The sequence below is a fragment of the Protopterus annectens genome, chromosome 10.part0 (assembly GCF_019279795.1).
Source record: "Protopterus annectens isolate FY-2018-M chromosome 10.part0, PAN1.0, whole genome shotgun sequence".
NCBI classification, from domain to species: domain Eukaryota; kingdom Metazoa; phylum Chordata; order Ceratodontiformes; family Protopteridae; genus Protopterus; species Protopterus annectens.
In genome coordinates this window covers 142856005-142928093 of record NC_056744.1, presented here as the reverse complement: position 1 = coordinate 142928093, position 72089 = coordinate 142856005, and positions in this window count along the sequence as shown.

Genomic DNA, 72089 nt, shown 5'->3' with positions numbered 1-72089 from the left:
TGTAGCACACTTAGGTGCTCTCAGCACTAGCTGTTTCTACTCAGTAACAGCACCAGTGCTTATTAGCTATGATCACCCCTCCTGGTATGATTGTAGGGCCATTTCCTGTGCTTTATCCTGCTAATCTGGTGCACTTGGGCATTCTGAGACAGTATGGCAACTGTCTAATGTACACAGACAACCCTCTCCTCTTACCTCCCAACACTCATACATGTGAGAGATGCACTTGTATCACCAAACTGGAAGCAGTGCATGCTCCAACCAAGATTGGACTAGCTGGTCAAGAGGAGAAGGTCAACACCTGCAACTCACTACATAGAACACACAGCCCTCCAAAACATCAACCATCACAACCCACACATAGAAACACAAACCATACACCCACCTTCGCGGAGTCTCCCAATAAAAATTTACCCAAACAACAGAGACCCCTGAGACAGAAATGCACTTGACCACCACAATACAACACCAGCCCCAGAACACATAGCTCACCATCACAGTGTGCTCCTCAACCCAAGCCCTTAAGGCAAAACACTTTGTCCAATATACTAATCATAGGAGACTCAATTTTGAGGCAGACTGATGTCCCACTCACTAGGTTGAACAAGGAGAAGGTGAAAGTTAGTTTTCCATCAGGTGCCAGGATCCACCACATAACCCATGCACTCAGGTCACTCCACAACAAGTACAAATATGACTCAGTCATTGTCCATGTGGGTATGAATGACCTGAGACCTACCGCCCTGGACTACATGAAAAGAGATATGGTGGAACTCTTGGATTATGTGGCCCAGGCAGGTATGACCCTAGCCCTGAGCAGTATTCTACCGTCACTCAGAATAATACCACAGTACAATCAGAAAATGATTGACTTCAACAATTGGCTAGGCTTCTGGTGTCATTCTAAGGGGATCCAGTATCTGTCTGCCTGGGATGACATGAGCGACAGACATCGATGCTTTGCCAGAGACGGCCTGCATCTGTCACCCCTGGGATTCCGGGTACTGGCTAAGGCTCTTGCCACCCCTATAGTGCCTTTTTTAGGCAGTGTTCCAAAGACCAAAATTCCACTGTAACAGCTACAAACAAATGCAATCTGAGGGTCATGCTGCACAGTGCTAGAAGTCTACATTTCAAGATGCACTCGCTCAAAGCTCTCCTCAAAATGGAGAATGTCGACATCTGTGCTGTAAAAGAGACCTGGTTTAAAGAGGCAGAAAGCACCCCTCTGCTCCCAGGCTACAACTCATTCCATACCTTTCAGCCCCAGAATACAGCTGGAAGCTCCAAAGGCAGTGGTGTCTCCATATTGTTAAAGGATACGCACACCTCTAGACTGGTAGCCCAGAATAATGCATCCAAGATATTTCAGGTACAACTAACAAGGGCTAAGATGGTGATACAAGTCATAGCCTGCTACAGAACCCTAAACATATCTCTGGACTCTCACTCCAACTTCCTAAGCACTCTGGAATCTATCAAGGTCCAACCCAATACTCTCATACTGGGTGACTTCAACTACCTTTCCATCAAATTGGAAAACTATTCAAGTACCAATGTACAGACCCAGCGCTTTCTGGAATTTATCACTTCCAATGCCCTGAACCAACTCATTCTGACCCCCACTAGAGGAAGCACCATCCTCGACCTGGTTGGGTCTATATTATAAAGCCAAAAGCTGTAAAGAGCGAATTTTCTTCAGCAAAATTAATCATAGGGAGAAACACTGCAGAAATAATATAAAAAACTTTAATACGGTTAGCGCTTTCACATCACAAATGCTTCTTCAGACCGTGAATGAAACAACATAAGCTAAAACCACTTTATATACTTCTTAAGCTCTACTAAGTTGCTGTTAATTGATTCAATTAACAGCAACTTGGTAGCGCTTAAGAAGTATATAAAGTGGTTTTAGCTTATGTTGTTTCATTCTACCAAGTTACTGTTAATTAATTGATTCAATTAATTAACAGCAACTTGGTAGAGCTTAAGAAGTATATAAAGTGGCTTTAGCTTATGTTGTTTCATTCATGGTCTGAAGAAGCATCTGTAATGTGAAAGTGCTAACCGTATTAAAGTTTTTTATATTATTTCTGCCATGTTTCTCCCTCTGATTCATTTTGCTGAAGAAAATGTGTCCATTGGTGTGAGAGGGAGTTAATTCAGAGTGGCTACACTATTGACTTTCATTGTAAAGTGCGAATACAAGTGAATCGACACAAAGAGCAGTGTACAAAAATAGTGAGACACATATTGGGTGAAAATCAAAACACCGAACGTGTTTCTTTAAACAACAGCACCATGCAGGTATACGTACATTAACTAAATAAAACTAAAATAATACACTTTTGCAGGGGGGGCAACCTCCCCTGCACGCCCCCACACCCCCTCCTACTTAAATATACCAACTCTGAGACCACACTACAGTGGGGAAAAAGGATATATTTCTTTATCCCCAGGATCATGCTGCCGGCCAAACAAATACGTTCGATGTTCTGATTTTCGCTCAATACGTGTTTTGCTATTTTTGTACATTGCTCTTTATGTGTTGATGTACTTGTATTCACTCTTTAGAGCTTTTGGCTTTATAATATTGACCCACCTGGTTATCACCAACATGGGAGACTGTTGCTCCACACCTATAGTCAATTCCTCCCTGGTTAAATCTGACCACAAACTGATCACCATGGAAATCTCCATCTCACCTACACCCCTTGCTAAGGTGACCACCCTGAAAAACTTCTCTAAAGCTGACTTTGGGCTCCTAAAAACAGAGGTGGCTAACTTCTCGGCACCCATGCCAATGGCAAATAGCTGCATGACTGCTGAATCATACACTAATGCACTGTACGAGCATGTACACAAATGCATTGACCTTGCCATACCAAATAGAACTAAGACACTCTCTTCCAAAAAAAGGAAGCCAATCTGGTGGTCCCCAGCCGTCAATAAACTCTACAACAGAAGGAAGAAACTGTTGCAGAATAAAATGAAGTCACAAGATTGGAAAACCTCCCTTATCAGTCTCAACAGAAAAGCGGAGATCCCTTATCAAATCCCCTAAAGCCAGCTATGAGGGCAGAATTGCGTCTGACACCAAAAACAACCACAAAGCCTTCTGTAGCTATATCAAAAACCTCAAAGACAATACCCAGATTTGCTCTGGGTTATTGCAAAATGGCACCTCCTATACTGAGCCAACAGATATAGCCAACATACTGGCCGACAGATTCAGTGCCAACATTACCCCCCCAAGGGCCCTATCACAATACCAAAAGAAAGCCTGGTACCCACCATTTTTGTGGCACAGGTAAAAGCTGCATTATCCAAAGCCTAGAATACAGCATCCATGGGACCTGATAATATCCCTGGCTGCATCCTACATGAGCTACAAAATGAAATGGCACCACATCTGTGTGCCCTGTTCAATCACAGCCTTACCTCAGGATATGTCCCTAATGAATAGCGCACTGCTACAGTCATCCCACTCTATAAAGGGGGAGCAACTGCAGAACCTGTGAACTATTGCCCCATTAGCCTGATGAGTCTGGTATGAAAATCCATGGAGCACATCATCATCATGGACCTGCTTAACAAAGATATACACAGTCTCCAAACTCTTGACCCCACACAGTTTGGCTTTGTCCAGGAGAGATCCTGCCTGCTGAACCTGGTTGACTTCTTCGAGGCAGTCATCAAGGCTGTGGATGAGGGTAAGGCAGTGCATACAGCCTACCTTGACCTGGCCAAGGCCTTTGATACCATTCCCCACTCAGGTATCATTGATAAACATACCAAACTAGGCATCAATCCTTACATCACTAGGTGGGTTACAAATTGGCTTACAGACAGGACCCACAGAGTGAAAGTTGTGGATTCGAAGTCAGACTGTCGATCAGTCATGAGTGGAGTCCCACAGGGCTCGGTCCTGGGCCTTTTCCTGTTTGGCATCTACTTCTCAGAAGTCCGGGCCAATACAGAGGGACTCTGGCTGACCAAGTTCACTGATGACTGCAAGCTAGGAGTCATTATCAACTCCCCAAGTGATGCAGACATTCTACAAAAGGGCCTGTCTGAGACCATTGACTGGTTTCGGAACCATGGCCTGAAGCTTAATGCCAAAAAATGCATTATCATCCCCTTTGAAAAAAAACTCAGTTCCCATGAATTACCATGTTGATGGGAGCCCACTGAACACTGAAGGGGCCATAAGAGATCTGGGCACCCAGGTCGACAGCCACCTCACCTTCGACCACCATATTGCCACTCTGGTTAGAAAGTCCACCCACTTGATGTTTGACATTGGCGTCATCCACAAGAAAACATCAATTCTTAATCATGATGGATCTTAAAAGGGGGGCATCAATAGAGAAAGTAGTAATAAAGCTCAGACTAGCTATATTTTTATCAGAAATTTTTTTAGTACTAGCTGAGTCTGAGATAATCACTTCTTCAATAATGATATCCTCATTCGTAACATTTCCCCTTTTAGAAATATAAAGGTCTGAATCACTGTTTATTATTTGGGACCTAAAACTATCATGTTCACCATTCAAAAGAGGTGTAAAATGACCATTTGACCTTTTCGCAGAGACCTCACAAGTTAATTCATCAATTAATTTGCCTGGGTAACCCCGTTTGGTAAACAAATTCTTCGAAAAAATACATTCATCATTAAAATCACATTCCAAGGAAACCATCCTTGCAGCCCGAACAAGTTGACCCTTGATGACACCCCTCTTCTGAAAGAAGGGATGGCAGCTCAAAAAATGTAAAAAAGAATTAGAATATGTTGTTTTCCTAAATATTTTGGAAATAAACCTATGGTTATTATGGTCCTTAATTAGATCCACATCTAAAAAGGAAATCCTATCAGTATTAAATTCCCATGTAAAATCCAAAAAAATCAGTATATTTTGTGATATGTCTCACAAAACTTTCAGCTGAATCCACATCCCCTCGCCATAAAATAAAGATGTCGTCAAGGTAACGGGTGTACCAAACTGCTCTCTCCTTGAAGACAGTGTCCTCAAAAAGGAAATTCGTCTTCCAAAATGCCATCACAGTGTTTGAAAATGTGGCTCCACAAGGGGAGCCCATGGCTACACCCATTTTCTGCAAATATAGTTCCTTGTTGAACATAAAATAATTGTTGTTCAAAACCAATTCTAATAAATAAATAATTAACTCAATACATGAGCCATCAATTGATTTCCTCACCGTGAATTCTCTAATCCATTCACACCTGGTACCTTGCAGAATTACGGTATATAAGTCCCGTATATCAATGGTGAGAAAATTCAAATTTCCTGAAAATGGAAAATTATTTATAGCTGTTAAAAAGGCCCACGAGTCTCTAAAATCTGAGTCTGGTCCTTCAATACTAATTTCAGCTTTGCATCAACAAATTTAGCACACCCATAGGTTATAGATTGCCTTCCATCAATAATTGGATGGAAGGGAGGGTTATTAAGGTCCTTATGTATTTTGGGTAATCCAAATAACATAGGAGTCAAAGGGTGTTCTATTAATAAAAAATGGTATAAATCAACGTCGATATGTCCCTCAATAAATAGATAATTTATGAAGCCTTTCAACTGCTGATATGCTCCATTCATTTCATTGAGGGAAACCTTGAAATAAGAATCCAACATTCGGGTTATGAAGCCCGATAAGGGAGGTGGGTTGGTATTTATGGATAGTGAATGCTATGACCATAAGATTTGTTCTTTATTGGCATGTGATTTTTATGTCAAGGTTTCCCTCAATGAAATGAATGGAGCATATCAGCGGTTGAAAGGCTTCATAAATGATCTATTTATTGAGGGATGTATCGACGTTGATTTATACCATTTTTTATTAATAGAACACCCTTTGACTCCTATGTTATTTGGATTACCCAAAATACATAAGGACCTTAATAACCCTCCCTTCTATCCGATTATTGACGGAAGGCCATCTATAACCTATGGGTGTGCTAAATTTGTTGATGCAAAGCTGAAATTAGTATTGAAGGACCAGACTCAGATTTGTAGAGACTTGTGGGCCTTTTTAACAGCTATAAATAATTTTTCATTTTCGGAAAACTTGAATTTTCTCACCATTGATATACGGGACTTATATACCGTAATTCCCCAAGGTACTGGGTGTGAATGGATTAGAGAATTCATGGTGAGGAAATCGATTGATGGCTCATGTATTGAGTTAATTATTTATTTATTAGAATTGATTTTGAACAACAATTATTTTATGTTCAACAAGGAAATATATTTGCAGAAAACGGGTGTAGCCATGGGCTCCCCTTGTGGAGCCACATTTGCAAACCCTGTAATGGCTTTTTGGGAGACGAATTTCTTTTTTGAGGACACTGTCTTCAAGGAGAGAGCAGTTTGGTACACATGTTACCTTGATGACATCTTTATTTTATGGCGAGGGGATGTGGATTCAGCTGAAAGTTTTGTGAGACATATCACAAAATATACTGATTTTTTTGGATTTTACATGGGAATTTGATACTGATAGGATTTCCTTTTTAGATGTGGATCTAATTAAGGACCATAATAACCATAGGTTTATTTCCAAAATATTTAGGAAAGCAACATATTCTAATTCTGTTTTACATTTTTCGAGCTGCCATCCCTTCTTTCAGAAGAGGGGTGTCATCAAGGGTCAACTTGTTCGGGCTGTAAGGATGGTTTCCTTGGAATGTGATTTTAATGATGAATGTATTTTTTTGAAGAATTTGTTTACCAAACGGGGTTACCCAGGCAAATTAATTGGTGAATTAATTTGTGAGGTCTATGCGAAAAGGTCAAATGGTCATTTTACACCTCTTTTGAATGGTGAACATGATAGTTTTAGGTCCCAAATAATAAACAGTGATTCAGACCTTTATATTTCTAAATGGGGAAATGTTATGAATGAGGATATCATTACTGAAGAAGTGATTATCTCAGACTCAGCTAGTACTAAAAAATTTTCTGATAAAATATAGCTAGTCTGAGCTTTATTACTACTTTCTCTATTGCTGCCCCCCTTTTAAGATCCATCATGATTAAGAATTGATGTTTTCTTGAGGATGACGCCAATGTCAAACATCAAGTGGGTGATTCACCCAGTTTAGTGTTTAGAAAAGGACTGAATTTGAAAAATATTGTTGAGGCGACTAGTACAAGATGTTATTCACCCCATTGTGGTATGTACAAATGACAAGCATGTTGTTGGTATCGATACATACAAGTGGGTAACAAATTTAGTATTAAAGGACGGAATTATGACATCAAAGATAAATTTAATTGTAATACTAAAGGATTGGTGTACCTGGCTTTATGTTCGAAATGTCCAGCTTTTTATGTGGGCAAAACTGGGAGACCACTTAAAAACAGGATTTATGAGCATATTTATGCCATTAATAAAGTAAATTTGAACAAAGCGTTAGCCTGGCATATTAATACCTTCCCTGAACATGAATTCAGATTTTTGGTTATTGAAAAGATTTATGAAAATGTGAGAGGTGGTCCCATGGATTTGAAAATAGAAGAGAGGGAATTAATTGGGCAGCTGAGGCTTAACTCCTTATCTGCACCAGGGCTGAATGACTCAGTCTCCATTAAAAGTATGCTGAAATTGAGGGCATTAATGAGATGACAAACACATACATAATATTTATATGTTTTATATGGTCATTTATTTGTTTTATGTCCTATGTATTGAATGCTCTTTATATATGTTATTTATTTATTATTTGAACATTCTATTGGTACATTTTTTCTTGTGGTTTGGTACTTTAATTAGTGGCTTGGTCTTCTTTTGAAGGAAATGATGTCATACCAATTATCAGTTTTTAAATATAAATTTGGTTGTATTTTCATTCAATTTTGTCTGATGAAGTTTGCTTAATACAGTAAATGAAAGTGCTAACTTTTTAACTTTTTACTTGGACACCAGTGTGGTTTGTTCTCCATTTGGTGTTTATTTTCAAGTGTTATTTCTTTGCCAATCATCGAATATAACACCCCATTTGGCATGCAGCTGATCAGACACATAGAACAGCTGGAGAGGCCACAAAAGTACCTCATAAAAAGGATCCTAGGCCTTAAACACATATCCTACATGGACAGACTCAAGAAACGTCAGCTGTTCTCAGTCTCTTATCATCTACTTAGAGGTGATCTCTGCTTGACCTACAAAGCAATGTCTGACCAGCCCTACTTGAAATGCTACACCTAAAGAAATCTGAATCCCCTGCACCACACACTCCAGAGATCACAACCTTATTACCACAGTTAGCAGAGCATGCTGGAGGGACAGGTTCATCTCACAAAGACTGCCCATACTCTGAAATAAGCTTCCCATTCATGTCAAGCAGAGCACCTTGCTGGCCCTCTTCAAGAGAAATCTTGATAAGTGGATGGGTAACAGAAAGTTCACTCCAGGGATCATTTCAGTTGCCCTACTAGATATGGGCACTGTGAACTAACATCGGGTGGCACAGTGTCTGGGCAATTTTTTTGGACTAGGATTGTAAAAGGCCTATGAATATATATATATATATATATATATATATATATATATATATATATATATATATATATTTATTTATATATACAGGGGATCCACTTTGGCGACCCCTAATCAGGAAAAGCAGAAAGAAGAAGATATATATATATATATATATATATATATATATATATATATATATATATATATATATGGATCTATTGCTAATAGTCAATCCATGGAAATGTCAACATACTTAAATCGACAAAAACACATGAGCATGCTACAGAACATGCTCTGAGTCCAATCAGAGAGAGAAGGATATTAGGCTAGATGTTTCTTCATATTAAAGTAAGGGTATCCTTCCCTGCTTATAGCCACACATATTGCAAGGATACATATTAAAATAGCATGGACATGTATCTGGATTTCTCACTTGGCTTTCTTCTTAATATTAATTTTGCAGTACATTCTAACTTCATTTCCATTTTTGCTTTATTGTTTGACTCTCATTTGATTTTGCACCACCCCTTTTAATCAGTTCATGATTTTAACTATGCACTAATAATTTTACTTGTTTTGCAACCATTCGTATTGTTTGATAATGTCAGCTCTGTTTCTTGTAATTGGCTGCCTCATGTTTCTTCATTTTTATCCCAGCAGCAATTCTTTCCCTTTTGAATGACTCACACAGCTCTCCAAATGTACAGAATTTGGCACAATCCTTCATCTCAGTTAGATAAGTCCGTAAAACTGCAATACAACTCTGCTAAATATTCTCTTAGGCTCATAGTTATTCCAAGATTACTAAGTGTGATTGTTTTTTTTTTAGTGCCTCCTCTTCAAGGAAAGCTAGCTGGTTAAATAGGTTCAAGGCTTCTTTTGTACTGATACTCAGTATGTAAGTCACTGTACGTTTTCAGGCTTCTTGGCTAATTGAATTACTGATGAATAAATCAAATTTATGGATCCCAATCATCAATTCTTTTTCTAAATTTTTTTAAACAGGTAGAGAGTTTCAGAAGGTATCAGTTGTTGAATATTTCCTCTGAGAATTATACTTTTGCACTTCTAATGTTAACTCTTCCAAACAAATATATTTCTTCAGTTCTACAGTTATATTTTCCCTGTTCTGGCAGATACTTCTCCAGTTCTGACAATGAATAATATTAGTGTGCATGTGATCTAACTTACCTATGTTGTATATTCAGACTGGGACTACTCTATAGCATTAGTGCACCAAATATGCAGATCAGTTTAGTTCATTCATTAGCAATGAAGCTATATAGTCATATAGAGACAAACCAGTGATTCCTGGCATTGCTTCTACATTCAAGTGTGCAGAATCAGTATATACACTTTCAAGAAGAATTCTGTGTAACCCTGAGAACTAGCAGCATGCTAAATGATCCATTACTTTCAGAGTATGAGCTACCATACTTTCTTAATACCGAAATAATATAAAGACTCCACCCTCGTCATGAATATTCATTGTGGCTCCCCAGGAATGATTCTGATTAGGGCCTTCTAAGCACTCTGGTTGGTTTGAGCACCCCTTTCTGAAAAGCAACATACCCTGAATGAATGCTGAGATGACTTTAGAGAGAAGGTGGAAGTTTGTAAGTCATCAATAAAGATGTGTCATCTGAAGACTGAGGCTGTGTTTATTATTTTAATGGTTCTCTTTTGAATGAGATAGCTCACTCACAGCACAGATAATTATTTTTACTTTTTCAGTTTATGTAAAGTGATATTTATTGTGTTATGGGACTCAAGTTTCAGAGTTAATTATTCGGATCTTGAAATTTATCTAAAAGTCTCCACACATTTCATCTTCTTATCACCATTGTAACAACATTTGTAGTGTTTCTCTTCAATGTACTTTCTCTGGCTCCACTTTAACTCACTGAACATTACTTCTGTACAGAGCATTTCATCATACCGAGATCATCAAAATAACAGCTGAATGAAGTCTGAAATCATTAGGAGCTATGCTTAACTCATCAAATGAATCATTATGTAGAAGTTTAAATGAAGGTATCTGTGAAAATGTTTTGTAGGGATGAAGCTCCATCCGCACCCCAACATGGTTGGCTTTACCTCACCCTATACTTATAGCTACTTCAAGGCTGCAAAACCTAAGGGAAGAGGGAATTACAATAATTCCCTGTTCCTACAGCTCTGTAGTTTTTGAGATATTTTATTAATATATAATTAATTAGGCAAACTGCGGGGGTGGAAAGTGATTTTCCTCAGTCTTTGTCCTTCTTTTGAGCTATATAGTTTGTATCTGACTTGACAGCTCTTGTTTTTGATCACTGTATCACTGTAGCTATTTTTGTTGAGCTGGATAGGATGAATCAGACTACAATGAAGTCTTTACGATGATGTCATGTAGGTTACTTGGAATGGGGCAACTCCTGCTATGAAGTCATTTTTTTATTACATCATACAGATTCCTTATGCTTACTTTGGTAACAGGCAGCTCCTACTATCACGTCATTTTTTATGACTTTGTATAGATTCCTTATCTTTACTTTGGTAATAGGCAGCTCCTACTGTCAAGTCATTTTTGATGACTTCGTATAGATTCGTTATGCTTACTTTGGAAATGGGGCAGCTCCTACTATGAAGTAATTTTGATGACTTCATATAGATTCCTTATGCTTACTTTGGTAATGGGGCAGCTCCCACTATGAAGTTATTTTTGATTACTTCATATAGAGTTCTTATTCTTGCTTTGGAAATGGGGCAGCTCCTACTATGAAGTAATTTTGATGACTTCATATAGATTCCTTATGCTTATTTTGGTAATGGGCAGCTCCTACTATGAAGTCAGTTTTGATGAATTTATATAGAGTCCTTATGCTTTCTTTGGCATGGGGCAGCTGCTCTCTAGTGTCACTTTTAAGGTTAGCACAAGGTTTATCTTCCGATTCACTGCTATCATTGTAGTAGCACTAGTGTTTTCCAAGAAGTGCCATACTAATAGTGCCACACTCAAGGCTTCGGCACAAGGACATATTAATTGGTACTCAATGCAAATCTGTGATGTGTAAGTTCTAAGGGCCCAGTTCCAAAAGACATGCTCTCAATATAAGTGACTTACTCCAGTTAAAGCCTATCTTATAGTTAGACCTTACATCAAAGTAAAACACTCTGAGAGAAAGTCTTTAGGAATATGGTCACAGAGGTCCACCATAAAATCTATGCAGCCTAAGATCTCAGACAGAGTACGTCCCAAAACAACTGGAATGCATAAACTGACATCAGATCAGTATAACTTTGTGGGATGGCCTTATGTCAACTTGTCTGGTAATTAAAAATCAGTGTTTTAGATTGTACTTCTGCTTCAATTAACAATCTAATAGTGCTAAACTTAAACAAGATACAGTGATACATTATGTGAACTTGCCCTGAGTTATGATGCTAATATCATTTGCAGTGTATCATTTGCACTGCAGAAAAAAAGTGACTCAGATGATACAAAAGTATGATTTTTTGACCTATGTATCACACTTGAGGGAGGTCCCTCTGAGCCATAATTTTAAAACCATTTTAGCATGCCATGAGTTATTTCTTTTTATTCTGCTTTACATTAGTTATATATAATTACCTCTTGTTCCTTACTTCCACACAAAAGGAGCTGGGGTAGTACTGAAGGCATTAAAGTGTGATAAATAGTATTGTGAAGTCAGCTAACTTCTGTTTTTTTTTCTGACAAAGGAAGGTTGCAAGACTATACATTAACTGTTTGCTTTAATAGTAATGCAGTACTTTGTGCCAAAACTGAATTCAGCTTTGGTCAAATACAGCTGCATAAAATTGCTACAGTATTGCTATCATAGACTGAATAAAGTTGAAATACCTTAACTGATATAAAACTGAATTATAATCATACAGCAGACAATCTATATACACTATATAGGTACACTCTGTAAACACCATTACCTCTGCAGATTTTCTAGATAGATTCTATAATTATAAAAACTGCTAAGGTTTCCATACTCTGAGAATTTTGTATGAATTTTGAAACATTTGCTGTTTTCAGAAGGAAGTGAAATTAGTATAATCTGCAGTCTTACAAAAAAAAGCTTCCTGCATTCAGAACAGTTAATATGCTGGACAGAACATTCTGCAGTAGAATTGCCCACATATTATATTTTCTGTTCATATGTCTGAAACCTACTTCAATGTCTGACTCAAGCCCATTTACCAGGGAACTCATTTAAACATTTACGAGAATAATAATTACATTTATTGGATAGTGTAAGATGACAACATTTCTTTCATTCAGACCTTATTTTGACAATCCTCCAGCAACAAACATTCAGGTAAAAACTATACAAATAATTCTTATTTTTTCTCTGCACAATATAAATGTCATATCTACTTCTGATAAGAACTCTCATGGCAGGTGCTGGGTGCAAACCTTTCATTGAGATACCTGGTTCCAGATACAGGTTGTCTATGCAAATACAACACATATCAGAAGGTGTCAGAGATGGCACTACTCTGAACTTGTAAAATGAAAAAAGGCTCATGTAGTGAACAGTCAACAGCAACCCTCAATGCACTGTAGACTGTTAGTTTATCACTGAAGTAAATAAGAATGCTGACTGACTCCAGGTATCACATAAAATGGGCACTTTATAAATTCCAAACAAAAAAGAATGCCAATTACATAAAAACAGTCAAGCACTTTCGTCCATTCAACCTTGGACTTCTTCAGAACCATTTAACTTACATATAAAACCTTTTTATTTAAAAATCATGCAGTCATATGGTTCAGTTAGTACAACATTTAAAATTTTTAAAGAGAGAGTGTTACATTTAAGCATGTAAAATGTGATTAACCTCAAGATACAATACAAAAAAAACACTGATCAACCTAAAAGTACTGTGAAACAGTATGGGACAAAATGAATGAATAAAAGCGATAATGCAGTGAACTAAGCATTTTTCACCAACCTTTATATGTTTCTGAGTTACTCAAATTTGAAAACAAATAGCAAAAATTCATACAAGGTGTGTATAATATAAGTTTCAAATCATTCTGTAAGATCCTGTCTTAAACTCTGTTTTAAAAGTAGGGATCCAAATGTACCTTAATATGTGTTGCTTGGTTGTTTCTCTTTATAGTCCGGCTGATAATAGTTTAAGTATTGGTGCCAATGAGGTGTGGTCATTTAAACCAGAAACTGCTATAGCATTCCTCCTGAGTTGCTGAATGAGCCCCTTTTTTCTGTGTTTCCCAACTGCTTCTTCTGGTGCTCTTAGGTATTATTTCTAAAATACCAAAGTTTGTAAATGTGGGGCAGCTCTCACTGTGTCTATAAAGGACATTATTCATGTTGCTTTTGGCAATTGCGTGTAAATGTTCATAAGCACATTTACGGAAAAGCCTTTCTGTCTTTCCAATATAGAAATATTTGCAGCTTGAACAAATTGCTATATACACTGTTCCTCTGGTGCAAGAGCGCCCACAGGCAGGTGCAAGGGGGTGCAATTGCACCCCCCTGGAATCTGCTGATTAAATTAAAAAAAGTGTTTTGGGCATTCTTCTTTAAGAACGCCCTTCAAGTCCAGGCGCAGATGCTGACATCACCGCACGGTGTACAGTTTGCGAGTGGGAACTGAAATGGACGGTTTCAGGTTTGCGATGGATTTATTTTACCTGCTGCGAGGAGGACTTCACTGAAGATAACAGACGGGACACTTATCAGAGTGAGTAAGGTAGGTGTGTGTGTGTGTGTGTGTGTGTGTGTGTGTGTGTGTGTGTGTGTGTGTGTGTGTGTGTGTGTGTGTGCATGTGCCTGGGCTATAATCAGGGCATTATCCCTCTGTGAATACTGTTTGGCAGATGTTTTAGGTCTCATTAACAAGCCAAAAACACAAGGCCCCAAGATGGGTTTCTTATTAGGGGAGGGAGGAGGTTTTCCACCACCCGACAATTAGAGGAAATCCTTCACACCTCCAACTTAATGTATACTAAGATTGATGACAACTGAGAGTAGTTAGTAACCCCACATCCTCAGTGTGAAACATGATCTTTGTAGTGTTAAATAAAAAGAAGCCACACAGGAAAGTCTCAGAAATGGTATTCATATGCTCACCATGTGTCATTTTAATGATGTAGGATTCCAGTCTCAATAAGTAGGACATCTTGCAGAATATACTCAGCACAATCAGCTATCTATAAGGTTCACAAACTTTGATTCCTTTCCAAACATTCTCTTGGCAAGAACATGTGTTTGTTTTGAACCACTTCTGCTTTATCCTTCTGAAATGCTGCTGATTTTCCAATTGCTGTTTGGATTATATAGTTAAAAAATCAATCATGGAACTGTATCTCAGAATTGAACTCCGTTTCAATTGCATATGCTGTAGCTTCCAGTTCTAGTCTACTTGCATACTGACTTTATGCAACTTTTCAGAAACTGTTAGAATATGACAATCAGTTTCAAATGATCCTGTAAATGATTATAAATATTTTAACAGGCAACATCAGAAATGTTCATTACGCATATAGCTGTTGATAGCTTCTCACATGCTCAGATTTCCAGTTATATCTAAAAATATTGAAAAGTTTCTATTCCATTTTGTTTTGTAATTGCCATCCGTATAAATTAATTTCCTGTTATCAGGAAGTAACTTAAAAAACATTCATTGTCAGCTCTGTTTGGGGTGTTTATTATCTAACATCTGAATTTCTATTATATCCCTGCTACAATGAATATGTAAAAATTAAACATGAAGTAAGCATCCAAATTTTAATGCTTAGCCTAATGTTGCATGGCATATGTATTTAACTGGTAATTGTCCTGTGTCTTATACTGTTTTAAGTAATGTTTTTAATACAAAAAACAATGAGTGGAAATGAAAGTGCTCTCAGACCTCATATGTTTTCAACAGACTTAACTTTGATTTATTTGAAGTTGGAAGGGTTGCTTAATTCTGAAAAAAAAATGAATGTTTCTTTATTAGTATTGTATGCAGTATACACAATTTCTTGTTAAGTTACGAGTTCCTCATCAGTAAATTTTGTGTTCTCACTGGTCGCTTTGTTCTAGAAGATTTTATTTGGGAAGCTAAAGGCTATCAAAATAGAAATGTATACTTTCAATATAGAAGCTTGCAAATTGCAGCTGTGCAAGTCCTTCATAGATGTCCTCTACAGCAGTCAAAAATACAATTGAGGTATTGCTAACCAGATGTGTAGTAGTCAGAAAATCAAACTACATGACTAACATACCAGTGAGTCCAGTAATGCAGAGAAAGAGGAGACTCATCTTACATCTCTCTTTTTCAGAAGCAAAAATAAAAGACATAGTGTGGTAGAAATTTGCAAAACAGTGCATTAAAGTCAGTAGATTTTACACTGTCAGTTTGATAATATACTGATATATCTTTCCATCCTTTTTGTCACTGTCATTTTTTTAATGCGTTTCTGAGTAATAGCCCACATTCCTATGGGAAGTGGGGAGAGTTATGTTCTGTAAAGTATTCAGATGTTATGCCAATTAGATGTCCAGATTCTTGGCTAGATGCACCTATTTTTCAAGGGTATTTGTACCTATTCTCAATGTCTGCAGGTTAGGGTTTTGCTTGTAGTGGCTTTAGAAGTGATATATAAGATTGTATGTATACAGTCATAATTTATGGGAAGATGAGACTATTTTGGCAACATCTGCAACAAGGAATATGCAACAAGAAGGGTAAAATTTAGAGATATTGTGGAAAATGTATGGCAAAAAATGACATTATGTTCAGAGATTGTTTGTCACTAGTTATAGTGCAAGAAGGGATAAGCAGATCATATGTCTGGAATATAGATGAATAGGAAGGAGATAAGAGAAGTGAACCCAGGTGAGCTTTCAGCTGAAAAGAATCAGGAAAAAATCAGAATCCTGAAGGTGGATGCACATGCAAATTCAAATATATGTTTTTTTTAAGAGCTGCTTGAACATCTGGTGTAGTTTCAAAAGAATGGAGAACAGCTGTTTTTCTTTGGTGTAACTGTTTCCTTTAGGGGACTAGTAGATATAAGTCAGTGGTTTTCATTTAAAAGGAAGAAGATTGATAACCCCCTCAGAAAATTATGGTCTATGTTTTCAAATTTAGTGGATTGCAAAAATATGGGTGTCTTGAGTAGTTTGTGTGCATGAAGAGTCTGCTAACAAGTGTAGCAATAATCAGATGGGGGAATAGGACATTAAAGTACGTAAGGATATTGGGTGCGCACCTGTACTTCACTGGAGCTTGACTTTGACACACCATCTTAGAAAGGAGAGACAAATGATCAGAATAAGTCCAAGAACAGTTGGTTACTGAGCGTAGTGTTTACTATGGAAATGCTTGTTAGCAAGAGACTGAACTGCTAAGAGCTCTTAAGTGGGGGCATTGCAGAGAAACTGGCAAGGAGGACTTTTTGTGACATTTTTCAAAAACTCGTTTTCAAGTAAACAGAAAGCAGAAGCAATGAAATCTAGAAGAATGAAAAATATTGCAGTTATTGTTAAATACTATAAAATGAAATATTATGTATCCTGAATATAGTAACCCTAGATCTACATGAAATCGCAGATGAATGAAAAACATTGCAGTTATGCATAAATGCCATAAAATGCAAAATTATCTATCTTGACCATAGGAACCATGTTACTGCTTACATTAAATGAGTTTCACCAGAGTTAATTTGATGGTAGTGCATTCTTTGCTATCAACATTCTTTTGCTAACTGATCTGAAAACTGTAGTCTTGTACATTTAGAAATGCACTAGATGATCTTGGTGCATTGTAAAGCAAATACCTGCTTTCAGACATCCATCTTTGACAGTGTGTGTTATACAGTTTCATTGTGTCAGATTGAAAATTCATAGACACAGTTTTCACTACTATTGAAGAAGTGTGAACTGGGCAGGGTTGCTGCTTGTCAGTCATAGCTGGATGAAGCGCAATTTCATGTTCAAGGGGCCTATGATTTTGAAAACAGCCCAGAGTTAATCTTTATCTGCCATTGGCAAAATGTATTTTCTTTGAATGTGGGATTCAATGCTGTTTCAATGCATGCGAGTTTCAAGGGCAGAGAAGTTTTAATGCTAAGTCTATTTTCATTGTGAGACTGCATTGCTTTGTTTAACAGATGTCTATTAGGGTTTGTGCTGTAAAATGCAAAATAAAACTTTCAAATGAAATCTAAATCTTCGCAGAAGTAAAGCAGTATGCACATTACAGTGTTTATGGTAAATGGGGCAGAATAACCAAGGAATGGGACATTGGAATGGCTGCAGGGGGGAGGCTCCATTCAACCATGATTTTGTGAGCGGGGAAAAGGTAGCAAACTCAGACAGCCCCGGTTGAACTATACCTCTCAGTTGTCCATATTTTTGCAGAATGAATAGATATTTGCTTCTTATTTTTGGCTTGTTCCTCATAAAATTTGTGGTTTTCTAGCAAATCATTTAGGAATGAAGTCACTAAATGACAGACATTGAGTTTCAGACGTCATAACCTTCAGAAAAATGCATGCTAATGCAAGACCTGTTATTCTATCAACTGTCTTACATTTATACAAGAGCAATTTTCAGTAGTGTTTGTATGTTCCCCAAATATATTTGGCCTTGTCCAGATTTCCTGCATTAAGAGGTTGAGAGATATGTGCAAATCGCTTTGTAGAATTCGGAATATCCAAACCTCTCCATTGTCCCTAATTTTGGCTCAAAATGTTGCTCTCCCCTAATAATCCCTTCTCAAAATGGCAATTTTGGAAGAAAACGTGGGGGGTTTAATATATATTTAATAATATATAACTGTAATGATCAGAGTTATTACTTTTATTTCCGAAATGCATGTAGATACTCTTATTTTTTAGCTGCTCAAGTTAACAGTGTTAATATTAAAAAGGTGTCCCTTTTTGACAGGTTCCCAGCTGTATTGTGTGGCAACTTTATATTTTTGCATCACATTTTTGGTCTGTTTTTCATAAAATTGTGTTTTTTTGGCAAATTAGTGGCAAGTCATTAAAGATTGAAGTTAGAAGGAGTTGCATTGTTTTTTTGTAGTCTTAGAGAAAGCATATGACAGGGTGCCTAGATAGGAGTTGTGGTATTGTATGAGGAAGTCAGTAGTGTCAGAGAAGTATGTAAGAGTGGTACAGGATATGTACGAGGGTAGTGTGGCAGCGGTGAGGTCTGCGGTGGGAGTGACAGATGCGTTTAAGGTGGAGGTGGGGTTACACCAAGGATCAGCTCTGAGCCCTTTCTTATTTGCAATGGTGAAGGACAGGTTGACGGATGAGATCAGACAGGAGTCCCCGTGGACTATGATGTTTGCAGATGACATTGTGATCTGTAGTGAGAGTAGGTAACAGGTAGAGGAGACCCTGGAGAGATGGAATTATGCTCTAGAGAGAAGAGGAATGAAGGTCAGCAGGACTAAGACAGAATATATGTGTGTGAATGAGAGGGAGGATAGAGGAATGGTGAGGATGCAAGGAGTAGAGGTGATGAAGTTGGATGAGTTTAAATACTTCAGATCAATAGTTCAGAGTAACAGCGAGTGTGGAAGAGAGATGAAGAAGAGAGTACAGGCAGGATGGAGTGAGTGGAGAAGAGTGTCAGGAGTGATTTGTGACAGACGAGTACCAGTAAGAGTGAAAGGGAAGGTCTACAAGAGGATAGTGAGACCAGCTATGTTGTATGGGTTGGAGACAGTGGCACTGACAAAAAGGCAGGAGTTTGAGCTGGATGTGGAAGAGTTAAAGATGTTAAGATTTGCACTGGGTGTGACGAGGGTAGACAGGATTAGGAATAAGTATATTAGATGGTCGGCCCAGGTTGGAAGGTATGGAGACAAAGCCAGAGAGGCAAGATTACGTTGGTTTGGACATGTGCTGAGGAGGGATGCTGAGTATATTGGGAAAAATATGCTAAGGATGAAGCTACCAGGTAACAGGAAAAGAGGGAGGCCTAAGATAAGGTTTATGGATTTGGTGAGAGAGGACATGCAGGTGGCTGGTGTGGCAGAGCAAGATGTAGAGGACAGGAAGAAATGGAAACAGATGATCCGCTGTGGTGACCGAAAGAAGATGATGATAGCATGCATTTTTCTATAGGATATGACATCTAAAACTCAAATGTCTGTCATTATTTAGCAACTTCAATCCTTTTTAGGAAGAATATGGGGCAAAAAATCTGGACATTCTGCAAAACCCTGGACAGCTGAGGGGTATGCTACCTCCTTCTTATACAGACAATATTTGTTTCTTATCCAAAAAAGACCTGCTGCCTAACACAACTATCTACTTGGTTCATGGGGAAGACATGATCATAAAAAATGAACAGCAAGCAAGAAACAAGCTCAAGATAAATTGCTTAAAGGATTCCTGCACAAGTTATGGATCACACATGATAGATTGGCATTCTGTTTAGTTTACGGGTAAGCCTGCAAAGATGACTACAAGTCTCCAACAAAAGATGACTGCAAGTCTCCAACAAATGTAATGAGCTTCTGAAAATATTGTAATCCTGTCCTTTTATTACAAATACTGTCATATGCATTTCAATACCCAAGGCTTATACATTATCTAGTTATGTAAATATTCTCGGCATGGCGACAATGAAAAGGCTTTCAATGCTGGTAATTCTTTAACAGTATGCTTATTAAAGCTTACTTGCATCTTTCAATCTTCGACAAGCTTACCTGATGGTCATTAAATCATTGCTACTTAAACAGAGCAACAGGGCACTGTGATAGCATGCATTTCCTGAATAATAAGAAGCATAAATCAACAGTATAAAAATATATGACAAAAAAACAGAACATTCTGCAAAATCAAGGACAGATGAAAAGCCACGGTCGTACTTGTGGTCTACCTTGGATGGGGGAATACTCTGCACACTTACACTGCATAACTGCTCCTTGCCTTCCTTGGACACATCCAGAGCCACTACAATGGGGAGTGGGTTGCAACAAGTATGTCACAATTTGAAATGTCTCTGGCTGACAGTGATGGCTCTGACACTCATACCTTTCAACTTCAGAGCAAGAAATCTGGACAAAGCCATACATAGAACTAGAAGTGGGACACAGGCCCAAAAATAAGGACAATTGCTAAATATTGCTCTTATTAACTTAGATAATAGAACAGCAGTAGGTCTTGCATTAGTATGAATTTTCTGAAGGGTATGAAATCTGAAACTCAAATGTCTGCCATTATTTTCTAACTTCAATCTTTAATGACTTGCCACTAATTTGCCAGAAAACCACAATTTTATGAAAAACAGACCAAAAATGTGATGCAAAAATATAAAGTTGCCACACAATACAGCTGGGAACCTGTCAAAAAAGGGACACCTTTTTAATATTAACACTGTTAACTTGAGCAGCTAACAAAATAAGAGTATCTATATGCATTTCTGAAATAAAAGTAATAACTCTGATCATTACAGTTATATATAATTATAAGCCCTCCACGTTTTCTTCCAAAATTGCCATTTTGAGGAGGGAGTATAAGGGGAGAGCAACATTTTGAGCCAAAATTGGGGACAATGGAGAGGTTTGGATATTCCGATTTCTACAAAGCGATTTGCACATACCTCTCAACCTCTTAATGCAGGAAATCTGGACAAGGCCAAATATATTTGGGGAACATACAAACACTACTGAAAATTGCTCTTGTATAAACTTAAGACAGTTGATAGAATAACAGGTCTTACATTAGCATGCATTTTTCGGAAGGTTATGACGTCTGAAACTCAATGTCTGTCATTTAGTGACTTCATTCCTAAATGATTTGCTAGAAAACCACAAATTTTATGAGGAACAAACCAAAAATAAGAAGCAAATATCTATTCATTCTGAAAAAATATGGACAGCTGAGAGGTATAGTTCAACCGGGGCTGTCTGAGTTTGCTACCCTTCCCCCCCTCACAAAATCATGGTCGAATGGAGCCTTCCCCCTGCAGCCATTCCAATGTCCCATTCCTTGGTTATTCTGCCCCATTTACCATAAACACTGTAATGTGCATACTGCTTTACTTCTGCGAAGATTTAGATTTCATTTGAAAGTTTTATTTTGTATTTTACAGCACAAACCCTAATGGATATCTGTTAAACAAAGCAATGCAGTCCCACAATGAAAATAGACTTAGCATTAAAACTTCTCTGCCCTTGAAACTCGCATGCATTGAAACAACATTGAATCCCACATTCAAAGAAAATACATTTTGCCAGTGGCAGATAAAGATTAACTCTGGGCTGTTTTCAAAATCATAGGCCCCTTGAACATGAAATTGAAGTTCATCCAGCAATGACTGACAAGCAGCAACCCTGCCCAGTTCACACTTCTTCAATAGTAGTGAAAACTGTGTCTATGAATTTTCAATCTGACACAATGAAACTGTATAACACACACTGTCAAAGATGGATGTCTGAAAGCAGATATTTGCTTTACAATGCACCAAGATCATCTAGTGCATTTCTACATATACAAGACTACAGTTTTCAGATCAGTTAGCAAAAGAATGTTGATAGCAAAGAATGCACTACTATCAAATTAACTCTGGTGAAACTCATTTAATGTAACCAGTACCATGGTTCCTATGGTCAAGATAGATAATTTTGCATTTTATGGCATTTATGTATAACTGCAATGTTTTTTATTCATCTGCGATTTCATGTAGATCTAGGGTTACTATATTCAGGATACATAATATTTCATTTTATAGTATTTAACAATAACTGCAATATTTATTATTCTTCTAGATTTCATTGCTTCTGCTTTCTGTTTAAGAGCTCTTAGCAGTTCAGTCTCTTGCTAACTAGCATTTCCATAGTAAACACTACGCTCAGTAACCAACTGTTCTTGGACTTATTCTGATCATTTGGCTCTCCCTTCTAAGATGGTGTGTCAAAGTCAAGCTCCAGTGAAGTACAGGTGCGCACCCAATATCCTTACATACTTTACTGTCCTATTTCCCCATCTGATTATTGCTACACTTGTTAGCAGACTCTTCATGCACACAAACTACTCAAGACACCCATATTTTTGCAATCCACTAAATTTGAGAACATAGACCATAATTTTCTGAGGGGGTTATCAATCTTCTTCCTTTTAAATGAAAACCACTGACTTATATCTACTAGTCCCCTAAAGGAAACAGTTACACCAAAGAAAAACAGCTGTTCTCCATTCTTTTGAAACTACACCAGATGTTCAAGCAGCTCTTAATAAAAACATATATTTGAATTTGCATGTGCATCCACCTTCAGGATTCTGATTTTTTCCTGATTCTTTTCAGCTGAAAGCTCACCTGGGTTCACTTCTCTTATCTCCTTCCTATTCATCTATATTCCAGACATATGATCTGCTTATCCCTTCTTGCACTGTAACTAGTGACAAACAATCTCTGAACATAATGCCATTTTTTGCCATACATTTTCCACAATATCTCTAAATTTTTCCCTTCTTGTTGCATATTCCTTGTTGCAGATGTTGCCAAAGTAGTCTCATCTTCCCATAAATTATGACTGTATACATACAATCTTATATATCACTTCTAAAGCCACTACAAGCAAAACCCTAACCTGCAGACATTGAGAATAGGTACAAATACCCTTGAAAAATAGGTGCATCTAGCCAAGAATCTGGACATCTAATTGGCATAACATCTGAATACTTTACAGAACATAACTCTCCCCACTTCCCATAGGAATGTGGGCTATTACTCAGAAACGCATTTAAAACATGACAGTGACAAAAAGGATGGAAAGATATATCAGTATATTATCAAACTGACAGTGTAAAATCTACTGACTTTAATGCACTGTTTTGCAAATTTCTACCACACTATGTCTCTTATTTTTGCTTCTGAAAAAGAGAGATGTAAGATGAGTCTCCTCTTTCTCTGCATTACTGGACTCACTGGTATGTTAGTCATGTAGTTTGATTTTCTGACTACTACACATCTGGTTAGCAATACCTGAATTGTATTTTTGACTGCTGTAGAGGACATCTATGAAGGACTTGCACAGCTGCAATTTGCAAGCTTCTATATTGAAAGTATACATTTCTATTTTGATAGCCTTTAGCTTCCCAAATAAAATCTTCTAGAACAAAGCAACCAGTGAGAACACAAAATTTACTGATGAGGAACTCATAACTTAACAAGAAATTGTGTATACTGCATACAATACTAATAACGAAACATTCATTATTTTTCAGAATTAAGCAACCCTTCCAACTTCAAATAAATCAAAGTTAAGTCTGTTGAAAACATATGAGGTCTGAGAACACTTTCATTTCCACTCATTGTTTTTTTTATTAAAAACATTACTTAAAACAGTATAAGACACAGGACAATTGCCAGTTAAATACATATGCCATGCAACATTAGGCTAAGCATTAAAATCTGGATGCTTACTTCATGTTTAATTTTTACATATTCATTGTAGCAGGGATATAATGGAAATTCAGATGTTAGATAATAAACACCCCAAACAGAGCTGACAATGAATGTTTTTTAAGTTACTTCCTGATAACAGGAAATTAATTTATACGGATGGCAATTACAAAACAAAATGGAATAGAAACTTTTCAATATTTTTAGATATAACTGGAAATCTGAGCATGTGAGGAGCTATCAACAGCTATATGCGTAATGAACATTTCTGATGTTGCCTGTTAAAAAATATTTATAATCATTTACAGGATCATTTGAAACTGACTGTCATATTCTGACAGTTTCTGAAAAGTCAGTATGCAAGTAGACAAGAACTGGAAGCTACAGCATATGCAATTGAGACTGAGTTCAATTCTGAGATACAGTTCCATGATTGATTTTTTAACTATATAATCCAAACAGCAATTGGAAAATCAGCAGCATTTCAGAAGGATAAAGCAGAAGTGGTTCAAAACAAACAAATGTTCTTGCCAAGAGAATGTTTGGAAAGGAATCAAAGTTTGTGAACCTTACAGATAGCTGATTATGCTGAGTATATTCTGCAAGATGTCCTACTTATTGAGACTGGAATCCTACATCATTAAAATGACACCTGGTGAGCATATGAATACCATTTCTGAGACTTTCCTGTGTGGCTTCTTTTTATTTAACACTACAAAGATCATGTTTCACACTGAGGATGTGGGGTTACTAACTACTCTCAGTTGTCATCAATCTTAGTATACATTAAGTTGGAGGTGTGAAGGATTTCCCCTAACTGTCGGGTGGTGGAAAACCTCCTCCCTCCCCTAATAAGAAACCCATCTTGGGGCCTTGTGTTTTTGGCTTGTTAATGAGACCTAAAACATCTGCAAAACAGTATTCACATAGGGATAATGCCCTGATTATGGCCCAGGCACATGCACACACACACAATCACACACACACACACACACACACACACACACACACACACACACACACACACACACACACACACACACCTACCTTAATCACTCTGATAAGCGTCCCGTCTGTTATCTTCAGTGAAGTCCTCCTCGCAGCAGGTAAAGTAAATCCATCGCAAACCTGAAACCGTCCGTTTCAGTTCCCGCTCGCAAACTGTGCACCGCGCGATGATGTCAGCATCTGCGCCTGGACTTGAAGGGCATTCTTAAAGAAGAATGCCCAAAAAACTTTTTTTTAATTTAGTCAGCAGAATCCAAGGGGGTGCAATTGCACCCTCTTGCACCTGCCTGCGGGCGCCCTTGCAAACATTGCATCTGTAGTGCTTTTTCCTGGCATGAAACCATACTGCTGATCACTAATCATCATGTCCCTTCTTAACCTAGCTTCCACTACTTTTTCCCAAAACTTCATGCTGTGACTGATCAATTTAATCCCTCTGTAATTACTACAGATCTGCAGATCACCCTTATTCTTAAAAAGCGGTACCAAAACACTTTCTCCATTCCTCGGCATCCTCTCACTTTCCAAGATTTCATTAAACAATCTAGTTAAAAACTCCACTGCCATTTCACCTAAACACCTCCATGCATCCACAGGTATGTCATCTGGACCAACAGCCTTTCCATTCTTCATCCTCTACATAGCTATCCTTACTTCCTCCTTGCTAATCCACTGCATTTTATGATTCACTATACACACATCATCCAACCTTCTCTCCCTTTCATTCTCATCATTCATCAACCCCTCACTTGTGAGTATGTTTCCCTCATTATCCTTTATCACCTTTACCTGCTGCACATCTTTTCTAGCTCAGTCCCTCTGTCTAGCCAATCAGTAAAGGTCCTTTTCTCCCTCCTTAGTATCCAACCTTTCATACAACTCTTCATACGCCTTATCCTTAGACTTCGCCACCTCTCTCTTTGCCATGCACCTCATCTCCTTATACTCCTGTCTACTTTCTTCATCTGTCTGACAATCCTACTTCTTCTTTGCAAACCTCTTTCTCTGTATACTCTCCTGTACTTCCTCATTCCACCACCATGTCTCCTTATCATCCTTCCTCTGTTCAGATGTCATACCAAGCACCTTTCTAGCCATCTCCCTTACTAGCTCTGCTGTAGTTACCCAGCTATTTGGTAACTCTTCACTGCCACCCACTGCCTGTCTTAACTCATCCCTGAACTCCACCTCTCAATTACCCTTTTTCAATTTCCACCATTTGATCCTTGGTGCTGCCTTCACACTCCTCCTTCTCTTCTTGATCACCAACGTCATCCTACAAACCACCATCCTATGCTGCCTAACTACGCTTTCCCTGGTCACCACTTTACAGTCTCCAATCTCCTTCAAACTGGCCCTCCTACATAAGATATAATCCACCTGTGTGCATCTTCCTCCACTCTTGTATGTCACCCTATGCTCCTCCCTCTTGTTAAAATACGTATTCACCACAGCTATGTCCATCCTTTTCGCAAAATCCACTACCATCTGACCTTCTGCATTCCTTTGTTTAACACCATACCTACCTATCACTTTGTCATCCAGTCCTCTGTTCCCTTCACCAACATGCCCATTGAAATCTGCTCCAATCACCACTCTCTCACCCTTGTGTACAGTCATCACCACTTCATCCAACAAACTCCAAAATTTTTCTTTCTCATCCATCGCACACCCAACTTGTGGAGCATATGCACTAACAACATTCATCATTACACCATCAATTTCCAGCTTCATAAACATCACTCTATCTCACACTCTTTTCAACTCCAAAACACTCTTAGCATACTGTTCCTTCAGGATAACTCCTACGCCATTTCTTCTCCCATCCACACCATGATAAAACAATTTGAATCCACCTCCGATACACCTAGCCTTACTCCCCTTCCATCTGGTTTCTTGCACACACAATATACCAACCTTCCTTCTGCCCATCATATAAAATGCATACTAACATAAATCCTGTTATTCTAGCAATGTTCTAAGTTCATGAGAGCAATATTTATAATCTGTCCTATTGATGTTGGGCTTTGTCCAGATTTCTTACAGAGGTTGAGGTGCGTGAGAGAAAGTGAAATGCCCTATTTAGAGTTAGCAGGTGGAATTTATTTTCAAGTGTATTTTCAAGGAATTGTGAGCTTCAAGGGAAGAGAAGTTTACTGCTGCTCATGCTAAGTCTGCTTAAAACGTGCAACTGTTTTGTTTATCAAATGGTATCATTATTGTGGTATAGAATTTTAAAGCAGCGTTAGTAGTACAGCAGGTAGCATACTTGCATCTTGATGCAGAGGGCTATAGGTTCTACTCCTACAGCATGTAGATTTGTATTTTAAGGGGGTGGAGTGCTGCAGTCCTGGCTATGTCCTCCTTTGGATGAGATGCCTAATAACTATGAACTTGTTTTTCAGCTTACCACCCATTCTGTATTGCAAATATACCAGCTTACCATTTTTAATGTAACATAGGCAATGTATTCTTCAAGGGCAACAGGCACTGAATTTGTTGATGAAATGCTGAAATATAAAGTTGTTTTCTAGCAACAACCTCTTCATTAGTTTCAGATCTCTATAATGAGGAATTATTCAGATTACTTTTACTTCTGCAGAGATTATGCATACTGACTGACATTGATGGATTGTAATGACAAAAGTTTAAATGGCCTTTTATGGTTGAAATGTTTTGAATTGGGCAGTTTGTCATTATTGGCTCATATGTTTTGTTTCATTGATTGATGGAAAAACATTTAAAACACAGTCTAACAAGTGGTGCTGTATTATAGAAGGGATATAATTAAATAATTTTATATTATAATTAATACAATCTGTATATATTATAATCGTGCATAATCATATGTATAAATATGTACACTACTTATGCATGGCTACTCTTGCTTATCACAGAAACAGAAAGGATACTGTAATGGCTGTGTCAAGAAAAAAGGTCTAAAACATTTAGTTAAGCATATAATGAAGTTGATCACATCAGTAATAATGCAGACCCAGTTTCATATAACTAAGGGTCAACCACACAAAATCAGAAAACATCCAGAATTTCCCTTGCCCACTCAGTAAAACTAATCTTGAAAAAATAATTAATAATGTGCATATATTAGGGCTATTGGAATTATCTATAAAAAGATGAAGTGATGATTTGCAACTATGTCAATGTTGGGATTATGAAGAAATGCTTGATTAAGCATTAATTAAAAGATATACATAATTTAGTGAATGCACACAGTTTAAGTTAAATACAGCTATAACGTGTCGTGCATTCAGAGCACAGAATGCCAGCTTTTATTTTAACAGCAACTTGTGTTACTGAGAGCTAATCTTGGAAGCCAAAGAACACTAGTGTTATAAACTAATCTGTTTAAATCTGTATAATCTGAACAGGCTCATGGGATTCAGTTTAGTGTCCTACATGAAAAATACTGAGCTAATGAACACTATTCCCCAGTAGTTGTTTCTAAGTCACTTACAAATAAATAAATAAAACAAGGGGAAGTATTTTGAGGTAAAACAAATGTCTTGTCTTTATGGTAGGTAAAAAGTAAAACTCTGTTAATACCCAAGTAAATAAAATGATTATTAGCAATGAATGAGAAATTATTCCAGTATAGAGAACTGAACAGCCAAGCCTTCTTGATCAGAATTCAAAAGGGCTGCCAGCTGAAAGTTCCCTTGAGTTAGTAGCAATGTACATGGGGTATGTAAAAAAACTTATCATGGATTCCTAATTAAATCTAGATACCTGTAATCATTGTAGAAGTAAAGCATAAGACAGTATGCACGCTGAGAATTTTAAACAGTGTTTATGGCAACTGGAGAGAAATATCCAAGTAATGGGACCCTATAATGGCTGTGTGGGGGTGGGGCTCTGTGGGTGGAGGGGTGGGGCTCCATGGGTGGAGGGGGTGGGGCTCAGTGAGTGGAGGGGGTGGGGCTCCATGGGCGGGGCTCTGGGTTTGCACCCCCCTGCAAAAAATCCTGCAGGCTCCCTTGCTCTGGTGTTACAATTCCCATCTCATAAATGTATTAGTATTGGGGGGGTTCCTATATTTATTTGTTCTTTTAAAATATATCTACATTTAGTGCCCTTGTTACTATACATTGTTTTTATCCTGGGGTGTTCACTTAACAATTTTAAATTCTTCCCTTGTAGAAAAGTCTTGGAGTTTCACCAATGCTGTAAAAATGTCAGCATTACCCCTGAATATGTTGCAGTTTCTAATAAATATATCCTTTATTTCATTGGTGTAGCTACCAAATGGTAGCACCATAGAGTTGGTGTAAATCTTTTCCTGATCATGTTTCATCCTGGTGTCTTGGGGCACTACACCTCTGTCATTACTCAGTAGTGGATTGTATTTAGTGCCACATCCACTGAACACTTCTCACTAATTTTAAATAATAGATCTTGTGGATATCCTCTTTCTTGTAACATAAAATCTAATTTACTTGTTTCCATCTGGAAGATGACCTTGTTGGAACTAATTCTAGCTGCTCTCACTAACCTCTCACTAACCTTTAATCTGTTCTTTGTTGTGTGTCTAGGGTGACAGCTTTTGAAATCCCAAAAAATTATTAGAAAATGTGAGTTTTCTGAATAGCCTTAACCCAAAATACCTGTTCTCATAATCTTTGTAAATTGTTACATCTAGATAGTTAATCTGATCATCAGCATGAGTGTGAGTAAACCTTAACAAAGGGGTGATATAGATGATGTATATAGTGAATCTTTCCCTTTCACATCCTCTACCCTTCAAAGGGATGAATATATCATCAAAAAAATGAAGGTAGACATTCCATTCTCTCTTAAAATCAGAATTTAAAACATACTTCTTTTCCCATTGGTACATAACCATGTTGGCATATATGGAGGCAAAACTTGCCCCCATAGCCACACATTTGACTTATCTAAAAAATTCTTCTTTGAATGAAATGTAATTATTGTTAAAAATCACCTCCGTCACTTCCAAAACAAAGTTAATTAATGAATTGTCCAAGTTTATAAGCTCAATTATTGCTTCTTGCTCTAACCATCTGTTGTGGAGAAACTCAGTGTGCCACTGTAAAATTCTATTTAACTTTAGTCAAGAAGTAACATGAGTTTCTCAATATGTGCTCAATAGAATTTAAGGCATATTTCAAAACTAGATTAACACACACTCCTAAGGGGTAAGTCATACTATTATGGGCTGTAACTATAGGATGGTGGGGGAGGGGCTGAAATGTTTTTGTATCTTTTCGGGATCCCAAAAACTGTTGGAATAACTGAGTGCTCAATTTTTAAGAATTCATGTAGTTCATGAGTGATGACTCCCTGCAAAATGCATCCTCCAGAAATAGTTGCATTTTTCTGCGAGCTATATTAATTTCATTTTTGGATTGTTTGTATCTTTCGGCTTTTCCCGGTTAGGGGTCGCGACAGCGGAACTCCGGTCCGCTAATGATTGGCAGTAGAGTTTTACGTGCTGGCTTGCTGGGCCAAACGCACAACCTTCAACGAAGGAACGCCTGTTCACGCATGTCACCACACAGAAGACGCTCTAACTGAGAATCGAATGGGCAACATCTGAAGAAGTTGTACCATTGACGAAAACGTTTTATTTACTGTGTGGCGTTTATGTAATAAATCTGCTTGTGGAGTTCGCTGTCTGGAAGTATTCTTTTGTGTCTGTTTCCATCGAGAGGTTGGCTCTTCTGGGTTGCTGTTCCTGGCTTGCTTGTTCCTTGTGGAGTCAACATCTAACTGTGAGGCGACTTCACTACCGCAGCACCACCACCGCAGTATTAATTTCATTTTTGGATACTGCTTCATATTTCTCCTTATCATGAAGGAGTCTCGCAATGTAACTACTATAATCCATTTTAACCCACAATAGCTAGAACCCCTCCCCTCTTCTCAGCTTTATAATTCTTATCGAAGTGTTCTCCCTCAATGTTTTCATTAATCTGTGTTCTTGTTGAAGTTAAATACTTCTTTTTTGAGACTGTAATAGCTTGTGTACTTCATTTCTACAAACCTACTCAAAAGTAGCTATAGCGGAATGTAGTGGGGGTTAAAGTGCTTCTTTTTCTGAACAGGTGTCTAGGCCTGTTGATCTCATTTGCTGAAACCTGTTCCTTGAACATAATTTGAAAGTTTAACTTTCTGCTAAATAACTTAAGTTCAGTCAACAAATCTGTTGCATCTACTATGTATGAAGGCACAAACCTGAAGCCTTTTTCAAATAAAGTAAAATAGGTTTCATCAAATTCCAACTCAGTATAGGTGAAAATGTTAAACTCTTGGTATGTTAGCATACAGCCTTCAAATGTAGAAATGATCTCTTCTGTGTGTGTGTGGTTGGGGGGGTTTAATAATTGCCTCAACTGTTCTTCCTCCAAAATTTCCCCCTCCTTCTGCTCCTTGACCCTTTAAGGGGGTTGTGCATGTTCTAAAAATATTCTGTTGCCTGTTTCTATGCCAGTTCTTTCTGAACTTCTAAGGGGTGGGAAATTATGTTCAACTGCATTATTAGGGTGACTTGCATATTGCAATGAATTGCACCCCATTTCCCTATGACCTCATTGCTGATTCTCCTCTTCCCTATTCTCTACTTCACTTTTTTTAATTTTTAAAGAGACAGAGTTATATTTAAGCATGTAAAATGTGATTTTAACACAAGATACAATAAAAAAAATTGCCCAACCTAAAATACCGTGAAACCATATGTGGCAAAATGAATGAATAAAAACAATAATGCAGTGAACTAAGCATTATTCACCAACCCTTATATGTTGGTGAGTTACTCAAATTTGAAAACAAATAGCAAAAATTCATACAAGGTGTGCAATACATTTATGACATGGGAATTGTAACACCAGAGGAATAGGTATATAGCAATTTTCTCAAATTGTAAATATTTCTACATTGGAAAGACAGAAAGGTTTTTCCGTAAATGTATTTATGAACATTTGCACACATTTGCCAAAAGCAACATGAATAATGCCCTTTATAGATACTGTGAGATCTGCCCCACATTTACAAAGTTTAAGTTTGGTATTTTAGAAACAATACCTGAAAGTATCAGCGGGGCCAGTTGGGAAACACAGACAGAGAAAAAATAGCTGATTTGGCAACTCAGGATGAATGCCATGGCAATTCCTGGTTTAAATGACCACACTTCATTGGCGCCAATACTTAAACTATTAATCAGCCGAACTATAAATAAAGAGAAACAACCAAGCAACACATATTAAGGTTTATTTGAATCCCTACTTTTAAAACAGAGTTTGAGAAGGGATCTAACAGAATGATTCAAAACTTATATCAACAAACATATAAGGGTTGGTGAACAATACTTAGTTCTCTACATTCTTGTTTTTATTCATTCATTTTTGTGACATACATAGTGTTTCAAAGTATTTTTAGGTTGGAAAATGTTTTTTGTACTGTATCCTGTTTTAAATCACATTTTACATGCTTAAATGTAACACTGCCTCTTTAAAATTTTTAAATGTTATACTAATTGAACTATCACATGACTGCGTGATTTTTAAATAAAAAGAGGTTTTATATGTAAGTTAAACCGTTTTGAAGAAGCCCAAGGTTGAATCAATGAAAGCACTTGACCATTTTTATGTAAATGGCATTCTTTTTTTGTTAGGAATTTATAAAGTCTCCATTTTTATGTGATACCTGGAGTTTGCATTCTTATTTACTTCAGTCACAAACTAGCAGTCTACAGTGCATTGAGGGTTGTTGGTTGTTCATTGCATGAATCTTTTTTCATTTTACAAGTTTTCTCCTTGGTTGCACAGCACATGTTGGTTACAGTTTTCCTAGTTTTACATCTTATCAGTGTTTCAGTGTTCAGTTTACCAGACTGTTACCAGCACATTGACTTCTGGAGACTCTGGTTTCATCGTAATGCAATGAATCTTCCACTGGGGTGATGGAAGGGAACGTCACACACCTTGTAGCCTTGTTAACAGTTCACTCAACAATTTTTGTAGATTTAGTGTACTCTAGAAAAAGTAGAGATCCCATTACCACCAGCAGCAAGGGATGATGTGGTTCTGCATATCACATATGATGCGAATGGACAAGGAGGAAGTGTACTTTGAGAAGTATGAGGCAGGAGCAAGTTTTAGCACAACGTGGACAGTTTACAAACAGTAATGGAGACATTTTGAACCAAAGAAATACACGTTTTCAAACTTGGGTGAACTAAGAACTTACGTTTAACAAAAGTAATTGTTTCCAACCACTGCAGAACTTTCAAACAAAATTTAATGAACTGGAACATAAACTAAACAAGGTGTGTAGCTTACAATGTGTCAGTGTGTTTCTTTCTGAAAAGGGCCCCTTATGTATAAATTCCCAAATGGACTTTACTTACGTAATGCTGAATTCTCTGAGTTAGTACATATGTTTGATAGGCATGGTATTGAGCTTACACATTTTATTGTTAAATTGAATAACACCAAGATTAATGTTTTGATGGATGAATGTTGCAAGTTGAATAATGAAATTTTGAATGATGGATTGTTTGATAGTAATACATTTAAATATGACCAGAGTTTTGACAAATGGACAACATAATTTGTAGAATTGAGTGTATCCCTTCCCCAAGTCCTACCACAATAATCCTAGGGACACATACAATACAGAGGAGATGGAGGTTTTTGCTAACCATAATGACACAGAGAATAGGCAGGAAGAGAATCATCAATGGGGTCATAGAGAAATGGGGTACAATTCATTGCAGTATGCAAGTGACCCTAATAATGCATTTCAAAATAATTTCCCACCCCTTGGGGGTTCAGAAAGAACTGGCAATAGAAACAGGTAACATAATGTTTTAGAACATGCACAAACCCTGAAAGAATCAAAGAACAGAGGGAAAAGGGATTTTGGAGGAAACACAGTCGAGGCAATTATTAAAACCCTCAACAGCACACACACACACACACACACACACACACACACACACACACACAGACACACACACACACACACACACACACACACACACACACACACACACACACACACACACACACACACACACACACACACACACACACACAAGCAGACACGCACACACACACACGCACACACACACACACACACACACACACACACACACACACACACACACACACACACACACACACACACACGAGATTATTTCTACTTTTGGAGGCTGTATGCTAACACACCAAGGGTTTAATATTTTCAGCTATATTGAGTTGGAAATTTATAAAACCTATTTTACTTTACTTAAAAAAGGCTTCAAGTTTGTGCCTTCACACATAGTAGATTTGCTGAATGAACTCAAGATATTCACCAAAAAGTTAAACTTTCAAATTATGTTCAAGGAACATTCTTCAGCAAATGACATAAACAGGCCTAGACACCTGTTCAGAAAAAGAAGCATGTTTAACCCCCTACTACATTCCACTGTAGCTACTTTTGAAAAGGTTTTTACAAATGAAGTACACAAGCTATTGCATTCTCAAAAAAGTACTTTATCCTCAACAAGGAAGAACATAGATTAATGAAAACAATTGAGGGACAACATTTCAATAAGAATTAAGAAGCATGACAAACGGGGTGCTAGTCATTCTGGATAAAATGTATTATAGTAGTGATGAGACTCCTTTATGATATGGAGAAATATGAAGCAGTATCCAAAAATGAAATGAATAAAGCTCACAGAAAAATGCAACCATTTCTAGATGATGCATTTTTGCAGGGAGACATCACCCATGAACTCCATGAATTCTTAAAAACTGAACACCCAGTCAACCGAACAGTTTTTGGGATCCTGAAAATCTGCAAAAACATTTCAGAACCCCCCCCCCCCCCCCCACACACACACACACACACCATCCTATAGTATAGTGTATTGTATTTTGTGGTAAATTACATTTTACATGCTTAAAGGTAACATTATTGCTTTAAAATTTTTAAATGTTGTACTAATTAAACCATCACATGACTGCATGATTTTTAAATAAAAAGAGGTTTTATATGTAAGTTAAACCGTTCTGAAGAAGTCCAAAGCTGAATGGATGAAAGCTCTTGACCAATTTTATGTAATTGGCATTCTTTTTTTGTTTGGAATTTATAAAGTGTCCATTTTTACGTGATAGCTGGAGTCTACATTCTTATTTACTTACAGGGCATTCAGGTTGTTGGTGGCTGTTCACGGTGTGAGTCTTTTTCTATCTTACAAGTTTTCTTCTTGCCTGAATGGTACATGCTGGTTACAGTTTTCCACCACTCTGAACTTGTCAGACTGTGTGGGTGTCCACTAACCTTGGATCATCTCAGGTGCATGTTGGTTATCAGCTGATGATTGCAAGTGCAAGTCAGCTACTGCCTTTTATGTGCTTAGCGCAGGTCAGATATCACCTGGAGGCTGCTGTGGTGGAGATCAGCTATTGCCCAGCATGTTCCAGCCACTAGTGCTGTGAACTACTGAGAAAAGCAATGAGGGAAGTACTTTGTACCTGTCCAGTGCTGGATGGGTAGTTTGCCCAGTTGGAGTACGCCTAGCTTAAGGTTGATATCAGCTGGTTCATACAAACCACATGTTAGCTGTCACCTCGTAAGAATTAAGCACAAGCTGGTTATTACCTGGCATGTACCAGCCATGGGCTGGCTATTACCTCATGGGTGCTAACCCTAGACTGGCTATTGCATGGAGTGTGGTGAACCCATATTGGTTATTGCCTGGCGAGTGATGAACACAAATTAACTTTGACCAGACATATACCAGGTGCAAGATGGCTATTGACTAATATGCACTGGGTACAGTCAGGTTGTAGAAGTGCATCTGCTTTGTCAGAAAGAGAAATAGTAGCATGATGAACTTGTCAGAAGCTGTTCCAGGAGCCTCAAAGTTGGAACATGGCAGGTGCAGAAAGTTTATCAAATGGTGGATTTTTGTTGCAGATTGTTTCTTGCCTGGTGAGGTCTGGGCATAGGGTAGTTATTACCCTGTGAGTGGTGGGGTAAGTTGGCTATCACTTTTTTCATGCCAGTTTCCTGTCATTTATGCAAATGTACCATCTGTGTCAGAAAGAATCAGACATAATGTCACTATGAAGCTGTCGGGTGTTTAATGTTCAATATAATAATACAACAGATTCAAAGCCTCAAAGAGGCTACTGAGAGGTCTGTTCCAAATTATGAACCTCATACACTTCATCTCAAACCAATTATCTAACCCGACCCTAAAGAAAAACAAGGAAGGTGATTGTATAACCTGAAGTGGGAGTGAAGTTTCAAATTATACCTGCTCTAAACTTAAAACTTTTATCATGACATCAGACCTTAAAGCTGAAAGGTCAATCAATAAACTATTATTTCTCATGTTTCTGATGTGCAATCAAAATAAAGCCAACTGCAGCTGCAAACAATTCAATCTTGAGACATTTGAACATCGTTATTGCATCTCTCCCCTGAGTAGTCTGTACTGAAAGTAAAATGAATTTCAATTCCTTTAACCTGACTGTATGAAAGGAAGAGTTGGATGAGAGAGCTGTCTGATAAAAACTACATTGCATTCTTTTAAATGTTTAAACATATGTTTGTCCACCATACTCAATATGTGGATGAATTAATGTCTTGCAAAGTAGTGCAAACACATTTTCCTCTCTGCTACAAACAGAGCAGAGAATATTGCCCATGATTCCATTATATCACCTTAAAATTGTCAACATATGTTCCTCACATCCAAAATGATCATCAAATACAATACCTAGGTCTTTAATGGTATGGAATTTTGGAAATAGATCCGGATTGATTACATATAGATAGTTATTATTTTTTAACAAAATGTAATATATTACATCTTATGGTATTAAATAGAACTTTGTTACTAATGGACCAAACATATAGAAAGTCTTAAAAGTTTGTATTCAGTGATATTTCTTACAACAGATCCAATGAACATATTTGCTGATACATGCACAATCTGCAATTTAGAAAGATAGACATGAATAATGTAAGTGATTGCCAAAGCAACCCTTTGCCAAAAAGGAATTAAGGATGGCATTGGCCTGAAGTTGTGCTATGCAGGTGGCCTCCAAAGTAGGAGCTTACCAGATACAATTGGCTTTCGGCTGATGGGTATCAGTTGCGGGTTGGCAGTCTACTGTCTGATGCTTGAGTAAAAGGTGTCTATAACCTGATGACTGACAGTAACAGGCTAGCTATGCAAGTGCAACCTTATTCCTGGAAGAAGTCAGAGAAAGCCTGGTCTTGTTAGATACTTTGGATGACCCCCAAAATTGTAGTAGCCTGGGTGCAGGTTGGGTATAACCTGGCAGGTTTTGGGTCCAGAAAACCTCTCAACTTGCCACTGTAGCTGCAGTTTGGGTATTGCCTCATAGATGCCAACAGCAGGTTGGCTTTCATCTGTCAGGTGCCTTCAGAGGTGCCCAGGGATGTTGAAGATGTGGGGGGGGCGGGGGCAGAGGTCCAGAGGGCATGACCCGCAAAAGGCATTTTAACATTTTTTACACTGTGATAAAATAATCATATACATGATATGCGCTGTATATACTGTTAAATAAAGTTGCAGTAAGAATAATTCCACAGAAATTTAATATCAAAATTATAAATGAAACTAGGCCAGATTCATCAGTGTGTATACTAAGTGTACACTAAGTGTACACAATCTGTACTCAAGAACATGACTACCACAGTTTTTGTGCTTTTTTCAATATTAATTCATGAATACCAAAACGGGTTTATCAAAAGGTACAAGACAATGTAATTAGATTACTGTCCTTAATAGACTTAGCAAACAAGAAAAAAAATGGGCTTTCTGTTTTAAGCCTTGGTATAGATAAAGCTTTGACTCCCTAAGTTGGACATATCTGTTTAAAGCTCTGCAAAAATACAATTTTTCCTCAAACTTTAAAGGATTAATTAAAAAACTATATGAAAAGTCCATAGCCTATGTAAAGCTTGTATCTTATCTTAACTAGCTCATTCAAAATATTAAGAGGTACTAAACAGGGGTACCCCCTCTTCTCATTACTCTTTGCCCCCGCTATTAAGCCTCTTGCAAATTATGTTAGAAATAATGATAGCGTTAAAGGATATAAAGTGTCAGGCAAATTAACCACCAAGATACAGCTGTTTGCTGATGACCTACTAATAACTTCTAATGATATTGAACATTCAGTAGATCACCTATTACATAATCTACACTTCTTTGCAAACATCTCTGGTCTAAAATTCAATCACAATAAAACTCAGGCACTTCTAGTGAATAAAAATGTTACTATGAAACTTAGATCAAAAAGAAACAAACTGGGAGGGCATGTGTACTGAATATTTAGGTATCATTATTGAATCTAATTATAAAAAAAAAATCACTCACATCTAATTACCAACAATTTACAAACTCAATTACTAGTCTAATAGACAGTTGGAACAGACTCTTCTTCACATTTGAAGACAGAGTAACTTTAATCAAAATGATACTGTTACCTAAAATTGTATTAATAGGCGAAGCTCTAATAATTCACCCACCTATCAAAATTAAACAGATAAATTAATAAATTATTACTCAACTTCCTTTGGTATCCCAAAAAAAAATAATTTCTCTTCTCTGGCACACCAAAGCTGGGATGAAGGTGGTATGGGGTTTTCAAATATTGATTTTTATTTAAACTTCACATTTATTAACATAGTGTTGCTTTGGAATAATACTTCTTATACATCATATTGGAAATCAATACATGAAACCTTACTTCTTAATAGTAATAGGACATTGCTTGAACCATATACACAAATACATACAAACATCTTTATATGGATTTTAAAAATATACATTCAAAGTGAAAGGTCAAAACTTGTTTTCACACCTCTTATAAACAAATATTGCTACTGTTTAAAAAGCATATGTTTTCTAATCAATGAATTAAGAATTTATTTATTTATTTATTGCATTTGTTAACTGGAAAAATTCACTGGGCTTGGAATGAGCCCATTTTCAGTGGAGGCCCAAGGAGAAAACCTCCACAAAATTACATACAAAGATAAATATTAATATGCTTCAGAGAAAAGTTCACAAAATTACATACAAAGAAAGTATTGATTCACATAGCAGAGGACATCAGGCACTGCTAATACATTGAATAAAACTAATAAAAACAATATTGAAAAATTGCAATCATGGAAAAATAGAAGTAATAAATTGCATATGTTCACATAACTCATGAATGAAAAATAAAACTGCAAGGTTTGTAGTGTGCATTCAAATAGTGCTTGAATGTAATATATCTCCTAGGCTAAATGCCATGGGGAGTTGAGTGCAGTGTAAGAAATAGTACGGGATTAGAAGGGCTAGGGAGGCTTAGGACAGGTTAAAGTGACAGGGGAGCAGTGAGTAGGCAGAATGAAGGGAAAGGAAGTGATAGTGAAAGGTATAACACTGGGGAGAGACAGGAGTTAGGGTTGAGTGTTGGGGTACAGGAGCATAAGCAATGTGAGGAGAGATGTTGTTTGAGGGATTTTTAAAGGAGGCAGGATTGCTGATAGTTCTGAAGGGTGAGATTATTCCATGCTTTAGAGACAGTGTAGAAATACAACAATTTTGAAATGTATTTTTTCTGTAGATTTTGGAGTGGAACCTATTTTGTTTTTTAAAAATCTGCACATCAAGGAAAATACATTTTGCAATGCATATTTGCATTATACCAGTCACCACCCTATCCACCAGAAAAGAAGTATTGTAAAGGGGCAGGCAGTGAGGATAGCCAGAATGACCACTACAAAAGAAGACATGATACTGGAATTTCAGAATTTAAGGAAAATGTTTTTAGAGAGAGGCTACCCGGGGTACTTCATTGATTCAATACTCCAGGAGGTTGGTGACAAATGGGGTACCGTGTACAAACCATTACTGAGTAGCATCAATCATAAACCAGTTGATACTGTTGATTTTGGTAATACCAGGGTTGGCATCAATTTCCAACAGGCATGTGTAGTGCAGTTTAGTCCCCTTTATTCTCAAGTTAAAACAACTTTGTCAAAGAATTGGAATATTTTTAGAACCAATCCTGAAATAATCCGGGTTCTTGGTGATAAGCCTATTTTCTCCACCAAAGTAGGTAGTAACATAAAATCCTTGGTGGAGGTTTCCAGAAACTCAAATGAAAAACAGAGAAACTCATATGGTAGTAAGCCTTGTGGTAGATGTCATTATTCTTCCTATATAATGCTTGAACGTGACATCATTATTAATAATCTCAACAAGTGTCATATTTATTTGAAAAATGGGAACTGTTGTTCCAGTAAACTGGTATATCTTGCTAAATGTACTTCCTGTTCTTCATTCTATGTCGGAAAGACGGAAAGGATGTTGAAGAACAGGATATATGAGCATTTATATGATACCAAATTTGGAAAAAATACTACTGCATTATACAAACATAGTGGTTTGTGTAGAAATTAGGAATTGATGTGGCAACTCCGACTAGCTGCTGACCAACCCCCGGGCATTAATGAACATCTTTCAATTATGCCTGTTTTGAAAGAGAAGGCAGATTCAGTATAACACATTGGCTGTTCAGTCAGTGAAGTAATTTTTAATATGTAAGAACGTCTTTTTTTAAATGTTAACAGTTTATACTTCTGCACTTTTGCATTATAATTTTTATACAAAAATATAAAAATATATATAAAAATGTGCTACTTTTATATGTATATTGTAATGGTACACATGTTTAATGTTGGACTTATTTATTTATTTGTTTCATTATTAATGAGATTTGGCATGTTTGAAATATGATTTGCTAATTCCTAGACCAATGAATTCAAACTGTGGGGTATTTAAGCCTGAAAGTTCATATTTTAACTGTTCTGATGAAGTCATACTGTTTGATGAAAGCGCTTATCTATTTGTGTATTTTTGTATTAATAAATCCTATCTGTGGACTCACAATGTTGTGCTACTACTTCTTACTGGTTATACTTCAGCACTTCAACACCATCTGGTTGGACTTTGTTGGTTATTTGGTGTTTTGTTGCTATGGGGTCCCCAGACTCTTTATTGCTCTCTCCTATTCTTGATTCTGGACAGCCCGAGTTTTTCGCCTTGAAGAAGGAAGTGGCTGACTTGAAGGGAGAGCTTACTAAGCTAACTGAACTATTTTCGCAAAGTAAAAAGGATTTGGACAATAAAAGGGATTCTAACAGCATTATTCCTCTTTCTCCATTTACCCCTGATAGTTCTAAAAGGGGAAATGACTTGGCCAACAATTCTGGTACAGATAATGAACATGTTGAGCATTGCCACTTTAAGACAGCGCGTGACGTCATCACGTCGGCGCAAATCCATGATGGAGGTGAGAGAAGCGTTCCTACACCAAACGCTGGTCATATTATTAATTTGGGAGGTGAACAAGGTGTTTTTCCACCTAAACGACAGTTCAGAAGCAACTGTGCTGTGCAGTTTGAAGCAGAGATTGAGTCAGCATTTGTGGAAACTAGCAGGCATACTGGAAAACGCCAGGAGCGTGAAACTTTCAATTCTAAACCAGGTACTGTTTCTAAGTCAATGGCTGACAAGATTAACATTATTCATGGCTCTAATGGCCATTGTCAACCACCTCTATGCAGAGGTGGGGAAGACAAAGAACCCAATTGTACAAACTGTTCATGTAATTATAAAAATAAAACCTTTCCAAGTCGATTGGGAAACAAGCAACATGAACTGGGTGAGGAAAGATGTTATGTTAATAGTGGTTCTAGGGAAAAAAATAATATTGGTAATGATAATTCAACTAGTAATAACAAAACTGACAGATATGGAAAGTTAATACAAAGACATTTTTCTTTTCAGGAAACTGGTAGTAGACTGTATAATTTGAATTCTGAGTCTAGAAATTTTAAGCATGTTGAATACACGTCTTTAAGGAAAATGATTTATGCTTTTGAAAAGAAGCTGTTCAAATTTAAACTGTGTGAAATGGAAATATGCTATTTAAATAAATGTATTAAGCAAGAGTTAGTACCACAGGGACTAAGGGTTTTTAAGTTTCCTTATGGAATTTATTATGACAATGTGACTGTAAAGAGTTTCTCTGAAATGTTTGATAAGTGGGGTTTGGAATTGTTGGTCAAAACTGTTGCTGTTTATGAATCCATGATTATTGGATTAAGGGAAGAAGTGAATATGTTGAATGAAAATATTAACACTGATTTACTGTTTTCCCAATATGAAAACTTGTATTACAAGATTATCAGTAGGGTGGACCAAAAATGTGACAATATATTCAAGAAAAAAGTAAAAAAAATGGAAAGGGACAACAAACAATATAAGCAAGGTAGAGTTTATCCAACTGATAAACTGTTTTTTTATATGCAGCAGCAGGAGGAACACGGTCCTGGAGGGATAGACAATAGGCTTAGAGCTAGCCTCAATTTGGAGGTTGACATGGATGATATTCACCATGGTGACAATGATCTTGAGTGTTTGGATGACATTCAGGATTTTCCCATGCCTCGACGCTCGGAAAGAATAGCCAAACGCAGACAAGGGATAAACAAGACTTACAGCAGGGTTGTGAAGCAGAATCAGACTTACAACCAATGGTAGATAGTATAGAACAGATTCAGAGTGTTGAAAATATTAAGTATAGTTTGGATGGTTTCAACATATACAACTATTCTAATTTTCCTATTACTAAGGATTTATTTTCATTATTTTCGAAGGGATTTAAGTTTGTACCAACTCACGTGCCTGATATAGCTTCAGTCATGATTGACCTGCAGTTGTATCTTAGGAAACTAAATTTTAATCTTATACTGTCAGATAAAACAAACAAGGGTGAATCCAACAAGGTATTAAAGACAAGTAGCATGTTTAACCCCCCATTGCATCCACTTATAGAGGCATATGAGAAATTAGTCAGGGAAGATTTATATAAAACCTGAGGTGAAAAAAGGAAAGTTTTTAATAACTTGAACACTCAAGAAAAAAAACATCCTTGACAGTATCAGAAACAATAGGGATATAAGAATTATGACCCCTGACAAAGGGGTGGGGTGGTTATTTATGGTGTAGAAGAATACAATAATGATATGCAGAATATTCTATTCCAGGAGGATAGATACTCTTTATGCTCTAAAAATGAAATCAATATTTCTTACCGGAGATTGGATAGTTTTTTATATGAATATCTGATAGATCAGAGGATTTCGAAGGAAGAATACAACTTTTCATTAAACAAATTTCCTAGGATACCAACCATTTTTGGGATACCGAAGGTCCACAAAGATTTTAGGAAACCACCGTTCAGACCCATAGTTGCAGCCGCAGGATCCAAGACACATAACCTAGCGGTTTATGTGGATGTGAAACTGAAACATATTGTCAGCAAATTTCCGCACTTGTTAAAGGATTCTTGGGACTTCTTGGGTCAGCTTAAGCAAGATATTTGGATACCTGATTGTTGGTTGCTTACAGTTGATGTACAGGATCTTTTTTCTTGTATTCAAAAACTGGAAGGGCTAGATTTTTTCGAGGAAGTTCTTTTTTCCCACTCCGTTTTAAAACCTGATGAGGTATCACTTTTATGTGAGTTAATGAGTCTGATTCGTGAGAATAATTTTATATTTTTTGGTGGTGAATATTTTAAACAACTGCAGGGAGTTGCTATGGGTGCTGCATGTGCCCCTTTGTATGCTAACTTAGTGCTTTTAGGGTGGGAACAAAAGTATATTTTTCAACCTGATATGGAATTTTCATCCTGCATTGCATATTACGGTAGATTTTTGGATGACATTTTTATTGTGTGGAAAGGGGATGTAGCAGGAATCCCTAGGTTTTTGGAATATATAAACCAGACTACTAGGTATTTAAAATTTACTTTTCAATACCATCAGCGGGAAATTAATTTCCTTGATGTGCAGATTTTTAAAAAACAAAATAGGTTCCACTCCAAAATCTACAGAAAAAATACATTTTGCAATGCATATTTGCATTATACCAGTCACCACCCTATCCACCAGAAAAGAAGTATTGTAAAGGGGCAGGTAGTGAGGATATCCAGAATGACCATTACAAAAGAAGACGTGATACTGGAATTTCAGAATTTAAGGAAAATGTTTTTAGAGAGAGGCTACTGGGGTACTTCATTGATTCAATACTCCAGGAGGTTGGTGACAAATGGGGTACCGTGTACAAACCATTACTGGGTAGCATCAATCATAAACCAGTTGATACTGTTGATTTTGGTAATACCAGGATTGGCACCAATTTCCAACAGGCATGTGTAGTGCAGTTTAGTCCCCTTTATTCTCAAGTTAAAACAACTTTGTCAAAGAATTGGAATATTTTTAGAACCAATCCTGAAATAATCCGGGTTCTTGGTGATAAGCCTATTTTCTCCACCAAAGTAGGTAGTAACATAAAATCCTTGGTGGAGGTTTCCAGAAACTCAAATGAAAAACAGAGAAACTCATATGGTAGTAAGCCTTGTGGTAGATGTCATTATTCTTCCTATATAATGCTTGAACGTGACATCATTATTAATAATCTCAACAAGTGTCATATTTATTTGAAAAATGGGAACTGTTGTTCCAGTAAACTGGTATATCTTGCTAAATGTACTTCCTGTTCTTCATTCTACGTCGGAAAGATGGAATGGATGTTGAAGAACAGGATATATGAGCATTTATATGATACCAAATGTGGAAAAAATACTAATGCATTATACAAACATAGTGGTTTGTGTAGAAATTTTAGTGGTTTTAAGTTTGGTATTTTGGAATTTGTCACAGTGGATGTGAGGGGGGGTGATTGGCAAAATAGGTTGCACAAGAAGGAATTGATGTGGCAACTCCGACTAGCTGCTGACCAACCCCCGGGCATTAATGAACATCTTTCAATTATGCCTGTTTTGAAAGAGAAGGCAGATTCAGTATAACACACTGGCTGTTCAGTCAGTGAAGTAATTTTTAATATGTAAGGAAGTCTTTTTTAAAATGTTAACAGTTTATACTTCTGCATTTTTGCATTATAATTTTTATACAAAAAATATAAAAATATATATAAAAATGTGATACTTTTATATGTATATTGTAATGGTACACATGTTTAATGTTGGACTTATTTATTTATTTGTTTCATTATTCATGAGATTTGGCATGTTTGAAATATGATTTGCTAATTCCTAGACCAATGAATTCAAACTGTGGGGTATTTAAGCCTGAAAGTTCATATTTTAACTGTTCTGATGAAGTCATACTGTTTGATGAAAGCGCTTATCTATTTGTGTATTTTTGTATTAATAAATCCTATCTGTGGACTCACAATGTTGTGCTACTACTTCTTACTGGTTATACTTCAGCACTTCAACACCATCTGGTTGGACTTTATTATAGTGGAACCAATTTATATCAGCTAATAAAATAAGTTCTGCAGACTATTTGATCAGCAGATTTAGTTTACGAAATTGCAATTGGCTGGACATCCAAACTTGTAAAGATTTTATACATAGTAAGCTCGTACCCTTATTAGAGGCATAAAATAAGAGTAACTAAAAAATCTTGGATTTTATCTCAACAATTATTAATAGCTCACCCAAGAATACTTCATACATATCTGTTATTTATAAAATTTTAAGAAATTATTTTAGCAAAACATATGTTTCTTTTTGGAATTATTCAAGTAAAGTTAATAGACAAGTATTCTCAGACAGATAAAAAACTTTGTTTACAGTCGGCAAAGGAATCCACATCTTCCCTGTTGTGGCGTGAATGCACATGAAAATTTTTACATAGATATTTTTTCATCCACATATCATAGCAATAATGTACAAGAAAGATGAAAAGAAATGCCGGAGATGTGGACACCCTGATGCTGACTGGATACATAAGGTTGTTAATTGCAAAATAATTCCCCCATTTTGATTAGACTTTAAATATCTTTGTAAAGCTCTATGGAATGACAACTGTATAATTTCTGATTCCCTTATCCTTTTCAGTGTTCCAGTTCCTGAAGTCATTCTTAAAAACCAAACATTTTTACTATGATCTATCCTCTCGATAGCAAGGAAAATTGTTACTAAAAATTGGAAATCCCCATCTACTCCTGTGTTTAAAGTTGAGTTTATTCATCTTTTGAAATATATTTGTAAGAATGAGATTACTATACAAGCAAGGACTAACAACACAGCCCATCATTTAATTGCTTGGACAAAACTGTCTAATCTGTTAGAGAAATATTAAGTGTTCTCCCATGTATATTGCTTTTTTAGTTGTTATGGACATTGTGTATAGTTTGTTTGTTTTTTCTTCTGACTATACTGTTAAACTATTGTGTTATAAAATGAATAAAAACATTTTGGAAAAGAAAAAAAGATTACACTAAGTGACATGTAGTCTGCACTTTATGAGCCTCCTAGTATTTCAGGCTGCAAGAAAATCAGTAGAAAAAGTAAAACTAGGAGGAAGAAGGTGCGAGTTATGCTTGGTAAGGTCTAGGTAGGCTGTGTGAACCGCCTTACCCTCGAAATAACCATTATGCTTGTGTTGTCGGTTCACTCAGAATGGTGTACACTTAATGTACACTTAGTGTAGGTGTTAATGAATCCCAGGGACTGTCTTCTTTCATCCCATTCCAAATGTAATTAGATGCATCCTGTCACGTGATTGCATAACCTTTGAGTATACCATTCACAATCGTGGTCTGTCTGCTAGAAACCTGGATGAGTACAGTTAAAGGAGAAGGAGAGTTTAACAGGCAACATTAGTAAAATACACTGGCTTTTGTATGGTGTTTGGGCACTGCAATACTCAGACTGAATACAGGTGAACAACAGTTGTAATTGCCATATAGCATGGACTCTATGGTTTCAGTCTGTTTTTGGCCATAGTCCTCACAGCCCACAGTAGACTTTATAAGGTGAACCTTTTCCAGCAACCTAGGCCTACTTGCTTTTGCCAAGGAATTGTTACCTGCTCTACAGTATAGCAAATTTGGTGTCTGTTGGGTCAAGGATAACTGGTTGTCTGACAGCTTACAGAATTTTGGATTGGGTAATCCATGTAGCATTTGCTATACATGTAATCATGGGGAAACCACTGTCTTGTTGAATGTTAGCATTACTGTAGTCAGTTATGGACAAGATGGTGGCTGTTTCTTCAAATATGAGTTGATGCCAAGGATATGGAGGTGGTGGGATTTAAATGTTTGTTAGCATGAAGAGCATAATTTTGGTGGCATTTTCTCTCTCTTTCATTGTTTGATAATTGTGAACATCAGCTGTGGACCTAAATTTTGTTAGAAAGGGTAAGAGATGTATAATTAGTAATTTTATCATAGGATGTTCACACTCACAAAGACAAATGTATACACACACACACACACACACACATACAAGCAAATATTAAAAGTGAATATTAAATTTGCCACCAAGAGATGGTTACAGAAAAAAAAATCACACAACTGATATGCCTAATTGGTACGAATTGGTATATTTTAATCACATGATCAAGAAACAGGTAGCTCATGGCAAAAGCCTAATTTCTAAATAATCTTTGAAAAGGAGACTAGAATTAGAAACCCAAATGGAATGCACCATTAGTAGATACTGTTTTTAATTGTGGAGGGACACTAGATAAACCACTGCTGACAGCAGAATAAATATGAACTGGCACCCCACCTAAGTACCATATTCAGTCATAGCCTCACTACAGGCTTTGTGCCTACTGATGGCACACAGCTATGGGGATCCCACTCCACAAAGGGGGATCCACCACTGACCCCAAGAACTACCGACCCATCGGTCTGATGAGTCTGATCTGCAAGGCCATGGAGCGTATCATCATGGAACTTATAAACAAAGACATAGGTAACCTAAAAACTCTGGACCTCAACCAGTTTGGGCTTGTAAAAGGTAGATCATGTCTCCTAAATCTGATTGACTTCTTTGATCAGTCACCAAAGCCGTAGACGAGGGTAAGGTGGTTCACACAGCCTACCTAGTCCTCACCAAGGCCTTCGACACCATCCCCAACTCTGGTATCATTGGTAAACTCACGAAACTGGGCATAAACCCCTATGTCACGTAATGGGTTGCAAACTGGCTCACTGACAGAACCCACACTGTGAAAGTAGCCAATTCCGTATCTGACTCCAGACCAGTGACTAGTGGAGTACCACAGGGTTCAGTCCTGGGTCCCCTCCTGTTCAGGATCTACTTCTCTGAAGTGGAGGCCAACACAGAGGTCCTAGAGCTAACAAAGTTTGCAGCAAACTGGTAGTCATTAGTGAATCCCCTAATGATGTGGACATTCTACAAAAGGGCCTCACTGAGACAGATGCCTGGTGTCAAAGCCACGGCCGCAAACTCAACACTAAAAAATGTATAGTCATCCCCTTTGGAAAAACCCTGTGCCAATGAACTACCACATAGGTGGTAGCCCAGTCATCACAGGTGGACAGTAGTCTCTCCTCAACAGGGGCACAGGAAAATAAACTTTTTGGGTGGCTGAAGCCAGGGAATCTTTATGGCTAGGCTTGTATAGGCCCTAGGACCGATAGCTTAGTATCTACCTATGAACCTAAGAACCTATATATATATATATATATATATATATATATATATATATATATTTTTTTTTTTTTTATCATGATCTATGTGTGGAAGAAGGGGAACCTGCATCACTCTAGAGACTTCTGGGCATCATCAGATATAATGGGGGGACTAACTCTGGGCCGATCCTCTGAACACTACCTTCGGCCTCAATATTGCAGAAGCTCAGGTACAAGGACCAACTTCCAAACATTTTCACTTTTGTCTTTGTAAAATAACATCTGGTCACTACATTTGACCGAAGCTCTATCACAAGGGCCAGCTCCTAAACATTTTCAAAGAGAATTTTCTCTTTGTATAATGTAAGCAAATTTACCTTGAAGAACCTTGCTATGTTTTTACTTCATATAGTCAAATACATGCCTGCCTGTGCTGGAAATTAGTTTATAGCATCCCCCCCCCAACAGAGTTGTCCTTGCACTCTAAAGATCACTTACTAAGTTGGTCACTGTCCTTTCTCTTGACCAGTAGATTACACTGTAGAGGTCAGTTACTTAGTCTTCCTGGCTGACAGGTTTCTGCATTCAGGAAATGAAAGAAAACCTGCTCTACTTTATACCACTCTGCTAATTGTTTTCTATTTGCTATAAACTGATTGTTCTCTGTTATAATTTGACCTGTGGGTGGAAACACAGAAAGAATGGCAGAAATATAAAACACCACAATATCTTGAAAACTTCAGAATGCTTTGCCTTTGTTCTAAAAAGCAAATTAATGAAGACAAAAAAACTATACTGTAATAATGTTCTGAATAATAGTAAACATAACCCAAAAAAATTCTAGACAGCAATTAAAGAAATTTTGCATCTCGACTGTAAATTCACACCAAACCCCTCTCCCAATAATTCATCACTAGAAACCAATATACAGTTCAACTCTTATTTCATAGATAGCATATCATCTCCAACCAAGGATTCTCCAACATCTAATCCTAACCCTGTCCAGCAGCCAAGTATCACCATATCCCCTTTTACCTTCAACATGTGCCACATCCTATATAAAACTACATTTAAGCAAACTCAAACCATGTTCTACTTCATCTGATGACCTCCCAAGTGACTACCTTAAATTCATTGTCTACTATCTCAATTATAAATAGGCCAATCCAGGAATACCGCATTCCTTCTCTTTGGAAAAGTCACACATTATCCCTCTGCACAAAGGAGGAAATTCAACAGATATTAATAACTTCAGACCTATAGCAATCTTACCCCCCCCTTAAAATACCTGAAAATGTATTCAAAACCAACTGCTAAACCATCTCCTGCAGGATGAGCTCCTATCCCCTACACAACATGGCTTCTGTTTTTCCCACAGTACTAAAACCGCACCTCTAACCTATATAGATACTGTCAATAAAGCTAGAGATAATAGCAATCTAGTCAACTCCTTATTTCTAGACTTGTCCTAAGCTTTGACACATGTTGTCAAAGCAAACTTCTCCTGAAAATGCCCTCATTAGATCTCCCTCAGCTCAACCTTCTATGGTTCAAAAGCTACTTTTCCAATAGGTGTCAGTCAGTTAAATGGCACTCCACCATTCATGCCTCCCTGTGACCACTAGTGTAACACAAGGGTCTATCCCTGGCCCCTCCTCTTTAGCATTTTCACTAACACTCTCCACACATCCACACAACAAGCCTCCCTATTACAGTACGCAGATGGCTCCACACTCATTTGCACATCTTACAACGTGGCACACCTCCAAAAAATTACTCAGGGAGCTTTAACAGCAAGTGAAACATGGCTTTGTAACTCGCAACTCATGTGCAACCCAAAAAACTACTACTTTTTCCCCCAAAATCCATTTCCCATGAAAAAACAAACCTTAATGTCCTCTCTCTTGATAATACAACCATTAAAGTTTCTTCTCATAGCAAATTATTATGGATGATAGCAGATGAAAATTATAAATTTGGCCTGCATATACAAAATTGCATTAGAAAAACTCATCTAACACTAGGGGTGCTTTATAGAGCCAAAAACTTTCTCACCGATGCAACTAAAGCTATACTTGCCACTACTTATCTCCTCAACACACTTCTTTTTGCTGGTCCCATCCTTACTAACCGTCAGGCATCACAAAAATCAAAACTTGAACAATGCTATAGCAAAGTTGCTAAATTGGGGGCAAATACCCCTTTCAGAAGCCACCACTATATAGCACTAAAAAGCCTAAATTGGTTAGAACTACTCCATCACCTAACCCATACACAGCTTCTTATCACCTAGAAAATTAAGCAAAATTCCTCTGTTTGTCCGGCACCAAATAACATTCTGCACAACTATGTTCCTAATCGGCCATTACAATCCAATGACCAAAAACTCCTGTCATCCACAAACTTAGTACAACTGCTCCTTATTTCTCTGCATCAGGTCACTACCCTCCCTTATACCCTTCAAAGCCATTCTAAATGACTTCCTGGCCAAAATCTGGCTCTGTTCTTGCTCAACACCAGGATAAACTGTAACTCTAAATGTGAAAAAATACATATTCATACCTTACATCTCCTTACTCTCCCTTCTTTATTCATGTCCTTACTTCTATCAATTTCTCCCACTGGCTTTTTCTCTAAATATGGCATAGGCCTGCTTTTCTCTCACTTCGTATTGCAGTTCCTGTTTCTTTTACACTAACTTACATTTAATTTATGTATATACCAGCTAAAATTTCTCTAACTATTAAATCATTGTCATAAAACTTGTATCTATTTGTAACAGATGCTTTCATATTATGTCTAATTCCTTGGCTCTAGATGATTGTTGCAGTTGACAGTCCAACCCAAATGCAAAAATGGGAAAAAGTGGTTATGGATGCATTTGTTTTTTTTTTTTTTTATATTATTTTTAAAGACTGTAAAATTATTCTTCTTAAAATGCTTTGTAATACTTTGGAGGGTACTTATGTATTACTGCAACCAGATTCTGAATGAATTTTCTACCCACCCTTCAAGCTATCCAAGTCACTGATGATGTGTTGTGGCAGCCATTGAAGCCGCCGTTTTGCTCAGGAAATAACATTTTTAAAGATGTCATGTGTACAACACAATGGAAAACATTCACATGTGTAAAAATGAAATGTTACTCAGCATGCTGCTCGCTCTGTATGACCATTATTTCTCTGAGTGAAACTCCTCTTCAAAATCAAGCTGTCTTACTTATTGTTACACTTGTTAGGTAACATAGTTTGATCACGGCAAGGTTTTAACTGTTGGCACCCAGGAAGGTAATCATTGTTTAGAAGACAATAAAAATATATGTGTTATAAACAAAAGTGAGATGCTGGTAATGCCATCGGGAGGTACAACTTCCCCAAGCTCCATTTGAACTATTTTGTGTTTTGGCTGAGCAACAGTTTCTTTGTAAAACTGTTAGACATACCTGAAAACCTCCGAGTTCAGCCCCCCCCCAAAAAAAAAACAGACCACGAAAAAGAAACATGTAGTTTAAAAGGAATTTCTGTCAATGGTTTCCCCCCAAAAGGGATAGCCTAAAGGGATGACAACCAGCACTTGTGTGTACAGTCTAGGAAAGGACACTAACCAGCAAGAGGAATTTGAACATTATTCCTCTCCCCATGTGTACAAAAATATGAAAATACAGTACTTAAGAATTTACACAACCCTGGTTAGGTTACCAGACATCGTTTCGTAGAACCATAACAAATTATGCGACTTCTGAAATCTGGTTGCGATAATACGTAAGTACCCATGGGCCCCCAATGAAAATGGGCTGCTACCCAGTCGTACTTGCCTGGTAATCCAATGTCAATAAATAAATAAACATAACACTGAAAGGAACAATATTATAAAAAAGTCCACACAACTGAAAACTGAACAAAACTAATTTTTATTCTCCCAAGTTCTTAGGTGTACGCCTTCATATGGAGACAAGTAACATCACAATACCACTACCACTTGATCATTATTCAGTCAATTCAATTTCAATTAAACAATTAATGTAATACTAATCTATTTACCATTACTCTAAGTCACTTAAAGAGTAAATAGTATACCATTTTGTGCATCTATATACATTTTCTATATAACAGGAAGTATGAAGTTCTATAATACTTGCATTATTGACTTGTCTGAAGTCCTTAGTGATTAACCAGAAAATCAAGAACAGTGATATGAGGCAAAATCAAAGAGATATTCTACAAAATCAGGTACAGTTGAGAGGTATTATTCCCTGCATACCTCTCAACTTGCTAAAGAATTATGAACATAGCAGAAAATAATGGGTGACAAAATCAGAAAAATTGTATTATTATAATTATATTATTACTTTAATTCACTTAAGAAGCTTAGCAGAGCAATAGATGTTGTAGGGTCTATATCACATAGTCGAAGTTCTATAACTTCGAACACGGAATGTTCGAATCATTCTGTTCGAAGTTACAAAACTTCAACTAGTGATAAAAACAAAAAAAATAAGTAAAAACAAAATAAACTGTTGTAAGCAGGGGGGGCAAGCCCCTCTGTACCCCCACACCCCCCTACTTAAATATATCAACTCCGAGATCGCACCACATTGAAATTAACGTAAACCTCCCCTTACTGAAATTTCCATTTAAATGTTCGAAATTGTACAAGTTTGAACTTATTATCTCAACCATATGGGGTTCAAACTTGTACAAGTTCGACTATGTGATAGGAACCCGATTTTGTATCATAGGATCATAGGAGGTTACTAGGCTAATGGCCCTGTGGCCCTTACAAGTCTAACCAAGAGTTTATAACCAAAAAAGAAACCTCAGTCGGCACCTGTCACCCCCTGTCAATGAGGGACACAGGTGGAACCCCTGGGACAAATGTGTGGTTTCCCATCAACTCATCAAGGCTGTGCTTGAAGAAGGTCAGTGAGGTACTCTGTTTGACGTGTATGGGAAGTCTATTCCAGAGACAGGACAGCCTCTGGGAGACAAACCTGTCTCTCTAGCAGGTTTTGTTGATATCACATATTAGATTCAAGCCTTTGAGTCGGTAATGCACAAGGAGTTAGACTTACGGATATGAAGCATCTCTAGTAGGGCATGGTCCGAAATTGCCTTGAGGTGAGACACAGATCACCCCTGAGCAATCTATACAATACCAAGTAGAGCGATAGTGATTTGAGCCTGTCCACCTATGACAAATGTTGGAGGCCATGGATTCTCTTTGTGAGGTATTTCTGTGGACTTTCCAGTTGGTGCAGTTGTTTGAGGGAGGAGTACAGAGAGGTAATAACATCCTTTTTTCTGGATGCAATCCCTTTACTTATGAGAATAACTAAGTAAAAGGCTTTTCTGACTACTGCTGCTACATGATGATCGAGTGTGAGATTGTTGTCAACCTGAGTACCCAAGCCTCTCACCACAGGTTATGTACTTAGGGGGTTGCTGTTGATATGGTAATCAGTATGGGCTGTGTTTTTGCCAATGGTATGATGATACATTTTTTTTACATTTAACTTAAGGCCATGACTTTGGAAGCAGTCATTAGTTGCTGTGAGACCCTCTTGCAGTATGTTAACATTATTTGGGGAGTCAATGACAGCACCCAACTTACAGTCATCCCCAAACTTGGTCAGCCACAGGCATTTTGTCTTTGCCTGCACCTCTGAGAAGTAGATGCCAAACAGTAGGAGTCCCAGGACAAATCCCAGGGGAACTCCACTAGTGACAGGTCTGCTGTCAGAGATGGAGGTGCCTATTTTGACCTTGTGGGTCCTGTCAGTGAGCTACTTGGCCACCCACCTGATGAGATAGGGTTTTACGCCAAGTTGTGTTAGCTTTTCTATGATGCCCAAGTGGGGGAGTGTGTCAAAGGCCTTGACCACATCAAGGTAAGCTGTATGTATTGACTTTCCCTCATCCAGGGCCTTGGTGACAGTCTCAAAGAAGTCAACCAGGTTCAACAGGCATGATCTGCACTTGACGAATCCAAACTGGGTGGGGTCAAGTGCTTTGAAATTGCCTATGTCCTTGTTTATGAGAGCCATAATAATATGCTCCATGGCTTTACAAATTAGACTTGTCAAGCTAATGGGGTGATAGTTTCCAGGGTCGGTAGTGGCGCCACCTTTGTGCAAGGGAGTGACAATGGCAGATCTCCACACTGCTGGAATGGTCTGTACTTAGGCTGTGGTTGAATAGGGTGGTGCTCAATAGCGAAGCTAGTTCTTGCTGGAGATGGTGCAGAATACAATTCGGAATACTCTCAGGTCCCATGGAAGCTGTGTTCCTTGCCTTGGATAAGACTTTTAACACTTGATCTACAGAGATGTGAGGTGCAGGACAAGTATCGGGGATGTTGAATGGTCCTTTGGGGGGCAGGGGGGTGAAGCTTGCTCTGAACCTATCTGATAGCAGGTTGGCTAAGTCAACAGGATCAGTGTAAGTGATACCGTTAAGTACTAATGCAGAACAGACTTGGGCTTTGCCATGGAGGTTCCTGACTTAACTGAAGAAGGCTTTGTGGTTTCCCTTTGTTTTGGAGGCTAGTTTTGATTCATAATTGGCTTTGGAGGTTTTTCACTAGTGATCTAATTTGCTTGTTGAGGCTAAGGAGGGAGATTTTCCAATTTGGAATTTGTTCCTTTTTACCCTTGAACACCAGTTTCTTCCTTTTGTTGTAAAGCCTGTTGACAGAGGATGTCCACCAGACAGGTTTGTGTTTTCTTGAAGAGCAGGTTTTAGTTATGTTAGGTATGGCTGAGTCCATGCAGTTGTACAGGTGCTTGTATACTGCACTGGTGTAATGTACAGCATAGTTGTCTGCATCCTCTGAGGGGAACAGTGCTGTGAAGCTACTGATACCCTCCCTTAGGAGGTTGTAGTCAGCTTTTGAGAAGTTTTTAGCCTTATTATGGAGGGGGGGGGGTTGGGTGGGATAGAAACTTTGAATGAGACAGAAGATGATCTGATCTCACCAGGGAAGAACATACCATGAGAGTGGTGTGGCAGTCACCCATGTTGGTGAGAACCAAGTCCAAAATGTTATCTTCCCTTGTGGGGGATGAGACGAGCTGGTCTAGTGTGTTAGAATTGATGAATAAAAAAGTGAAAAATTTAGTTTAGGATACCTTGGATAGCTCAAACATGCCCAGTGTAATTTCATTGATTCCCATGACTCGAAGAGAACTTACTTCAGGAAATACACCTCACAGATGTGAATGTTTGTGGTACAAGGTGTAATTGAAATGAATCGAGAGAAATAAGGCACATGAAGCTTTGTTAGAATGCTGTGTAGAGATCACACTGCAATTAATCACAATATGTCTTTTTCATCTACCTTCTTTTTAAAGTTCATTTGCTGTTCACTTGGCAGTGCACAGAGTTCACTACTTAAGGAAAAAGTGAAACATTTAGTTTAGGCTGCCATAGCCCAAACACATCTGGCAACAGTGCACTGTCTTCAGCACTCTGGGCAGTGCTGAGAGGAGAATTCCCAACTGTAATAGAGCTATCTCTGCAGAACAAGGTGTAAAAGGAATAACTTTTGAGAAGTAATACAGGCAATGAAGGGTCTGAATCCAGCTACAGGATACTTTTTAAAAAGGATGTAAGAAGCACATTTCTCAGAAATGTTTGAATATACTGTAACAGTAGAGAAAATTGCTAATGTTAAACCTGTTTCTTGCAAGCAGTGTATCAGTAAACTTTGCATAATGAAGTGTACTTTTTATCATATATGACTGTCACATATGTACACAGAACAATGCATGTACACCTTCCTACACATGACAATGAATATATTTCATATACAAATCCAATGCATGTGTATGATGAACACAGTACTTTATACAAATCACATGCATGTGTATGATGAACACAGTACGTTATACAAATCCCATGCATGTGTATGATGAACACAGTACATTATACAAATCCCATGCATGTGTATGATGAACACAGTACTTTATACAAATCCCATGCATGTGTATGATGAACACAGTACTTTATACAAATCCCATGCATGTGTATGATGAACACAGTACTTTATACAAATCCCATGCATGTGTATGATGAACACAGTACTTTATACAAATCCCATGCATGTGTACGATGAACACAGTACGTTATACAAATCCCATGCATGTATGATGAACACAGTACTTTATACAAATCCCATGCATGTGTATGATGAACACAATCGTACGTTATACAAATCCCATGCATGTGTATGATGAACACAGTACTTTATACAAATCCCATGCATGTGTATGATGAACACAGTACTTTATACAAATCCCATGCATGTGTATTATGAACCATGCATGTGTATGATGAACACAGTACTTTATACAAATCCATGCATGTGTATGATGAACACAGTACTTTATACAAATCCCATGCATGTGTATGATGAACACAGTACTTTATACAAATCCCATGCATGTGTATGATGAACACAGTACTTTATACAAATCCCATGCATGTGTATGATGAACACAGTACTTTATACAAATCCCATGCATGTGTATGATGAACACAGTACGTTATACAAATCCCATGCATGTGTATGATGAACACAGTACTTTATACAAATCCCATGCATGTATGATGAACACAGTACTTATACAAATCCCATGCATGTGTATGATGAACACAGTACGTTATACAAATCCCATGCATGTGTATGATGAACACAGTACTTTATACAAATCCCATGCATGTGTATGATGAACACAGTACTTTATACAAATCCCATGCATGTGTATGATGAACACAGTACGTTATACAAATCCCATGCATGTGTATGATGAACACAGTACTTTATACAAATCCCATGCATGTGTATGATGAACACAGTACGTTATACAAATCCCATGCATGTGTATGATGAACACAGTACTTTATACAAATCCCATGCATGTGTATGATGAACACAGTACGTTATACAAATCCCATGCATGTGTATGATGAACACAGTACTTTATACAAATCCCATGCATGTGTATGATGAACACAGTACTTTATACAAATCCCATGCATGTGTATGATGAACACAGTACTTTATACAAATCCCATGCATGTGTATGATGAACACAGTACTTTATACAAATCCCATGCATGTGTATGATGAACACAGTACTTTATACAAATCCCATGCATGTGTATGATGAACACAGTACTTTATACAAATCCCATGCATGTGTATGATGAACACAGTACGTTATACAAATCCCATGCATGTGTATGATGAACACAGTACGTTATACAAATCCCATGCATGTGTATGATGAACACAGTACTTTATACAAATCCCATGCATGTGTATGATGAACACAGTACGTTATACAAATCCCATGCATGTGTATGATGAACACAGTACTTTATACAAATCCCATGCATGTGTATGATGAACACAGTACGTTATACAAATCCCATGCATGTGTATGATGAACACAGTACTTTATACAAATCCCATGCATGTGTATGATGAACACAGTACGTTATACAAATCCCATGCATGTATGATGAACACAGTACTTTATACAAATCCCATGCATGTGTATGATGAACACAGTACGTTATACAAATCCCATGCATGTGTATGATGAACACAGTACTTTTGTTGTAATCATCACAACTCATCACATATCCCAACTATGTGTTTGGGACCCTTATGTCTTCTGAATTATGTATGTAACATAACACAGCCTGTCTTGATCATCACATTCAACAGCATCCATGTGAATCATAATTACTTGCAATAAGAATGACTTTTAAATAAGAAAGCAGTCCAAGACAGAATTACAAACACATACATATAAGCCTGTCTGAGTATATCTCCATTCATTCAGACACCAGTAAATGTCAAATTTCCAGGGTACAAAATTAGTACTTCTGCAGTAATAGCAGTTAATACATTATGTAGGACTTTTTGACTACTTTATCCCATAGTGCGATTCCAGTTGTTTATTATGCTATTTTAACCTTTGCTAAGCCAAAAACTGATGTCAGAATTAAGACATCTTTTACCTTCCAAAGTAAACCCCTCAAAAGTCATGCCAGCAAGCATTTCATTGTTGAACACTGGCACATCTGATAATGGTGGAGCATCACACATGACATGCTCAGTGCCATGATTCACACCTTTAATCCTGTCCGCTGTAGGTAGTGTCAATGTGTCTGCCAAGGGGTCCATCTGCTTACAATAATGCAAATGCAGTTGGCAATGCTGTGCATGTTTGCGCAATACTAGTAACATGTGAGATATGAATTAGGGCCACCGATTCAGACACAGTTTGTAAGCTTGACTTTTGCAGACATGGCTGGCAAGCAGGAGAATGATTCTAAATTTAGAGCGCAAAGCTGGGGTGTTGAGGAGTTCAGGATATTTGTGGCACTCTCCTTGTGAAGCACTACAGCCATAGGCTCTGCAAGGGGGATTATACTGGGTCTCAATATAAGACTGAGACTTAGAATAGCTTAGCCAAGGATGTATCCACAGCAACTGGCATTCCACATAATGGGTAACAATGTTATCACCACTATCGTGACCTTAAAAAGCACAAGCAGGACATCTTAAACTGAAGGGATGATGAATTTAAGACTGGCAACACACTCCAGTAATGAGAGTGTAATGACACATTACCTGTCTATGATATAGCAATAATCATCTAGCCAGCTCAAGCAGATAGTCATATATATATATATATATATATATATATATATATATATATATATATATATATGTATATATATATATATATATACATATATATATTTGTCTTCTTTTTGTTTTCTTCAGCTGTATAGGAGATTGCTGCAAACTATTTGATGCACCAGGAGAGATTAATACACCTCATAGAGGCATGGGGTAAATATAAATCAAGTAAAAATTAAAGTTACAATGTTATTTTCATTCCCTCAGATGCTAGCATCTGGAGTAGGCAGACCTCATCATTCATCTCAAGCATGCATGTCTTCCCCAATAAGTGTTGCTGCTTGTGTTAGGCAATTAGAATGCCAGCTTTACAGTATGTGGGTTCAGTAATTAGAAGCAGCATATATATTTTTAATTGATAATTATTTGTAAGATCTTAACAGCAGTCTGTCAGGAAGAATTACATTATGATAATTGTAATTATTTTGTTAAAATACGTAATTCCAATCCATCATAATGAAATAAATGCAGCTATATCTTATATCAGATCAGTGATATTTGTTTATTTAATAACACATAAGTACCATTCCATTGTATACAGATGTTGCAATGGTGTGCAATAGTAAATTATTGGAGTTGTTTATGTACTGCCAAATAAAACTTTGTTTAAAGTATACAGTATTGTTACATGACATGTATATAAATATCTCTTTTTTTTGTCCCCCCCCCCCCAACACTTCTCTCTTTTGCGGGGTATACTTTATTAACAATCTGCTGTTTGCATATCTTGCTAATGAAAATTAATCATCAACAACACAGCAAGGTACACCCCCCACTGTCACTGGGCCCACATTACCTCCACAGATGGCAGCACAGAGACTCAGCACTTCAGGGTCACAGCCTGCTAGTGTTGCCTCCAAAACCCTAACCTATCTGCTCCAAGTATATCAGGTTGCTCTGCCATGGCTGCTGGTGCAGTGGTACCCTCTGGGTGCACTACTAGTGGAGGTGGCAATTTTGTTACCTGGCAGGAGCTGACAAGCTGACAGGGTTAGTGGAGGACATCATAGTGAGGACCTTGGGACGCATATCAGCAGTATTGAAAGGGTCCTACACTGCAATGGAAAGATGATGCCACATCTGGTACTGACCCAGGAAGCTACTACAAGAGCCAGTGATGACAGTTCTGAGGGAGAGGACAAGATATTCATTGTTCTCATGCTGGATGTGGATACACCTTCAATGTCCCCTACTTATGCCCAATCATGGTGTCCCCCAATGTTTTGTCTCCATCACCATCCCTGTCTGTCTTGTATGTCCTGTATGTCTATAGATGCTTCCTAACCTAACCTACCTACATGACCCTCTCATTGCTAAGCACCTTTCCAAACATTCCTCTCTCTCTCCCATCAATCAATAAATAAATAAATAAAAATAGGCACCTGTCCAACAAAACAATTCCAACCCACACATAACTCTCCATTTTGTTCATTCTGACACAATTCATAATGTTCAATTGGCCATACAACATTATTCCTTTGTTGCCATCCATCACTGGTGTGACAGCTCTGCAAAACCTTGAAATTGAGTGCACAATTATACACTGACATTGTGAAGAAGTGGATAGCTATGATGCTGCCCCACAGATGTCCTGCAATTTGTTTTCCTGTGTGCTTTCCCATGCTTGCCAACTCCCATTTTAAGCATTGTCCTATCCACCCATTTTTCACATGCTTAATCTGGTCAAAAAATAAATTCGCACACATGGCAAAAATGGCCCATGGAAAAGCCTTCACTTTATGTACTTGGCATTTGCACAGAGTTTGGCATAGAGCAGCAATGCTGAGCGACATTGAATGAATGCTATTTAACTTCTAATTGCAAAATTTGAAAATTTCAATTTAATCTGCAGTGGTCTTGTTACTGTCTCACAAATATGCTTAAATTCACTGCACTATGGAGATATAGGATAAAGCCATACTAAAGACAGCACTGTGGAAAGGTCACTGTAATATTTATTAGTCTGCAGGATGTATTCAGCTAAGAATCCCTTTGTGGAGTGTTGAGATAGTTACCCTATTTGTAGACTGATTTTTGGCATAGTGTCATGGGTTCAGTTACAGCTGTATGTCATTTTATTACTTCATGATGGTTCATATTCCTATCATATATTTAATTGCAAATGTCTGTATTTCTCTTCATATAACACATATCCTTAATATAACATTGGAATAGTGCAGAAAGACAATTATCAAAAACATTGTAGCCCAAACAGGGAGACTTAGTAAGCCAACCTTATCCTGGTTACATATTCTTTTTTATTGCACTCTCCAACCTCTTAATTGTACCTATAGCAATCAGTTTATTGTACAGAGCAGTACAGATTGATGATGATGTAATAAGTAAAACTAACACCATACAGATGTTCTTATATGTCCTACAAAACATATTTCGCTCTGCATCTGTCTGTAACTCTCTCTGTTCACCCCTCCTACTTCCATAAGTTTTCATTGTGCTTCACTAGTATTATTGCAATTCCTTTGTGGTGTGGTGAGCTAATGCTTGATGTGTAGAAACAATTTGCAATAATACCACAGGTTCTATTCTAACCATTAAAGAAGTGTTAGCTACTGTTTTGGTTCAGTAATATATGTGTACCATTTGGCTGCATATTGTTGTGAGCCACCATAATCCTTCTCCGGTGATAATTTTCTTTGTCCCTGCCTCCATGTCACCCTTCTGCATTATTATTCTTCCTCCTCTGTACTTGAACAATGTTTGGTCATGGGCAACAAATGCAACTAATGGTAAATGGAAGTACAATGTTTATACCAATATGTTTGGATTTGATTGCCTTCACTACTCTGTCTCCCTTTGAGCCACTGCTCTATGCTATGTTTAGACAGTTTACTGTAAATACAAATAAGATGAAGAGCTGGATGTAGAGATTACAGTGGTCAATCAGTTGATAAAGATTAGTACATACATTCATGTTTGCTGATATCCATTGTCAACTCTTAACTTTAACAAATAGGAATTTCTACATATTGTGATAAAATAATCAGGTGTAAATTGATTACTGGCATGCTGAAAATGTTTGGATACATACAGATGACAACATGTTTCATGATGTTTTGTCTAACTACTGTCTCAGTACATATTGGCTAAACCCCTTTACTTAGCACATCATTATCCTGCTGCTATACTAATCTGCCTGCTACCTATTATAAAGGCTGTCGTGTAAAGGTGTTTCTGAGGAAGTTGGCACAGGACATGTGGCAAGGCAGGTATGTCCCTAGCCTTGAGTAGCATCCTGCCTTCATCAAGAATGATACCACAGTATAAAGACAAAATGATTGACTTCAACAATTGGCTAAGTTTCTGGTGTCATTCAAAGGGGATCCAGTATCTGTCTGCCTGGGATGACATGATCGACAAACCACAATGCTTTGCCAGAGATGGTCTGCACCTGTTGCCCCTGGGATTCAGGTTACTGGCTAAGGCACTTGCCACCCCCGTAGTGCCTTTTTTAGGCAAGGTTAAAATGACAAAACCACCACCATAACAGATAAAAACATGCAAAATCTGAAGGTTATGCTACTCAATGCTAGAAGTGTAAACCTCAAAATGCACTCTCTCGAGGCACTTCTAAAAATGGAGAACATCGATATCTGTGCAATAACCGAGACCTGGCTCCAGAGAGCACCCCTGCAATGCCAGGCTACAACTCTTACCACACTTTTCGGCCACCAAACCAGGACTGAAACACTAAAGGTGATGGAGTGTCCATATTCACCAAAGATATTCACACCACCAGGCTAGTTGCCCAACACAATGTGTCTGAAATATTACAAGTGCAACTAACACTAGGTAAGACTGCAATCCAAATTGTAGCTTGCTACAGATCCCCCACCATGCCCCAAGATTCTCACTACACCTTCCTAAACATACTGGAAAATATTAAGATACAACCTAACACCCTAATACTGGGTGATTTCAACTACCCTACCATTAATTAGGAAAACTACTTGGGTACCAACACCTTTGCCCAACGGTTCTTGGAATTCATAAATTCCAAAGCCCCGGATCAACTAATCCATAGTCCCACCAAGGGCTCAAATATCCTTGACCTAGCTATTACCAACATTTGAGATTGATGCCCCACACCAGCGGTCACCCCATCGTTGGTCAGGTCTGACCATAAGCTAACCACCCTTGAAGTCCACATCCCACCCCCAGTAGGGAAATCTCCATAAAAAACTTCTCCAAAGCCAACTTCATGCTACTCAAGTCAGAAGTGACAAACGTCACAACACCCATGCAGACGGGAACTGAAAGTTCAACTGCCAAATCTTACACTAAGGCACTGTACGAGCATATCCACTCGTGCATAAATCGTGCCATTCCAAATAGAACCAAGATGCTCTCCTCCAAAAAAATGAAGCCAATCTAGTGGTCCCCTGCCATAAACAAGTTATACAACAGAAGGAAGAAGCTGTTACAGAAAAAAGGAAAATCCCAGGATATAAAAATCTCCTTTACCAGCCTCAGTAAGAAGCTGAGATCCCTCATAAAATCCTCCAAAGCTAGATATGAAAATAAAATTGTCAAAGATTCTAAGGACAACCACAAGGCATTCTATAGTTATGTCAAGAATCTAAATGGCAATACTCAGATATGCTCTGAGCTACAACAGAATGGTTCATAGGTAGGTACTAGGCTATTGGCCCAAGGGGCTACGTAAGCCTAGCCAACAAGGTTCCCTGGCTTACGCCACCCAAGAAAGTTATTTTCCTGTGTCACTGTCAAGCAGAGACACAGAAGTGATCCCCAGGGTGTATTTTCTATTTCCCATCCACTCATCAAGATTTTTCTTGAAGAGTGCTAATGAAGAACTTTGTTTGACATAGATGGGTAGCCTGTTCCAGAGTATAGGAAGATTCTGGGACAGGAATCTATCCCTCCAGCATGTCCTGTTTATTGTGGTGACAAGGTTTAGGTCCCTAGAGTGTGTAGCTTGGAGGGATTGAGATTTCTTTAGGTGTAGCATGTCCAACAGCTCTGGGTTTGACATAGCTTTATATGTTAGGCAGAGATCACCTCGGAGTAGGCGATATGCTACGGAGTAAAGCTGGAGTTTTTTGAGGCGGTCAGTGTAGGGCATTTGTTTGAGGCCAGTAATCCTCCTTGTGAGGTACTTCTGTGGCCTTTCCAGCTGCTGCAGATGTCTTGTGAGGTACATTCCAAAAGGGGAGTCGTACTCTATAATGGGTCTAATGAGTGTCAGGTAGAGGGGAACAATGACCTCATTTTTCCTGGATGAGAACCCTTTTGTGATGAGGTGTGTCACGTAGAAGGACTTCCTGACTACTGTGGCGATGTGACTATCAAAGGAGAGATTACTGTCCACCTGGGTCCCAAGGTCTCTTATCACGGATTCGGTGTTAAGTAGATTGCTACCTATGTGGTAGTTCATGGGTACAGAGCTTTTACCAAAGTGGATGACACTGCACTTTTTGGCATTGAGCTTGAGGCCATGGCTCTGACACCAGGCATCTGTCTCAGCGGGGCCCTTCTGTAGGATGTCCACATCATTTGGGGACTTGACTATGTCTCCTAGTTTGCAGTCATCTGCGAACTTCATTAACCAGCTGTACTTCAGAAAAGTAGATACCAAACAAGAGAGTTACCAGGACAGAACCCTGAGGTACTCCACTTGTCACTGCTTTGAGGTCAGATTTGGAGTTTGCAACTTTTACAGTGTAGGTTCTGTCAGTGAGCCAGTTGGCAACCCACCTTGTGACGTAGGGATTTATACCTAGTTTAGTGAGTTTAGCTATAATTCCAGAATGGGGGATGGTGTCGAAAGCCTTTGCGAGGTCAAGATAGGCTGTTGTGTGAACCATCTTACCCTCATCTACAGCTTTGGTGACTGCCTCAAAGAAGTCAATCAGGTTCAGGAGACATGATCTGCCTTTCACAAACCCTAACTGGGTGGGATCCAGAGTTTGAAGGTTACCAATGTGTTTGTTTATGATTTCCATGATGATATGTTCCATGGCCTTGCAGACCAGGCTCATCAGGCTAATAGGTCGATATTTCCCGGGATCAGTGGTGGCTCCCCCATTGTGGAGTGGGATAACTGTTGCTGTGCGCCATTCAATGGGCACAACGCCTGATGCAAGGCTATTATTGAACATGGTGCTTAAGTGGGGAACCAGTTCATTCTGAAGTTCATGTAAAACGCAGCCTGGGATGTTGTCCAGTCCCATGGATGCTGTGTTTTTGGCTTTAGAGAGTGCAGCTTTTACCTGCGTAGTTGTGATTACAGGGACTCTGCATTCTTCCTGTATAGATATGGGCCCTTTAGGGGGTGAGAGGGAGGTAAAGTTAGCACTGAACCTATCTGCCAGGATGTTGGCAATATCAGTTGGTTCTGTAATTTTCTTGCCTTTGTGCTGTAACTCAGAGCAGATCTGGGTGTTGCCATCCAGATTTTTGACATAGCTATAGAATGCTTTGTGGTTGTCCTTGGAATTAGTGGCAATTTTGTTTTTGTAGCTAGCTTTGGAGGATCTTATAAGGGATCTCAGCTTCTTACTGAGGCTGACCAGGGAGCTCCTCCACTCATGAGATTTTACTCTCTTTTGCAACAGTTTCTTCCTTCTGTTGTACAGTTTGTTTATGGCAGGGGACCACCAGATTGGCTTCCTTTTTTTGGATGATAGCATCTTGGTTCTGTTTGGGTTAGCATGATCCATGCACTCGTGTAAGTGCTTATAGAGTGCATTTGTGTAGGATTCAGCAGTTGTAACTGTATTGTCCATCTGCGTGGGTGTTATGAAGTTCACCACTTCTGTCTTAAGGAGCACGAAGTTGGCTTTGGAGAAAATTTTTACTGTGGTTTCCTTAATGGGGGTGGGGACGGGATGTGGATATCAAGGGTGATAAGCTTATGGTCAGATCGGACCAACAAGGAGTTGACTTCAGGTGTAGAACACCGGTCACTCATGTTGGTAATGACTAGATCTAGGATATTGTTGCCCCTGGTGGGGGTGTGGATAAGTTGATTCAGGGCATTGGAGTTTATGAATTCCAGAAAGTGTTGCACTAAGGAGTTGGTACATGAGTAGTTTTCCCAGTTAGTGGTGGGGTAGTTGAAGTCACCCATTATTAGGGTGTTTGGTTGAACCCTAATATTTTCCAGTACATCAAGAAAAGAGGAGTGGGAATCCTGGGGCATGGTGGGGGATCTGTAGCAAGCTACAATTTGGATTGCAGTTTTGCCCAGAGTTAGTTGCACTTGGATAACCTCGGATGCAGAATGCTAAGCAACTAGCCTGGAGGTGTGGATATCCTTAATGAATATGGACACACCTCCACCTTTGGTGTTTCGGTCCAGGTTACATGGCCGAAAAGTGTGGTATGAGTTATAGCCTGGCAGTGCAGGGGTGCTCCCTGGAGCCTTGAACCAGGTCTCAGTCACTGCACAGATATCGATGTTCTCCATTTTAAGGAGTGCTTCGAGTGAGTGCATTTTGAGATTTAGACTTCTAGCATTGAGTAGCATTACCCTCAGTTTGAGCTTGCCTGTTCCTGTTATGGTGGTGAATTTATTTAAACCTTGCCTAAAAAAGGCACTATAGGGGCAGCAAGAGCCTTTGCCAATATCCAGAATCCCAGGGGCGACAGGTGCAGGCCATCTGTGGCAAAGCATCGTGGTCTGTCGACCATGTCATCCCAAGCATACAGATATTGGAAACCCTTAGAATGACACCAGAAGCTTAGCCAATTGTTGAAGTCAATCATTTTGTCCTTGTACTGTGGTATCATTCTTGGCGATGGCAGAATGCTACTCAGGGCTAGGGTCATACCTGCCTGGGCTACAAGATCAGTGAGCTCTTCCATGTCTCTTTTCATGTAGTCCAGGGAGGTATGTCTGAGGTCATTCACCCCAACATGGACAATGACAGAGTCATATTTGTACTTGTTGTGGAGTGATCTGAATGCGTGGGTTATGTGGTGGATCCTGGCATCTGACAGGCAGCTGACAGTAACCTTCTCCTTGTTTAGCCTGGTGATTGAGACATCAGTGTGCCTGAGTATAGAGTCACCTATGGCACTAAATATACTGATCCCAAGGATGCTGCCAATATCCCAGCACATTTATTCAGTGCCAATTTCATTCTCCTCTCACCCACGAAAGGGCCCATCTCAATACCAAAAGATTGCCAAATGCCAGTAATCATGGCCACACAGGTAAAAAACACACTCTACAAAGCTAAAAATGCAGCATCCATGAGACCAGATGATATCCCAGGCTGTGTACTACATTAACTACAAAATGAACTGGCACCTCACTTAAGTGTCATGTTTAATCATAGCCTCACCTCAGGCTTCGTGCCCAAAGAGTGGTGCACAGCTACAGTTATCCCACTCCACAAGGGGGGGGGGTCCACCTTGGACTCTGGGAACTATCATCCCATCAGCCTAACGGGTCTGATCTTCAAACCCATGGAATGCATTATCATGGAACTTATAAGCAAAGACATTGGCAACCTTCAAACACTGGACCCCACCCAGTTTGGTTTCGTGAAGGGCCGATCTTGTCTCCTCAACCTGATTGACTTCTTCAAATCAGTCTCCAGAGCCATGGATGAGAGTAAGACCATCCACACAGCCTATCTGGACCTTGCCGAGGCCTTCAACAGCATCCCCCACTCTGGAATCATAGATAAACTTACTAAGCTGGGCATTAATCCCTACGTCACTCGATGGGTTGCAAACTGGCTTACTGACAGAACCCACACTGTAAAAGTAGCTGACTCCAAATCCAGCTCCAGACAAGTGGAGTACCTCAGGGTTCAGTCCTGGGACCGCTCTTGTTTGGCATCTACTTCTCCGAAGTACAGGCCAACACCAAGGGACTCTGGCTAACAAAGTTCGCTGATGACTGCAAACTGGGAGCCATTATTTAATTCCCAAATGATGTGGATATCCTACAAAAGGGCCTTACAGAGACAGATGCTTAGTGCCAGAGCCATGGGCTCAAGTTCAATGCCAAGAAATGTATAGTTATCCCCTTTGGGAAAAACCATGTACACATGAATTACCACATAAGTGGCAGTACACTAAACATCAAAAGTGTGATAAGGGACTTAGGGACACATGTGGACAGTGGTCTCACCTTTGATAACTACATCACCACAACAGTCAGGAAATCCTTCTATGTGGCACATCTCATTACTAAGGGCTTTTCATCCAGGAAAAATGAGGTCATTGTCCCACTGTACTCATCCCTCATTAGACCTATTATAGAGTACAATGCCCCATTTGGAATGTACCTCACAAGACATCTGCAATAGTCGGATAGGCCGCAGAAATACTTCACTAAAAGAATCACATGCCTAAAGCAGATGCCCTATGCTGACCATCTAAAAAAACTCCAGCTATACTCTGTTGCATATCTTCTACTCAGAGGTGACCTCTGCTTAACATACAAGGTCATGTCAAACCCAGAGCTGTTGGACATGCTACACTTAAAGAAATCCCAATCCCTCAGAGCCATGCACTCCAGGGATCTAAACCTTGTCATCACAATGAACAAAACATGCTGGAGGGATAGATTCCTGTCCCAGAGACTTCCCATTCAGTTCAAGCAGAGCGCCTCTTTGGCCCTCTTAAAAAGGAGCCTTGACGACTGGATAGGAGATAGGAAATTCACCCCGGGGATCACATCAGTTGCCCTGCTAGACAGGGGACCAGGGGAATAAAATTCCTGGGGAAATGTTATGGTTAGGCTTGTATAGGCCCTAGGGCCAATAGCCTAGTACCATCCTATGAACCTATGAACTACCATTGTAAGTTCAACACTTCCAGATATGATTACATGTGGGCTAACACTTTGCTATCAGCAGAGCAAATCAGCTTAGAGGGATTGCACTTAAACAGTACAAAAAAAAAAAAGGAGATCAAGGAATCATAATTTTCTGTTGCACAAATTTTGTATGCCTTTGTTACTGTTGTCCAAAGATGATTTTGAGTTTTGAATGATGTTAACTCACTTAATTCATTTTTATTGAAGTAATGTATCTGCTCTATAGTGTTTACAGTTGTACTGTGTTGCCATCTTGGTGAACCTTTTCTCACCACATTCATCACTGTCATTCTGCAGTACATAGTCCTATGTACTTCTTCCATGTTTGTCTTGACAATGCACATAATGCAGGTATGGCACAATACAAGTGTGCAATCATCCTGACATGATGCCACAGGAATTTTTGATTGATCCTCCAGAGGTGTGCGACAGCCAATGTGTATGTCATCACATTATGTGGAAAATTTCAATGTTCCTCACAGTATCACAATGTATAGTAAGGACAGTATGTACATTGCATTATCAAGGTATGAGATTACATGTGACAATCATACTGATGTAACATTGTCCTGTGCACATCTGAGATGCACAGTACTATTTCTTCTAAGCACTGATTTCTAGAAATATTCCGATAACCAATTTCCCATAGGTATTGTGCATTTTCCCCTGTGGTGCTTGCATGTATTACATTACTCTCTAGATTGTATAAACTAGATAGATAGGAGGTTCAATAGCCATAGCAGAAGACTTGTGTATGAGTGTGTTTGCCTCTGTGTGTGTGAGACTGTATGTACCACTCTGCGGTGTACCCACTTCCCCTAAGGATAATACTTTTAACTGTTCACACAGTTCTCTTATCCCTAACTTTACAGTAACATTCTCTCTAAAACACACTCATGAGGTTATCCTGACAATAGTGCAGTCTCCCATGAGAGGTAGACTTCTCCTTTAGCACTTGTAACTAGTAGAATTTTCTGTAGATTGTGTAACCTAGGTAGGTAGAAGGTTCAATACAAAGCATTCATGATTTGTGTGTGCATATGTGAGACTGCATGTATGCCTTAGCGGTGTACCCACTTCCCATGAGAATAATACATTTAACTGTTCTCAACGCTTCCTTATCCCTTATTTTTCAGTAACAACCACTCTGATATATACTGATGAGGTCATCCTGACAGAAGTACTATGTCTTTCATGAAAGCCAGTCTTCTCCTGTGGTGCTTGCAACAAATACAGTGCTTTCTAGATTGTGTAAACTCGATAGGTAGGAGGTTTTATATCCATCACAGAAAACTTGTATGTGTGCATGTGTGTGTGTGTGTGTGTGTGTGTGTGTGTGTGTGTGTGTGTGTGTGTGTGTGTGTGTGTGTATGTATGCAATGCTTGTTGCTATCTCCATTCCCCTACAGAGGATGTATTTAAATGTATAAACTGCTCCCTTATAAGAGCTTTTACTGAAACACACCAATGAGGTCATCCTGACAAAAGTACAATCTTTCTCATGACAGTCAGTCATCTCTTGTGGCATTTGTGACTAATGTGGTGGTTTCTAAACGCTGTAAACTAAATAGGTAGGATGTTCAATACCTGTGATGGAAAACTTGTATGTACATTTGTGTGTATGTCTATTCATGTGTGTAATGCTTGTTGCTGTTTTCATTCTCCCTGCAGAAGATGCATTTAAATGTGTACACAGCTCCCTTTTAACAAATGTTATGGAAACATCCTGCATGAAACATACTGATGAGGTCATCCTGACAAAAGTGCAATCTCTTCCATGAGGGTCCAAGTACTCTTGTGACACCTGTGACTAATAAAGTGTTCTCTAGATGGTGCACTGTAGATAGGTAAGAGCTTCAACATGATAGAACTTTATGCGTGTGTGTGTGTGTGTGTGTGTGTGTGTGTGTGTGTGTGTGTGTGTGTGTGTGTGTTTAGAGTTAGGTGACTATGTGTTCATTCAACCTATACTCTGTATACATTTTTTAAACTCAAAGATGACTAAGCCATCCCCAAAGGTTACCTTTCACATCCACAACTTTGTTGTTACACAAGAGTGTAGCTATGCATACTGTTTGCAATGTAATGTTTACAATTTTTTATGCATTATATAAAGGAAACTATGCATATTTAGTCAACACTATATACAAAAATTCACACTTTAATGCTTAAAATAACAGTGTCATGGGTTGAAAGAGAGGCAGTTTATGTTTTCAGAGAGGAAGTGATGCAAATATGTAGTGGCAACATTTACATGCCCTGATTGGCTGTAAAACTAATTTTACCAGATAAATCTTCTTGGAAATACAGTGGTGATGTTATCCCTTCATAGATGCTATATGTCTCAAATGTCATCAGTGCTCTCCCATAGCACTGGCTACTGATAATGTGTTGTACACGTGTGGAAAGTGGATAGGTAGGTGGTTCAATTTCTTCACTACTTTAGTAGTTATTACTTTCACACATCATTGGCTACTTCACTATTACCTTTATGTATCCTTTTAATTATGGGATAGAATTACAGAGGCACTCTGTGACACTAGCAAATCCTAGCATCACCTGGGAAAATAACATTTTGTCCACACAATTGCAGTATGTCACATTCGAAGTACGCATTTTCCTGTGCTGCATGACTGATAGTGCGTGACATTGTGCAACCACATATGTAGGATGCTAGAGTCCAGCTGTGGGTGTGTCCTTCACCCTTATGCTGCACATACATTTACGCAAAGATGTATATGATGTGTAGCTGTACTGTGCACTTCAAACACATTTTAACATAAATGTCCAACTTATAAACAGTGGTGCTGTCATACATTTAACTGCAATGTCTCAGCTGTACCTTAACATGGCCATGTAGTGCTTGTGATTCAAGCAATGATGTTTAACTTGTGATCTTGGGTAGTTATTTGAAATTCATCATCCTTTACTGCTCAGAGTACATTGTGCCAGTGTTATTGTGACTGTACATGTCACTAACACTGTTGTCATGCACATTGGCTTTGTTCACATATAGATGTTGTTCCCTGTTACTAAAAGCAATGACAACGTTTCATATACCATTGCTTTTATTCAGAGAAATTCTGAAATT